General features: G+C 45.6%; 2 protein-coding genes and 1 pseudogene across 2 annotated transcripts in view; 2 read left to right on the plus strand and 1 right to left on the minus strand.

The window, feature by feature from the left end:
* The window catches only part of dcaf11 (ddb1 and cul4 associated factor 11), a 70,780-nt gene extending 63,384 nt beyond the window's left edge, over window positions 1–7,396 (plus strand). The window contains exons 13-15 of the mRNA XM_088282913.1: window positions 4,674–4,826; window positions 4,920–5,026; window positions 6,480–7,396. Of these exons, the coding sequence (XP_088139039.1) occupies window positions 4,674–4,826; window positions 4,920–5,026; window positions 6,480–6,551 (332 nt within the window). The 3' untranslated portion in view covers window positions 6,552–7,396. The remainder of the gene's footprint in view (window positions 1–4,673; window positions 4,827–4,919; window positions 5,027–6,479) is intronic.
* A 27,839-nt stretch (window positions 7,397–35,235) lies between these two features.
* On the minus strand, window positions 35,236–48,501 carry LOC148317969 (uncharacterized; annotated as a pseudogene).
* A 7,463-nt stretch (window positions 48,502–55,964) lies between these two features.
* LOC148317970 (uncharacterized) lies at window positions 55,965–65,196 on the plus strand. The gene is made up of 3 exons (XM_088283541.1): window positions 55,965–56,851; window positions 56,940–57,033; window positions 65,142–65,196. Exons 1-3 carry the CDS (start codon window positions 56,047–56,049, stop codon window positions 65,194–65,196), a joined length of 954 nt encoding a protein of 317 aa, XP_088139667.1. The 5' UTR covers window positions 55,965–56,046.
* Window positions 65,197–72,089: the final 6,893 nt, after the last annotated feature.

A 72,089-nucleotide genomic window follows, 5' to 3' on the forward strand; every position in this document is an offset into this window, starting at 1 on the left:
CGCTCGGCGAAACTACAATGCTCTCGCGGAGCGGAGCGAATGGAGAGACCCGATCGTGCCCGGGCAAAAAAGTTTTTAATTTTTGAACATTTTTTAGACCGCGAAGCACTGAACCCGCGAAAGGTGAACCGCGAAGTAGCGGGGTTTCACTGTACTTACTATATTTGCGCCCTTGTGGTATTTAGCTTTTTTGTAAAACCATTGCTTTATTTTTAGATTTTTCAAATTTAGTAACAATAGTCCTGGGCTTAATCCTCCCAGGTTCAAGTTTCCGTGTCCGGTGTGCTCGCTCCATCTCGATCTTTTCCTGCGGCTTTAGTTTTTCTTTCAGGATTTTCTTTATTTTTTCTTCAGTGAATGTCCATGTCTCTTCCGGTGTTTCCTCCTCTACATCTAATATCAAATTGTTTCTTTTTGTCTGTCCTCAGTAGTCCATTTTATCAGTTAAATTCAAAAGACATTCACATATCTTATATATTTTTGTTTGCATATTTTTGCAGTGTTCCATTTGTTTAATACGACCTATTTTAATAGCCTCAACTTCCGTCTGTGCAAACTGTAGAATAGCTTTTATTTCATGCAGTTCCTATGTAATATATTTATTTTTATTTTTATATTTATATTTGAGTCCATTATTGTTTTGACAAATCCTTTGATGTGGTCCTGTTGTTGATTCATCAATGCGGTGAACTATTATTTTTGTTTCCCACGTAATTCATTTATGTGTCCGTGTGGCATGTATTCGTCCTCTGGCCTTACCTCTGAAGTTGATCGTATGGTCTACGCTGGTTATGTAGCCAGTGCTAGCAAATGGTGATGTGGATTATATCTTCAGGCAATGTTTTTTGTGACATTTTTAACTGTCATGCAAATGTTAAGGAAATGAATCACAGTGTAATTAGACTAAAGAAAACTACAATAAAGTAGAAATACTCACACTAACTTTTTCAGATCACTGGTACTCTTCCTGAACTAAAGACACTTGCGGATTTAATACGTCTCTGAGGTAGAAATATTTGGGGGACATGAGGCAACGCACCCGGATCTCCTCATTTCATGGCGACATCTTCAAGAGATGACGTCATGTCATTGCTTCACGTAACCAGAGGTGTCAAAAGTGTTGCCGTTCATTACTCAAGGAGAACTATTGATATTGGCATTTAGAAAGACTTCAGTAGAAGTATTAGCTCCAACTTTAAATTCAAGTAAAACTGTATTTTTATGTATAAACCTTCTACTTTTATAGTTGAAAGTATAAATGTAAAAGTAAAGCAAAGAGAAAAAACATGCACTGAAGCGAAAATCCAGTCAAACGTTTTCTTTTCATTACGTTCTATGTGCCCTGATAGTCTAAAGACAGTTTTCGGATGAATCTTTTGTTCTTGAAATAACCATCAGATGAATCTACCCCACCCCAAAATATTTGACTTGACATGAAGCACAAACGTTTGGGTCGTATAACACGACCCCACATCCCCAGAAAAAAACATTTTTATAAAGAGAAGCGGTGGCGTAATGTAGCCGTTAATGTATAACATTAGCAGCAGACGTTCAGAAAAAGCAAATCTGTGCGAATATACACAGTATGCACACAAATCACCATGTATATACACACTTACATCCCACAGCATACAAGTGGAGGAAAACACTCCTAATGCTTGTCCATGGTACAGAGGGGAAATAAATAAAAATACTGCAATGATTAAAAAAAATCAATGATAAAAGTACAGCAATGATAAGAATACTGCAATGGTAAACAAAAAATTATATACCCTATTCAGTATTATTTTCCATTGCACTAACTATTCTCTTATTTATCTAATTTATATATTTTATTATTGTTGTATTGCACTGGAGAGGGGAGCTCTCTAATCTCGTTGCACACTTGAGTACAATGACAATAAAGGGATTTCTGATTTCTGGAAATAAGTACACCATTGGATAAAAGTACAGTAGTAGTGTGTGTTGCATCATAGGACAGCACAATTGCACTAATGCCCGCCCGTTTGTAGACTAGACCCAATGTTCTTGTTAAACAGTCTGACAGCAGCCGGCAGGAAGGACCGGCGAAAACTCTCCTTCGGACAGAAAGGGTGGAGCAGCTTATCACTCAAGGAGCTGTGGAGTGCTGTTAGAATGTAATTGAGAGGGTGGGCTGAGTTGTCCAGCATTGATGATTGATGATTGATTTTGCCGTCGTCTGCCAGTCTGGTATGCGAACTGGAGTGGGTCCATTGAAGAGCTCACCAGGGGTGCAGATGGTCTTCATCAGGTGAGACGTCAGCGCCACTGGTCTGAAGTTGTTGAGCTCCTTCGGATGAGGGGTCTTTGGAACCGGAACCAGGCAGGATGTTTTCCTCAGCTTCAGGCTCAGGTTGAACATGTGCTGGATGATTCTACACTGCTGGTCTGCGCAGGATTTGAGGAGCTGGGAGCTAATCCCATCTGGACCCGCTGCCTTCCTCGCCTTCATCTTCCTCAGCTGGTTCTTCATCTGAGATGTTGTGAGCAACAAGGCTGAGCAGGAGGAAGTGGTGGTTGTCTGATGTGGCTGAGAACTGAAGACTCTGGGATGAGGGGGGGGGCGTTCGCAGCAGCAGGAGAGACTGAGTGGGGGCAGGCATCTGATCGAACCTATTGAAAAATAGGTTCAACTCATTTGTCCACCTAATGTCCCCCCCTTCTGGGTCTTTGGTTGTCCGTGGCCTGAGATGGTCTTCAGGCCCCTCCAGACATCCCTGACATTATTCCTCTGCAGCTGTGCCTCCATCCTCATCCTGTCTGACTTTTTCTCCCCTTTAATCCTCCTTCTCAGCTGGCATTGCACTCTCTTCAGCTCCTCCTTGTCGCCTGACACATAAGGAGTGAAGTGCTTTGAGAGAGGCCAGCAAATCAGAGACTGCCTTCCTCCCACACTGAATCCCCACCAGTTTGCATACCGGGCTAACAGATCCACTGAGGACGCCATCGACACTGCTCAGCATTATGTGCTAGGCCACCTGGAACAACAGCAGAGCTATGCCAGGATGCACTTTTTGGGCTACAGCTCAGCATTTAATACAATCATCCCAGACATCCCCATCAACAAACTGGATATTCTCAGCCTCCTGGCCCTCACACGTACCTGGATTAAGGACTTTTTGAGCAACAGACCCTAGACCAGGGGTGTCAAACTCCAGTCCTCGAGGGCCGTTGTCCTGCATGTTTTCCATCTCTCCCAGCTGCAACCCACCTGATTCAAATGAGCAGGATACTTATCAGGCTTCTTCAGAGCTTGCTGATGAGCTGATCATTTGAATCAGGTGGGTTGCAGCCGGGAGAGATTGAAAGCATGCAGGAAAGCGGCCCTCCAGGACTGGATCTTGACACCCCTGCCCTAGACTGTGACGCTCAGCCCCTACACATCCTCCACCCGAACGCTGAGCACCAGTTCTCCTCAGGGATGCGTCCTGAGCCCTCTCCTGTGCGCTCTCTTCACCTATGACTGCAGCCCGGCCCACAAAAACAACTCCATCACCAAATTTGCTGACGATACGACACTCGTCGGTCTGATCTCAAAAGGAGACGCGACATTTTACAGGGAGGAGGTCAGGAGACTAACTGTTTTGATGTGAGGACAATAATGTACGGCTGAACATTGCGAAAACCAAAGAGATCATCATTGACTTCAGGAGGAACAAGACTGAACGGCCCGCCTCTACATCAACGGCGAGTGTGTGGAGAGAGTCCACACATTCAAGTTCCTGGGAGTGCAGATCTCCAATAACCTCTCCTAGACACAACACCACAGCAGTAATAAAGATGGTCATCAGTGTCTACACTTCTTGAGTTGAGGGTCCTCAGGAAATACAACCTGGACAGCAAGCCGCTACTGGCCTTCTACCACTCATCCATTGAGAGCCTGCTGACTTACTGTGTCTCCACCTGGTACTGCAGCTGTACTAAGGCGGACAGTGTAAGGCTCTAGAGGGCAGTCAAAGCAGCGCAGAGGATTATTGGCTGCCCTCTCCCCTATCTGTCGGACATCTACACCACCCGGCCTCAGCAGAGCTCACAAGAACATCAAGGACAATACTTAACTGAGCGCATGCCACTTCGAGCTGTTACCCTCTGGCAGGTGCTACAGCTATATCAAAACCAAGACTAACAGACTGAAAAACAGTTTCTTCCCGAGAGTCCTCTCCATGCTGAACTCTCGCACACAACTACCTTTGCCTTGTAGAACTGCAACATAATGTATTTTTTATTAATTTATTTTTCATTTATTTATTATTTAATCTTTACTAAATCTAATTGAGATATTCAATGAAATTATTTATTATATTTTCACTGGAGACAGGAGCTCTCCAATTTCATTGTGCCATTGTAATCATTGAGTTCCTTGACAATCAAGGGCATTTTGATTCTGATTGTCTAAACATTTTATGCCTGCAGTTTTTCACTTCTCAAATCCATTCACGTTTATTAAGTGTGTTTTCACAAGTTTTAATGTGTTGCATGCATATGTGGTAAAACTATTAAAAATATATATATTTTACAAGGTCTCCATGGCAGATTTTCACCTATTTCCTATATGGCTGCAGACAATCCTTAAATGTGGCTATATTCTCTCGATTACTTTCACGTGTGCTCAAGCAGAATGGGACTTTCTTTTACATATTGTTCTGTCGCAGCCCTGAGGCGACACAAGCTGGCTGGGGACACATCGGTGATGACATACCGCGGCCATGGCGTCCTGCACACACTCATCCGATGCCGTTTCTCACCCGAGTTCAGCACGGGACAGAGGTTCATCTACTCTGGGTGCTCCACCGGCAAGATTGTCAGTGAGTGCAATCTCTATTTTGAGCAGCTGTTTCCATTATTGAGTGTATATTATACTTTTTTAATTTTTTTTTTATGTGTTTGTCCTTTCACAGTCTACGACGTGCTGACAGGCGCTGTAGTTTCTAAATTATTGGGTCATGGTGCCTGCGTGAGGGACATCACTTGGCACCCATACGACGACATCATCATCAGTAGCTCTGTGAGTGCCATGATAAATGTTTACAGAGTTTTGATGCAAGTATGGGAAAGTATGGTAAAAAGTATTTTGAACTTAGATACTGCTACATTCCCCATTATAAAAGACGCAAGCATAGTTTGACATAATTTCCTCTTTGCTGAAAGCTCTGCAGAACATACAACATCCTCAGCTACTCTGCAATGTTCAGGCCCACTCCAGGATTCTGAACCACAACAAATTGTGCATCTATCCCCGTTTTTATGTTGTAGATGAAACACTGAGGTTCAGAAGTGTAAACAAGGTAAATTCAAAATTGAAAAAGATGAGAATATCTCATGGCAGAGCTGCCAAAAAACTATGGAAATCCACTTCCATCTGAATTTCCATATTTTTTCAATTATTTTCAGTTCCTTAAATGTGTGTATATTATAGAGATTACAATTATTATTATCTTGTTCAACATTACTGGATTACTGCAGAAAAGTATTTTTTTTCCGTATGTCGATATTTTAAAGTGGAACAGTTCAGTTTGATTTGATGCATTCAAATTTTAAATGAATGAAATACGAAAATGGCACTCGCAAATGAGCCTGCGCCCTTTAATACGGTGCACCCAATGGTCGTGAAAATATGTTATTTTGACTACAAAATAGGGTCGTAAAGATTCATCGAAATCGATTTAATATCCATATAAACTGGTCAAAATATGCATTGGATATAAAAAAATAAAAGATTTGATTCCTGATGCCACGTTAAAGCTGTTCTCTCATGTCTGTGGTGTAAACAAGCTGCATACGCACAATTACTTAATACGTTGTAAACTTCCCTTTTATAGCATTACAGCAGTGATAATCAAGCACCTTAAATGAGAAGCATGTAGCGGCTGAGGCCCGATTTCAATTTAATTTACGACGGGGACGGTCGTGTCTGAAAGCTAACTGTAGTTCGCATGCACAGACTACCGTGTGCGTCTCATGGAACACCACCTCAATGTCCATTTGTGGTACGCTAACATACTGTGAATTGTGTCGGCATTAGTCAGCGGACCCGCGTGCACTAAACATTGACACACTTGCGCTAAACATCAATGCGTATTGTATTTGTGGATGGCTCCAGCATCACAAAAGTACACAGAGAGAACCATGGCAACAATTAAAAAAAAGAAAAGAAAAGAAATATCGAATCAAATCGAAATCGAGAACGGAAAGTCGACAACGCTACTACGAAATGTATGAAATTGGTAGTTTCTTTAATGATTTTTTGTTGGGAAGTAACCATGTGATAAGATATTTAATGTGTTTCAGGACCCTTACCTCAAAACCTTATTACCTCAGATTCTCTGGCATCACATGGGACTGCCTGGTAACATGGGACACTTTTTCCGTACCTTATTACCTGGCAGTCCCTCACTACCCCGGACTATGGCACGTATCCGGTACTTGAAAGTACTTCAATCTTGCGTATGTGTCCGCAGTGGGACTGTGCTGTGCAAATGTGGGAGCACAGACAAACTCACCCTCTGGAAGAGGAGCGGGAGAGCGAATGACAGCTCGGAACCGGCAGGAGACGAGGACACAAGAAGAACACTGAGCCACTGCAGAAGGGCCTGCACACAGAGGACTTGGCAATCAAATTCAGCAAGGGCTGTTATAATTAGAATTCTAGAGTGAGATGCTTGGGCACTATCAAGAGACAGAAACCTTTACACTTACTCAAGTCAGAAGCCCAACTTTTTTTAATGAGACTTTGGTGCAGAGCAAAGCCTTGAATTTACTGAACTCTAGCGTTTTTCAACTTGAAAGTGAAACCATATATGAACATGGTGGGGAGTTACAATACAATACAATAAAACGTTACTTATATAGCGCATTTCAACATCTGGAGCTGGAACAAAGCGCTTTCCATTTTGTCTAATACAGGTAATTTTGCTTAAATTGTACAGTAGTCTATTGGTGCCGACGTTTAGTCCCAAGAGTGTTGAAGATAAGTCAGCTATCGTCCGGGCCAAATCACGGCAAAAAGAGAAAAATCCCCAAATTTAAGATTCAATGCTTTCATGCGCATGTGAGAGCACAATGCTTGCATTAATTGCACTGTCAAATTATGTCTGAATACTCATATGAATCAAAATCATGGAGGAATTGTCTTCTGGATCCCCAGTCACAACCTAGCACTTGAAAATGAATTATTTATAAAATACACTTTGTTAAACATGAATAAAATGTGTGTCAATAATTCTGTCCAATAATTAACAATGTGTGTGGATGTGTGTGTGTGTGTGTGTGTGCAAGAGGTATTAACTTATTTGCTCTTGCAATTTCCTGGCACTTGTGTCAAAGGCCATATTTCTCTCACCACAGTTTGAAAGTATCATTAAAACCTTTACTTGTGGCTTGGTTTGCTTTACAATCTCTTGTGATCAACTCCTTCAGTTGTCCCCTTATGGTTATGGAGGATATTGTGTGTCCAATGATGCTCGCTGCAAAGTTGTCTGGGGCTTTATGTTGGTAGGGGCAAACCGGATATGTTAAAAGGCCAGACAAATGGTCCTGAACCCACACTGGCAAGCAATAATTGTAACCCCTTGGCCACGGCTCTCTGGATTGTCCAACACCATGTTCAAGCTTCAGGTTGTCCATAGGCGCGTGTGGCAGCAGAACAAAGAAGGCCACAGCTTAATGATCAACTTGGTGATTGTGTCATTGGATTTGCAGTCGCATGTCATGGACACTCAGGTGATAAGAAGTGGAGGTGTCAGTCGATCTAAAGATGAGCCTTTCGTCCCACGAACTGAACGGTCCATCCCGGCCAGACGCCCATTTTGAGGATGGCTGATGAGAAGTTTTTAAAAAAGACAGACGAAGCAAGGACAGAAGTGGGTTTTAGTCCGTCCTTTCTATCGTCCGTAATAGGTCAAATACTGCATGAATAAAATTCAATAATGACTGGTGAAATGCAACGACTGAAGTGCTTTAAAAGGATGCAAGACAATTAATTTATGAATAAGTACATTGGTACAATGACGGAAGGGTGCCCAGGTCGTGGACAGTGTACAGACCGGCAAAATAAGTACCCACCGCTGGTTGTAAATATGACTTATGTTGCTTATGTATGACACAAGGTGCAAAAACTGTAGGACGATCATTGTGTTTTTATTTTTATATTGTGGCCATGGACGGCACTGTGCAATACTGGTTAGCACGTTCTTCTCACATTGCAGAGGTGCAGGTTTTGATTACGGCTCCTGGAGTTTGCATGTTCTCCCCGAGCCTGCGTGGGTTTTCTCCGGGTACTCTGGTTTCCTCCCACATTCCAAAGACATGCATCATAGGTTAATTGAACACTCTAAATTCACCCTAGGTGTGATTGTGAGCGTGAGTGGTTGTTCGTCTTTGTTTGCGCTGCGCTTGGCTGGCTACGAGTTCAGGGTAATAATGCGGCGGATGGCTGGGATAGGCTCCAGCACGCCCGTGACCCTCCTTCTTTCTGGGGCCGACCCGACCTGCTGAGGATGGACGGCCTTCACCCTAACTGGGAAGGCGCCATCACTCTTTCTAGAAACATAGATTATTGTTTGAGCCTTCCATGACTATTCATATTAGAGCAGGTCGGGCTGCAGGCGAATAGTGAGCCTGTAAGGAAGGGTATGGAGTCTGTAAGGCTAGAGCTAACTAGCGCTATGCTAGACTTAGACAACACACATAGCTTTTCTTCTAGATTTGAGCGCTACACACCATACGCTGTTACATCTCATACTGATATAATTTCTACTGAGGTGGCAATACATGATGGGTTTAAGCATTCCTCCTCGGTCGGTTTTATTGACGACGAGCCGTTCTCTCAAAATAATAGCACTCGAAAGCTGGTAAATAACTATCGGATTCCGACCGTCAGAATTTCTCGGCGCGTTTATAGTCGCTCGAGGTACAATCCGGGACCTAGGCAAGGCAATCTCCTTAATATTATGACCAGGAGTCCTGTTGCGCGGAATAACTTAGATAGACCTATTTTACTGAAACTCGGTTTTTTAAATATTAGATTGCTTTCATCGAAAGCCTTGTTAGTTAATGACCTTATTAGAGACCATAATCTTAACATGATTGGTCTTTGCGAGACCTGGTTAAAACCAAATCAGTTTTTACCGCTAAATGAGGCTTCGCCTCCAAACTTCGTGAGCTCGCATGTTGCGCGCCCTCAAAAGAAAGGCGGGGGTGTAGCCCTCATTTCCAAATCTAACCTAAAACTTAGTCCTCGTTTTAGCAATTCCTTTAAAACATTTGAAGTTCTCAATATGCGATCCTCAGCCGAGCTGCCGTTTTATCTTGCCGTTCTTTATCGTCCACCTGGCTCTTACTCCGGCTTTTTAGATGAATTTTCTGAATTCGTAGCTGATTTAGTAACTCATGCGGATAATATACTTATCATGGGCGACTTCAACATTCATATGAATCTCCCGTCGGAACCACTTACCGTGGCGTTTCGGACAATCATTGATATGTTTGGTTTCACGCAAATAATAAATGAAGCAACGCATATAAATGGCAATACGCTAGATTTGGTATTAACCCGAGGCTTAGCATCTTCAAAAATAATTGTATTACCATATACCAGTGCTATATCTGACCATTACTTTATCAAATTTGAAGTCTTGGCTCACTGTCATCGTTCTGACCATAATCAAAATTATAGCAGCCGTAACATTAGCTCCTCAACCATCGTTGTGTTCTCTGAGCTACTCCTTTAGCAACTGCTTCGTTTCCTAATTATATTGGTACGATTGCTGATCTCACAAACAACTTTAATGTCGCTTTGTTAAATGCGCTTGACTCCGTCGCGCCTTTAAAAACTAAAACTCGTCCAAAGAGGCTTACTCCGTGGTTTACAGAGGAAACGCGCGTACTGAAACGAGCTTGTAGGAAGCTTGAGCGCAAATGGCGTGCGACCAAACTTGAGGTCTTCCGTCAGGCATGGTGCGATAGTTTACTAATATACAAAGAAGCGCTTAATCTAGCCAAAACTAATTATTATTCTAGATTAATTGTTTTACATAAAAACAACTCTAAAAATTTATTTGATACCGTAGCAATGCTAACGCAACAGCGACCAACCTCGGATAGCTCTTCCTATTCAGCTCACGATTTTATGCAATTTTTTACTCAGAAGATAGAATGTATTCGTGATGAGATTAAAAACACTGTTTTTAAAATTCCGTCGAATTCCGCGATAAATGGTGTTAATAGGGACATTAGGGCTGATAACTGTCCGATAACCTTATGTCAATTTAAAAAAATATCTCTTGAGAGCCTAACAAAATTGGTTAGTGCGGCAAAACCGACAACTTGTGTGCTCAATCCGCTTCCTGGCAAACTAATTAAAGAACTGTTTACGACCCTAGGACCGTCTGTTTTAAATATAATTAATCTATCACTTACCACGGGTGTAGTACCAGCAGCTTTTAGGACCGCCGTTATCCGACCGTTACTTAAGCAACCAAACCTTGACCCAGAGAGTCTCATCAACTATAGGCCGGTTTCAAATCTTCCGTTTATTGCAAAAATTCTTGAAAAAGTCGTAGCGCAACAACTTAATGAATATATGACTGCTAATAATCAATTTGAACCTTTCCAATCGGGTTTTAGAGCCGACCACTCTACTGAGACGGCCCTTGCTAAAGTTACTAATGATCTTCTCATAGCTATGGACGCCGACACCTCATCAATATTACTCTTACTCGATCTTAGTGCCGCTTTTGATACCGTTGATCATAACATATTATTAAAACGCCTTGAAACGTGTGTTGGCATTTCAGGTTCAGCGCTTTCTTGGTTTAATTCGTATCTGTCGGAGAGGACGCACCGTGTAATTTATGGCAATACGACTTCGGATCTTTGTAAGATCACATGTGGAGTTCCGCACGGATCGGTACTTGGACCTCTATTGTTTAGCATCTATATGCTACCGCTTGGTGATATTATACGGAAATATAACATTAGTTTTCACTGTTATGCTGATGATACGCAATTATACATGCCGTTGGATATAACGAATCCGCGCGACTGCGATAAATTAGAGGCGTGCCTTGCCGAAATTAAACAATGGATGTCTTTCAATTTTTTGCGTCTTAACTCAGATAAAACCGAGATGCTCATCATTGGACCAGCGCGTCATCGGTACCTTTTCAAAGACACCACTGTGAATATCGATAAATGTAATATTATCCAAAAGGATTCAACAAAAAATCTCGGTGTTATATTTGACGCAACTATGTCTTTTCAAATGCACATTAAAAATATTACTCGAACTGCGTTTTTTCATCTGCGTAACATTGCTAAAATTCGCCCAATTCTATCAACGTGTGACGCGGAAATCTTAATCCATGCGTTTGTTACGTCTCGCCTCGACTATTGTAACGCTTTGCTCTCGGGTCTCCCCATGTCGAGTATTAAAAGTCTGCAGTTAGTTCAAAATGCAGCAGCTAGACTCTTAACTAAGACGAGAAAGTTTGATCATATTACCCCGATATTAGCCAATTTGCATTGGCTTCCGGTCCACTTGAGATGTGATTTTAAAGTTCTGCTACTTACTTTTAAAATATTGCACGGCTTAGCACCTTCTTATCTCGTTGACCTCGTGGTACCATATGTTCCGTCCCGAAACCTTCGCTCACAAAATGCTGGTCTTTTAGTGATCCCGCGAGCCAAAAAGAAGTCCGCAGGTTCTAGAGTGTTCTCTATTCGGGCACCAATGCTTTGGAATGCACTACCCTCAGATATTAGAGGCGCCACCTCAGTAGAAATGTTCAAAACACTATTAAAGACGCATTTATACTCTTGTGCATTTAGCTGAAATATTTGTTGGCCTGTTTACTGCCGCTTTTTTTTCCCTTTTGTTTTCTTTTCTGCCCACTTTTCCCCCGGCTGGGGGATTAGGTGACGGTGACCCACTAGGAAGTTTAAGGCATTGACCAACTGGGCATGCACCTGTTCCAGTGATGTCGTCTTCCTGCAGCGCGACATTTGATCAATTTATTTATATACTTTAGCATCTAATTTAATTATTTGTTGGCCTGTTTACTGCCGGTTCTTCTCTTTTCTGCCCCCTCCTTCCCCTGCTTGGGAATTAGGTGATGGGGACATGCTTTGAAGATTACGGCACTGACGAACCGGGAAGGGACCTGCTCTGCCGAAGTCGTCTTCATGCAGCGCCTTTTCTGATTTCCTTATATTTCAGCACTTCATTGAACTACTTGTTGGCCTGTTTGCTATTTCTGTTCTTTCTTTTCTGTTCCCAATTCCCCGAATTAGGTGATGGCGATTCACTTGGAAGTGGCTGTACTGAATTTACACCAACTGACTGGTACAAGATCGAAGGCTCATCTTCGGATATGCTGCCATGGATATTACGGCCCTGGATGAGGACCCACTCCACTGAAGTCATCTTCCTGCAGCACTTCATTCAATTGACTCTTATATTATCTCATCTATTATTGCATAGCATCATTGTATGTGTCAAATGTTGCCCAGTTGGCATCCATTGCAGCCTGGTCATCCTGGAAGGGGGATTCCCCCATCTGTGGTCCCTTCTCAAGGTTTCTCACTTTTCCCCTAATGAGGTTTTGTGAGATTTTCCTTGCCCTCCTGGGGGTTAAGATCGGGGATGTCGATTGTGGCTATGTAAAGCCCTTTGAGACTGTCTGTGATTAAGGGCTATACAAATAAAATTGACTTGACTTGACTTGACCTAAGGAGAAGCAGCTCAGATATTGGATGGATGGATGGATGCCATTTGACAAAATAGCAGCCTCATTCCAGACCTTCTTGGAGTAGTAACCATGAGCCAGTGTAATCCACTAAATGCAGAACGTCATGTGATCAACCTTTGAAAACAGATTAGCGCATTGCATAGGGTGCATGAACCAAAACAGTGGTTCTCAACCTTTTTTCAGTGATATACCCCCTGTGAAATGTTTTTTCAACCAAGTACCCCATTAATGTGAAAAAAGACTTTAAATATTCTATCAGTGTCTGATTTATTAAACTTTAGAACCATCCGTCGCTGCTGTCTTATAAACAAAAATAGAAAACAAGGAAAACAAAAATTAAATACATTCAAGGTATAGCAAAGTTAGGAAAGTTAAGCCCATAGTCTATTACATCAAATAAAATCAGCTCTCTTGGCAGAAATGAAAGTTATCCATTTGCCCCAAATTTGGCAGAATTTGTCCTTCTGAACTCTAATTTGATAAGTCAACTTCTCCATTTTAAATATTTCCAAAATTATCCCATACCAATCCTCTAATGTAGGCTGAATTGGGCTCACCATCGTCTTTTTATCGTCTTCTTACTGGCTACCAGGAGCATTTGAACTAACTTCATTTCTCTTTGTTCCAGAGTAGTAACATGACCAAGGTACAAGACATCAAAGCTCATAGGAATTTGCAAATTAAATACAACACTCAAGGACGTCTCGACACCCTTCTAGAAATCCTTTACCTGAGGACAGTCCCAAAAGACATGTTAGTGGTTGGTAATTGTCAAGCCACAGTCTCTCCAGCATGGTCTGTCCACACCCTTGTATTTTTTCCTGATATGGGGTCCTAAAGTATCTGATGATATTTTTCCAGCAATGTATCCTCCAGTCCATAGAGCTGGTTGAGGAGCATTGGAAGGACCAGATGTCGCCCCACGCCTGCTCTGAGATCCTCAGTCCAGACGCCCTCTCCCATTTTTGTTTAACGTACAAAGTCTCGTCAGGGGTGGCAAGGCGTAAAGCCATGTACAATTTGGAAATAGTTTTTGTGGGGATCACAGACTTCGTTGTTTTTTTGGTAAGTTAGATTTGGTGGCTGAGAAATTGGTCCGCTTACATTCACGCGTAATATATGATCGTAGTTGCAGATATCTGTGAAATTCACTCTGGGCTATATCGTATCTGTCTCGCAAGGCTTCAAAGCTGTGGATAGCGTCCTTGTGAGTAAGTGAAAAGAACGTTGTGAGGCCATGTTTGTCCCACAATTTAAAGCTAGGGTCTAGTTTATTAGGGGCAAAGTTAGAAACGTAAACAAATTTCTGATTCTGATTCTGATTCTGAAACCATCTAAATATCTTTAGCATCTCGTGAGTCCCACAAAAACTCATCAGCCTCTGCCAGACCCAAAGCGTGTGGGTCAACCATGGCTTCCCTACTTTCATCAAATGCTCCATCAAACCCCTATCTGCTATTGCAGCTTGGATAGGAAATTGAGATGATGGACCACACTCCCAACACTTTCCACATAGCTGTGTATGTGTCGTTGTACCAGTAAAGAATAGGAGTTATTTGAGCAGCATAATAATCATTTCTTAATGAGGGCGGGCCCAAACCTCCACCTTCCTTTGGGAGTTTGAGGGTGGCATATCTAATCCTAGGTGTATGGCCCTGCCAAATAAACCTGGAAATCCACTTGTCCCATTCTCTAAATTGGTTCTCGCTAATCTCAACAGGCAAACTCCTAAATAGGTAAAGCAGACTGGGGAGTATACTCATCTTAACCGCGCTTATCCTTGAACTAAGACTCAGGAATGGCACCAAATTCCACCTGTGTATGTCTGTCTTGATATTGAGCGATATTGGGAAGTAATTTGCCGTGAAGAGTTCTGAGAGATCCTTAGTTAGTTGTATCCTTAAGTATTTAATATTCTTATTTTCCCAATTTAATTTGAAGCCTCTCCATGATGTCTCAGTGGCCGTAAAATTTAGGGTCATCACCTGTGTTTTTAAGATGTTAACTTTGTAACCTGAAAGCTGACCAAATTTGGTCAGGGTTGACAGCAATTCTTGAAACGAGCTCTGTTGCTCCTACAGACACACCAGTACATCATCATCAAACATTGCCACTTTGTGTTCGACTCCTAGTATAGCTACACCTTTGATAGTTATATTTTGTCTTATCATTTGGCCAAGTGGCTCTATAAACAAATCAAAGAGGAAAGATGAAATTGTGCAGCCCTGCCTACACCCTTGCTTCAGAAATAAAACTCCAGAAAGATCCCCATTGATTTTGATCCGGACAGACGGCTTGTCATACAACGCCTGGATTACTCTAATAAACGTGTCTTCAAAACCAAACTTCTCCAGCACCTGGTACAGAAAGGCCCACCTAACGAATCAAAGGCCTTCTTGGCATCCAGACTCCCTATGATTGATTCTGTTTTGTTCTTGTTGACATCATGTACAATGTGCAATATTCTTCTAATGATGTCAGTTGTTATAAATCCGCTCTGATCTAAATTAATTAGGCACGGTAGTAATTTCTCCAATCTTCATGCAAGAATAGATGTAAAAAAATTGTAATCTAGATTGAGAACATTAATCGGTCGATAGTTCCCACATTCCTTCCTGTCTTTCCCCTCTTTTGGAACAACCGATGTAGTTGCTTTTTCCCCGGTGGTAAAACGAAATTAAATGTTCTCAATCATAGGGGGTTCAATATTTGTCTGAAACTACGATACCAATGACAGTCATAGCCATCAGGTCCTACTGCCTTTCCTGCCTTCAACCTAGAGATTGCTGCTTCAACTTCCTCCGCTGTAATTTGTTTGAGCAAATTTTCATTTTGCAATTCAGAGAGCAAAGGAAGGTCTAAAGAGCCGAGAAAGGGATTTATGTAATTCTCTCTTAAGGCTGTTGTATAGATCCCTGTAATAAATTTCCAAACAAAACAAAACAAAAAACAACCCTTGTAAGAATGTCACAGTCTTTAACTTTAAATATGTCTACATTAAACATAAGAAAATAATCAAGTCTAGCATACACCTTAAATGAGTTAGAATAGTGAGTGTAATCTCTGCCGGATGGATGTAACTCACGCCAAATGTCTATTATCCCCATTTTTTCCAGATACGATTTAATTTTTCGCATCAGAGGAGTGATTCATCAACCATTAAATTGAACACCTTCCTGTAGAATTGCCAATCACTCTCGAGCGGCGCGTATACATTAATAATAGTGATTCCAGAGCCCTCAATTTTTCCTGTTGTCTTTACATATCTACCTTCCTCATCGCTAACGTCACATATATGTTCATAATTGAGTGACCTCGAAATATGTGTAGCCACCCCCCCGTTTATGTTTAGATTTATCCGATGAGGAAAACACAAACCTCAGATGATCTGAATGGTTAATGTGTGTCTCTTTGAGTAAGGCAATTTGGTCTCTTTCTTTTTTCAGTTTAGATAATATTTTGTTTGTCTTGATCACATTCAGAATTCCATTCACTTTAAAAGAAACAACTTTAACTTGTTCACTCTGCATTTGGTCGTAACACCAGCGCGTTTATCAAACCCCAAAAGCAGCTGGCACCCCCCTCCAGGAATAGACAGGAAATATGTAGAAAATAAGGAATTATAACTCAACAAAAAGAAAAACGGAACGAAAAGCTGAACAAGCAGATCAAAGGTAACAGTCTAACCACTCCTATCTGCGCTTCCAGCAGTGGTTATTGTTCCACTGCCTCCCTTAGCTTTTGAAGGAGTGCCCCTATCTAAACCTTGTAACAGGGGGCCTTCTCCTGTGATGACACTTCTACGATTGGTAATCAACATAACCAACATAATTTTTTTTTTAATCCCGCCATTTTTTGCATCCTACCATAACGTAAAAAAAAACCCAACATCATTCTAGTTCTCATACGTCTGTATACTTGCAGCTTCTCCTTGAATCCCGTCGCCTCCCGAGTCTGCCGATAACGCCTCCCAGTACTCTGTTGCCACGATGTGCACCTCCGTAGTTTCTCGCTGAGCGTAGCAGGTGGTTTCAGCACAGTCACCGGGAGCCCTCGTCTCGCCCGATCTGCTGTCGCCTCCTCCACCGTTCTATAGATCTTCACTCCTTCGTCATAAAATACTTTCCGGGGTGCCGGGAAGAGTGTCCGCAACCGCAGGTTCTTGTCCTTCAGGACCCTTCGTGCTTCCGTGCACTCCTTTCTCATGGCCATGATTTTACGTGGGTAGTCGTGATCGATGTTCACTTTATTGCCTTTCCACACGAATCCCTTCTTCTGCCATGCAAGACGCAGCAGCACCTCTTTGACTGTAAAGCATAAAAACCTCACTAAAATTGATCGGGGCTGGGCGCAATCTGCTGGGGGAGATGGCCCTGTCCTGTGCGCCCTCTGTATTTGCAGTGAAGTTGAGTCGGGAATTTCCAAACTTGCCCTAAGTAGCTCATCCACAAAGCAAATCATGGATTGAGATTCCAACTCCACACCTTTCGGAATGCCGTATCTTCTCAGAGTCTCCCTCCTCGAGTACGCCTCCAGAGAAAGCATTTTAGAGTTCAGTTTTTCTTGCATCATCACCATCCCGACCAGTACTTCGTCGAAGTTTTGTAACTTTTCTTCGTGCCCAGCAACTCTGGTTTCAACTTTCTCGAGTCTCGCGTTGTCTTTATCCAGCTCTCCACTGATGTCTTGGAGTTGCACTTTTGTGTCTTTTCAGAATTCTTTCACTTCTTTTCCGATGTACCTTAGCTCCTTCAGCAACATCAGCAGATTCACCTCTCCTTCGTCAATTTCATAGCCCGAGGCGGGCGAGGCCCCGCGGCTAGCGCCGGTGGAGCTATCATTAGCTTCATCTGTTAGCTGCATCCTGTTGTCTTCAACTTGTTCCGTTGGTAGTTTCTTACCCCTCTTGTTCTTTTTGGACGTCATCGGTGCCCCCTTACAACTCATCTTTGTCCAATTCGCTGTAGATTAAGTTCACTTTTGGGCAATTTTCACATTTTCGTCGGGAGCGTTCAGATTTAGCGGCCATCCCTTTTCGATCCGAAACCGGAAGTCCTTTTTTTTTTTTTTTTTTTTTTAATTGCATACTGCAATTGATACAGACATTGTGAATTGTAGAAATAAGTATGGAAAATGTAACAATTAGTAAAAAAAATACAGAGGGAATAAATAAAATAAAAAATATATACAGACAGGAAAAGGTTAAGGAACAGCATGCTCGGGGCAACAAAATTATATAAACACCTTCAAATTATTGCAAATTTCTATTGTTTTTAGAGCCTTTTGTGTCAGGGTTGAGGAAGATGAGGACCCAAACGCAGGGAAGCCAGGCAGGGGTAACTTAAAGGGCATTTATTAAACAGAAAACTAAGGCAAACAAGGAACTTGGAAAAACTTAACGACAGGAAACCAACTACAGGGAGAGGCGACAGGAACTGGCGACAGGAACTGGCAACAGGGACAGGCGACAGGGACAAGCGACACTTAAAATGACAATGAACCAACAAGAACTGAGAGCAACCAGGGAACTAAATACACACAAATTGACGAGACAACGAGGAGCACCTGGACAAGACATGGAGGGTTGGAAGGATTGGTTAACACTAGGGCTTGGGTAAACGAGCACAGGTAGACACAATAGACAAGACGAGACAAGACACATGAACAAGGCCAAAACATGAAACCAAATACTAAACCAAAAATAAATACAAATCATGACAGTACCCCCCCCTTAAAGGACGGATCCCAGACGTCCCAAACACAAACAAAAGAAAATTGTCCAAAATCAGGGTGGGCGGAAGGGGGCCAGGAGGCGGGACCACAGTCCGCAATCAAGGCTGGTCAGGCGGGCGTCCGGGAGGCCAGACCAGCGAGTCTAGCCGTGGCCCTTCAGGCGGGCGTCCGGGAGGCCAGACCAACGAGTCCAGCCGTGGCCCTTCAGGCGGGCGTCCGGGAGGCCAGACCAGGGAGTCCAGCCGTGGCCATTCAGGCGGGCGTCCGGGAGGACATTGCAGCCGCATGGAGTGTCGCGCCGAGGGCAAGACGAAAGGCGGCTGCGGGTCGGGTGGCGCAGAGGCAGAGACGAGACGCGGCGGCGGGTCGTCGGGCGGCGCCGAGGCAGAGACGAGAAGCGGCGGCAGGTCGCGGGGCGCAGCCGAGGCAGGAGCTTGGAGCAGTGGCGAGGCGGGTGCAGCCGAGGCAGGAACTTGGAGCGGCGGCTGGTCGTCGAGCGTCGCCGAGACAGGGACGCGGGACGCCGCCGAGACGGCGACGAGACACGGTGAATTGCCGGACGCTGCCGGAGCAGGGACGAGACGCGGCGGTGGGTCGTCGGCCATCGTCGAGTCAGGCACTTGGAGCGGCGGCCGGTCGTCGAACCCCGCCGAGACAGGAACGCGGAGCGGCGGCCGGTCGTCGAGCCCCGCCGAGACAGGAACGTGGAGCGGTGGCCGGTCGTCGAACCCCGCCGAGACAGGAACGTGGAGCGGCGGCCGGTCGTCGCACCCCGCCGAGATAGGAACGCGGAGCGGCGGCCGGTCGTCGAACGCCGCCGAGACTGGAACGTGGAGCGGCGGCTGGTCGTCGAACCCCGCCGAGACACGCACCGGGAGCGGCGGCGCTTCGTCGGGCGCCGCTGTGGCAGAGACGAGAAGCGACGGCGTGTCGTCGTCCACCGCCAGGCAGGAAACTGGAGCGCCGGCGGATCGTCGAGTCCCGCCGAAAAAGGAGCTTGGGGCGACGGCGGATCGTCGAGCACCGCCGAGGCAGCGACGGGAAGCGACGGCGTGTCCTCGGGCGCCGCCGGGACAGGGAAGTGGGGTGGCGGCGGGCCGTCTGGCACCGCCGAGGCAGGGATTTGGAGCGGCGGCGGGCCGGGCGCACCAGAGGCCGGGACCTGTGGCAGACGCGTGGCGTGCTCCGCCGGAACAGGGACTGGTGGCGGACGCAGGGCGTGCTCCGCCGGAACAGGGACTTGTGGCGGACGCAGGGCGTGCTCCGCCGGAACAGGGACTTGTGGCGGACGCAGGACGCGCCCCGCCGGAACAGGGACCCGTGGCGGACGCAGGGCGTGCCCCGCCGGAACAGGGACTTGTGGCGGACGCAGGACGTGCTCCGCCGGAACAGGGACTTGTGGCGGACGCAGGACGTGCTCCGCCGGAAGAGGGACTTGTGGCGGACGCAGGGCATGCTCCGCCGGAACAGGGACTTGTGGCGGACGCAGGGCGTGCTCCGCCGGAACAGGGACTGGTGGCGGACGCAGGACGTGCTCCGCCGGAACAGGGACTGGTGGCGGACGCAGGACGTGCTCCGCCGGAACAGGGACTGGTGGCAGACGCAGAACGTGCTCCGCCGGAACAGGGACTTGTGGCGGACGCGTGGCGTGCTCCGCCGTCACAGGGACTGGTGGCGGACGCAGGACGTGCTCCGCCGGAACAGGGACCTGTGGCGGACGCAGGACGTGCTCCGCCGGAACAGGGACTTGAAGCGCTGGCGAGGCGCCGGAACGGGGGTCAGCAGCTCTCGGGAGGCCAGAACGGGCCCCAGCAGCTCGGGGGGAACCGGGACGGGACTCATCAGCTGGCGGGGAGCCGGAACGGGACTCATCCGCTGGCGGGGAGCCGGAACGGGGCTCATCCGCTGGCGGGGAGCCGGAACGGGGCTCAGCAGCTGGCGGGGAGCCGGAACGGGACTCATCAGCTGGCGGGGAGCCGGAACGGGACTCATCCGCTGGCGGGGAGCCGGAACGGGGCTCATCCGCTGGCGGGGAGCCGGGACGGGGCTCAGCAGCTGGCGGGGAGCCGGGACGGGGCTCAGCAGCTGGCGGGGAGCCGGGACGGGGCTCATCAGCTGTCGAGGAGCCGGGACGAGGCTCAGCAGCTGGGGAGGAGCCGGAACAGGGTTCAGCAGCTGGCGGTGAGCCCGAGTTGGACTCTGGAGGCTGCGTGGTTTGCTGCAGCTGGCGAGGAGCCGGGACGGGACGCTGCAGCTGGCGAGGAGCCGGGACGGGAGGCTCCAGCTGGCGAGGAGCCGGGACAGGAGGCTGCAGCTGGCGAGGAGCCGGGACGGGAGGCTGCAGCTGGCGAGGAGCCGGGACGGGAGGTTGCAGCTGGCGAGGAGCCGGGACGGGAGGTTGCAGCTGGCGAGGAGCCGGGACGGGAGGCTGCAGCTGGCGAGGAGCCGGGACGGGAGGCTGCAGCTGGCGAGGAGCCGGGACGGGAGGCTGCAGCTTGCAAGCAGCTGGGTCGGGAGGCTGCAGCTCGTGAGGAGCCGGGTCGGGGACCTGAACCCTATCAGCCTGCCGCCATAGGGATTCAGGGGAACGGGAGACGCGAAGGACACGAGGTACCGGGACTACAGGGGCTGGTGAACGTGAGCTATGAGACGCAAGGGGGACGTGACAAGGTGCAGAAACCGACAGTGGACGAGGTGAACGACGTGGCCGTGATTTACGTGACTTTCGTGATTTAGGGCGAGGTGAACGACGCGAGGTAACGTGGGAGGTGGTCTCAAAAGAGTCAAAAGAAAAAGGGGACAGAAATTGTTCGGGGGGAGGAAAGTGACTGGACCTAACAGAAACCGGGTCGCGCTGGGCATCTAAAAGGTTGTATATGTATTCAAAATCATACTCATGATCCGAGTCAACTAAAACGTGAGGGGGTGAAATAGCAGGGTGCTCAAAATCATCTTCAACATCAGAATCGATGATAAGGTGGGGAGGTTCGTCAGGTGGGTAGTCATTTTCGTGATCGTGGAACGAAGGGGGAAAAACAGACATAGAACGAAAAAAGGAACCTACGTGAAGGGGGCGGGGTTGGTCGGCAGGCTGAGGGGGGTACCAGCTTGAGCGGCGACGGCGAACTCGTCGCCGTGAGCTTCCTGCTGGGTCCAGTACGGGTTGGTTCATTCTGTCAGGGTTGAGGAAGATGAGGACCCAAACGCAGGGAAGCCAGGCAGGGGTAACTTAAAGGGCATTTATTAAACAGAAAACTAAGGCAAACAAGGAACTTGGAAAAACTTAACGACAGGAAACCAACTACAGGGAGAGGCGACAGGAACTGGCGACAGGAACTGGCAACAGGGACAGGCAACCGGGACAAGCGACAGGGACAAGCGACACTTAAAATGACAATGAACCAACAAGAACTGAGAGCAACCAGGGAACTAAATACACACAAATTGATGAGACAACGAGGAGCACCTGGACAAGACATGGAGGGTTGGAAGGACCGGATTGGTTAACACTAGGGCTTGGGTAAACGAGCACAGGTGGACACAATAGACAAGACGAGACAAGACACATGAACAAGGCCAAAACATGAAACCAAATACTAAACCAAAAATAAATACAAATCATGACATTTTGTTTGTTACAATATTTAACATAACGGATGTACTGTTTCAATTCGGTGTAAAAAGCAATAAAACATGGCTTTCTTCCACAGAACTTGAATGAATGTGATATAACATTAGAAGCAAAAGATTTATCAGATAATACACGTCACATTTTCCACACTATCTTAAAAAAAATTTTTTCCAAGCAATCCTGACATCTCTTTCAATATTATTGTGTATAAATCACACAATTGCTGCCTTAACAAATGAACAGATGGACAATACCAAAATAAATGAGCAACAGTTTCAGGGCATTCGTCACAAAAGCTACAGTTGGTTTCAGTATCGTTCTTTAATTGCTTGCTTATATAAGTTTTAGCTGGACAGAATTTATGTTTCATTTTAAAAGACATTTCTTTAACTTTGTTTGTGATCAGGAATTTATTTGATAGGAGCTAGACTTTTTTCCACGGTATAATATCAACAAACATATACCAGTGTGGAAAAACATACGGTAAAGTAATATCTTTCTGGAGCATGTTTCTTATGAGTCTATTGTTGTTAATGGGGCGGCTAAGTAAACCCACCTTCCCTGCAGTTCTGGTAGTTGGGATTAGATAATCAGTGTCATGACTTGTTCTACCCGACCTGTATTTATGTTGCTTTGTCTCCCTCTACAGGCACTTTGGCGTAATTAAAAATGATTTCCCCTGCTATTTCTAGCTTGTCTTCTTATTGGCACAAACAGCGAGAGGAAATTGTGAGAACACGAACCGTTGAATGTCTGTTAAGTAGGTAAGTAGGACTTTATTGCAGACATCCAAATTAGGATGCACATCCTGCCACATGCTACGGCTTTGAAGTGTTGGGAGGTCTTCACGTCTCCACCAATTCAAAAATGTATTAGCCAGGTACTGCATTTAAAGATAAAGATGTCCTATATTAGTCCCACAATGGGGAAATTTGAGGTGTTACAGCAGCAAAGATATAGATCACATCTCCATTGCTGGCGGTGGAGCTCTTTGCTGTCAAACGTTTCCTGAGGAGGAGGGTCAGTCCACACCTTCTGCGTCAGGAGCGCAGCTGAGGTCAGAAGAAAAGGTGAGTCTGGGTCTGAAGAGATTGGCACTAGCGGTCTGGCATTAATGATGGCTACAACCTCTGCCATCAAGTTTGAAAGCACCTCATGAGTGAGGTGCGAAGGGCCAGTTTGCATAAGCATAGAGTCCAATATTCGTCGGGAGACAGCAATCGTTTGCTCCCAAACTCCCCCCATGTAGGTAGAATGAGGAGGGTTGAAAACCCAAGTGCAACCTTCGTTACCCAAGTACTGACATTGTGCTTCTCTGGATCTGTGAGGAGTATATGCAATTTCTTGCAGTCATCTGTAAAGTCCGTTCCACAATCAGAACGTATTTGTTTTGCAGGACCTCGGAGAGCAAAGAAACGACGTAAGGCATTAATGAAACTTGATGCATCCATTGCCTCAATCAACTCTATATGCACGGCACGTGTGCTCATACACGTGAAGAGCCTACCTTTTGCTGTGAGCTTGACCTCCGCGGGTTTGTTTTGACAACATGTCGAGTCCCACGTAGGTGAAGGGTGGCTCAAGGCTCAGGCGATCAGCAGGCAAATCTGCCATCTTTTGATAGACATTTCTCCCACGAAGCTTGTTACATGTCATGCACTTATGCAGGATGCTGTTGATACATTTTCTGGCCCCAACAATCCAGAACCTTGCTGTGCGGACAGACCCTTCTGTAAATATGCGGCCTTGGTGCCTGACCTTTTCATGATAATGCCTTATGAGTAGGGTTGCAATGACTACGGCCTGGGATGACAAGAGGGAACTTTTCTCTTGTGTCAAGTGCCGACTTACATCCTGAGGGAAAGGTTACAAGACTTCAGGATTGTTTGATGCTATCTTATGGAGCCGCAGGTTGGAAACAGCTAGCATTGCTTGTGGTCTCTTAAGTAGGTTTCTGTGAAGTCATCGACGTAAAAGTATCGCTCTATAAAGTGTTTAGCATCCATGCCGTATTCACTTGCTCCCCGTTGTGCTGCATGACAAAGACCTTAGATGGCTCCTACTGGGGACGGTTGTTGCCGAGTACATGGACTTCCATCCTATACTCAATAATGTCATTGCAGGGATTATTGTTCTTAAACCAGAAGGTCAAGGAAGATCTTGTCTTCGATGGAGAGTCCCACTTTATCATCGTCTTTTGTCCTTTCAAAAACTGATCTACCAAGACCGTCGTCATCAAAGGTAGTATCGCTAGGCCTTTCTTTTACTTTCAGGCGCTTGGGGCATGAAGAAAGAAGGGATGTTTTTGAGCACGTTGGTCTGGAAGGAAGTGACAGACTCTGGTTTGTGTGCAGATCCTTAACGGACGTTACCGACAACAACCCACCCAAGGTCTAGTTTCGGATCATAGGCGTTCAGAGGACCATTGTGATATTCTCTGACTTTATGCATCTGAAGGATGTCATGTCCCAAAACGATTCAAATCTGAGTCTCTGGATCAAGGCATGGAATCTTGTGGGCTATAGACCTCAGTTGAGCATGTTGCTGTGCAGCAGTGGGTGTTGGGATTTCTGCCCGATCATTAGGCATGGTCGCACTCTATGAGTATGGGAAGTGTCAAGTCTTGTCATTCTATCTAATGATTCTACCATGAACCCTGTAGCTTTGCGCCCTGATATTTCAGGAGTGCCTGCACATGTTCGTAATATCTATGGCGAGTCCAACCCTTTAATTTGGAAGAGGTCGAAGAATTTTGACATGACTAATGACCCGTTACTTTGATTGTCTAAAATAACAAAAACCGTCATAGCTTTTTCTCTGTGTTCCTTGGGGTAGAGTCACACAAGGCAAATTTTGGGCTGCAGTCATGGGTGTAGAGGGTGTATAGGAGAGGCTCAGCACGCATCCTTGAGGGGAACCGGTGATCAGCGTTCTGGTGGAGGATGTGTAGGGGCCGAGCATCCCAGTCTGGGGTCTGTTGGTCAGAAAGTCCTTAATCCAGATGCGTGTGAGGGCAGGGAGGCCGAGAATGTCCAGTTTGGTGATGAGGATGTTGGGGTGATTGTGTTGAATGCCGAGCTGTAGTCCACCAAGAGCATCGTGGCATAGCTCTGCTGTTGTTCCAGATGGCCCAGCTCAACATGCAGAGCAGTGTCGATGGCGTCCTCAGTGGATCTGTTTGCTCGGTATGCAATCTGCTAGGCAGTCCCTAATGTGCTGGAGAACCAGTCTCTCGAAGCACTTCATAATGACTGGTGTGAAACAACAGGTGGACTGTGGGTGACTTTTTGGGGACAGGAATAATGGTGGAAGTTTTCAAGCAGGAGGGGATGACTGCTTGAGCCAGGGAGCGGTTGAAGATCCTGCAAAAAACATGTGATAGTTGGTGGGCACATGCTTTGAGGACCTTGCCTGGTATTCCGTCGGGTCCAGTTAGCTTTCCTGGGGTTAATGGCCAGGAGCGCACGCCTCATATCGTGTTCCTCTATGGTGAGTGAGGGGGAGTTGAGGCATGGAGTGCGGGGGTGTGACGGTTGGGGGTGAATCAAAGCGGGCAAAGAAGCAGTTTAGCTCCTCTGCCAGCGATGAACTCGGGTCTACAGATGTCATGCTGCTGCCTCGGTAGTTCGTGATGCTCTGTAGACCCTGCCACACCTCCCGTGGTCTGTTGCTGGCAAGGTGGGACTCCAGCTTCCTCTTGTAGTCCGTCTTGGCTAGCTTAATGCCCTTTTTCAGGTCAGCACGAGCCACACTGTACAGGGCTCTGTCACGTGACCTGAAGGCAGTGTCACGGGCCTTGAGGAGTGAGCGAACCTCGCTGGACATCCTGGGATTCGCGTTTGGGAAGGTCCGTATGGTCTTGTTCACAACACTGTTTCCATGCAGAACTTGATGTGATGTAGTCCAGTACACACTGGACAAACATCAAGGTCCTGATTATCAAAAAGGTCCCAGTCTGGTGTCTTGAAAGCAGTCCTGTAATTCACTCATTTCGGTCTCACGCCAGGTTTTCACAATCTTTGTGGTGGGCCTGAATCTGCGTCTGAGAGGGGTGTACACAGCTGTGAGCACTAAGGACAGGTGGTCTGACTGGCCGAGGGGAGCGAGTGGGATGGCTCTGTATCCGTGCTTGATGTTTGAGTACACATGGTCAAGAGTGTTGTCTCCCCTCGTTGGGCACTTGACATGCTGGTGGAACTTTGGGAGTACAGTCTTGAAATTGGCCTTATTAAAGTCTCCCGCTACTATATGTACACCATCAGGGTGGGCCCGCTGTTGTTTATTGATGACGCGCGCGAGTAGCAAGAGCGCTGTGCTAGTGTTAGCATCAGGAGGGATGTAAACAGCAGTGACGAGCACTACTATTGGCTCCTTCGGGAGAAAATAAGGCCGGCATTTAACAGACATGTACTCGATGTCGGGAGATGAGTGCTTCTCAACGATCATGCTGTTATTGCACCACTACTCATGCACGTAAACACTGAGCCCTACACCCCTGCTCTTACCGGTGTCTCTCGTTTGATCAGCGCGATGTAGCGAGCGCCCCGCTAGTTGGATGCTAGCGTCGGGAACGTTGGAGTGTGCAGCCAGGATTCCGTGATGATGATCACACAGCTGTCTCGTACATAGCTGTTTCCCAGGATTTGTAATTTCAGGTCATCGATTTTATGGACTACAGATACTTAAGTGCCAGTGAAGAACTTGACCTTCTACACTTTTTCTGAGGATGGGTTTTTTTATGAATGGGGCACTGCTTATTGATATCATTCAACTTACTGCTCGAGTTGTCTGGCTGTGAAGTTGATTTTTCTGACGCAATTTCTGTCTTGTGAGCTGACACCTGTTTATTGGGGTATCCTGGTCTTCCGATCCTTTCCTTTCCTTTGTGGGAACTGCCCGATGGAACAGTAGAGCTGGTTGGAGAATAAAACTCGGGTCGTTTCTTCTCCTTATTTCATTGCATATGAAATTTGTGAAGAAAACAAATGGAGGGAATGATACATTGTACTGCTCCTTGTACAGAGAACCTTGAACTAACCACCTGTCTTGCGGACTGAATGGGAGTTTATCAACAATGGGGTTGACTCCTCTCGGAGTGTCCAAGTATGCAAGACCAGGTAAGTAGCCCTCAGACTTTGCAGATTGTAGCCCCGTTAGCAGGTCTCCCAGTTCCCTAAGCCTTGAAGCGTCTTTATGAGTGATCTTGGGAAAGTTTTCTACCCTCTCAAAAAGGGCCCTCTCAATTTCGTCAGGGGAGTTATAACACTCTTCTAAGCGACCCCAAGCCACTTTCAAGCCTACAACAGGGTTAACAACATGCACAGACCGGATTCTCATGACGTGCTCCAAAGATTGATTTCTGAGCCATTTTGTTAGAAGGTCAAGTTCTTCACTGGCACTTAAGTTAAGTCCTCCTTTGGGATGGCTTGAGGAGGCCAGAGTTCACAAGCTTGCGACACACCATTATCGTGTCATATCACTCATATCAATCCTGTCGTCAATATGTGGCTGTTATGGAACTCTGTTGCAGGGAGAAGCGTTTGGCTGTTTGAAGGAAGAGTTAGCAGAGAGAGAGAGTAAGATTGCGTCACAAATGAGGACATTTATGTATTTATTTATGTACAGTGCACCTCACAGTGGTAGCATTAAAGACATTGGACTGCACACGTTTTTCTGTCACTAGAGTCAAACACAACTGTATGTGTACAAGACATTGGTACAGATGTCAGAGAAGCATGGCGTTTGTACTATCACAGTGGCTGAAGGAATGGATTCATGCAGGTTCCCCAATAGAAGCAGTGAGTGCTTTTTCTCTTGCCATTCTTGGATCTCTGGTCAAAGCTTTTACCGCTCATCCCGATTTGAAGACCTACATCAATGAGTGCTTTAAGCATGAAAACCTGCCATGTTTTGTCAGGGTAGATGTTGCACACTGCAGCAATATGATCTCCCAGTGGGACCGCCTGAAAAATAAAATAGATTGTGTTAAAGATTTTTTCTGAGATTTACCACAACTACTTAAGTCACAATGTGTGGAACATGCAAAATAACTTCTACGTGCCATCACTATTGTGGCACTTAATGAATCTGAAGGTAATGACAGTTCTGGAACCCCTCTCCCATCAGAAAAGTGGAAGAAATACCTAAAAGCTCAAATTGCACAAGAAGAATGTATCAGCATGCTAGATGAAGAGGTTCAGGCACAGGAACCCGTCGAGGTGCATCAGCAGCAGATCCAGACTACCGCTCGACAGTGAGTGACAGAAATATGTGAGGAGATCAGGTCCCTTGCCATGGCTGAGGGGGACAGAGATAACATCCACTTCCTCCCTGAGATTATTCCCCACATCATAAAACAGGGAAGTTACTTACCACTCTGGACAGGCGTAATGGTCCCTCTCTTCCGAAGGACCAGCATCACTGCAAGTTTGGCAGCTGTTGAAGCAGAGTTCAACAACATAAAAAAGGGCATTTCAAGCATGAAAGCCTTCTCATTCCTGTTGACCGTTTCGTTGCTCGTCATCTTGCCTTCATTGAGGGAAACATGGATTTCTGCTACAAAACAAAAAAGCTGATGTAGGTGATGTATAAAGACCTGACGATGCCTCTACTACTTCTCATACTGAGGGAAAAAATACATTAAAAAAATGATGTTGACCTTGGTGATGAGTCTGATGCTACTACAGTCTTCATACTACTGTAGTTGAGAACTGGAGAGGCTTAGTAGATTGACACCGACCTTGGTATAAGTTGAACAGAAGTTGCCCTGCTTGAAATTCCCAGAAGTCTGGTGCTGACAGAATTTACTTTGAGAGCAGTCATAGCATTTCAAAGAGGCTTGACCCAGGATTCTCTTGGACATTATGTGGCATACTGCAGGAGGGCTTCTTTTGCCTAGGAGATGTACAATGACCTGGAAAGTGGAGTGAAAGCAGCATCAGAAAAGACAAAGATCTTCCCACATGCTTTGTTCTTCACAAAGCAGTGGTTGCTTAATTGTTGCAATGTAAATAGTTTGGTGTTTTGTTTGTTTCAGTTTTTTTTTTTTTTCACATAAAGCTATTGTTTCAACCCAAGCTTTCTCTGCAGGCTCTCATCAATTACACATGTACTGTTTTTATATTAATTCTGTTGTTCTCAAATGAGGGAATGCTACATCGAGGGGTGTGTTTATGTTGTTTTTATTTCAAAATAGTTCAACGGATATGTTTCGGCCTCACGTCTGCTTTAATTTAAGAAATAATCACATAGCTTTAATGACTACTGATGAAATAAATGAGTGAGCAGTAGAACAACATATTAAAAGAAATAATATCGAATTTAAAGTAATTTACCGCAGTGAAAACAGGAAGATTTTAAGATTACTGTATGCTAGCAAAAAAAGCTACACCAGTGAGTGTAACATGTTTACCTGAAGTTCCTCCGGCAACAGTTGCTTTCCAGAATCATGAAGAATGTAAAATGCGCAGAAACATACAAAACATCGGTTCATTCCAGTAACTAGTTTATAACCTGGAATAACAAATACGAGTGATTGAAGTGATTAACTGAACGCGGTAGCACGATACCTAGCTCCTTGTTCGACAGCATCCAAAACAAAATAGACTGACGCCGGAGCGTTAGTGTTTGTGACGTCACCGCATGAATTAAGACGTAGAATATCTATCGAACCGGAGCAGCACAAACGAAACTTTTAACAGCACAAACGAATGGCACCATTCCCGACTCATTTGGATGAAAATGGGGGGCTGGGTGGGCGGCACGGTGGCCGACTGGTTAGCACGATGGCCTCACAGTGAGAGACAGCATCGGGCGTGGGTTCGATCCCGGCTCCGGCCATCCTGTGTGGAGTTTGGATGTTCTCCCCGTGCCTGCGTGGGTTTTCTCCGGGTACTCCGGTTTCCTCCCACATTCCAAAAACATGCATGGCAGGCCGATTGAACGCACTCTAAATTGCCCGTAGGTATGAGTGTAAGCGCGGATGGTTGTTCGTCTCTGTGTGCCCTGCAATTGGCTGGCAACCAGTTCAGGGTGTCCCCCGCCTACTGCCCAAAGATAGCTGGGATAGGCTCCACCACCCCCCGCGACCCTAGTGAGGAGAAGCGGTGCAGAAGATGCATGGATGGATGGATGGGGGGCTGGGTGACGTCACCACTCGAAATAAAAAAGTGTAATATCTCTGGAACCGAAGCAGCACAAACGAAAATTCTAACAGCACAAACGTAGCACAAACGAATGGCACCATTCCCGACTCATTTGGATGAAAATGGGGGGCTGGGTGACGTCACCACTCGAAATAAAAAAGTGTAATATCTCTGGAAACGTAGCAGCACAAACGAAAATTTTAACAGCACAAACGAGCACAAACACAGCACAAACGAATGGCACCATTCCCGACCCATTTGGATGAAAATGGGGGGCTGGGTGAAGTCACCACTCGAAATAAAAAAGTGTAATATCTCTGGAACCGAGGCAGCACAAACAAAAATTTTAACAGCACAAACGAGCACAAACGTAGCACAAACGAATGGCACCATTCCCGACTCATTTGGATGAAAATGGGGGGCTGGGTGACGTCACCACTCGAAATAAAAAAGTGAAATATCTCTGGAACCGAAGCAGCACAAACGAAAATTTTAACAGTACAAACGAGCACAAGCGCAGCACAAACGAAACAAACTAGTTCCCCCTATTTTTGCAAGAAATGGGGGGCCAACTTCACGCAGGTTTAAAAAAGGTACAGGGTGGCAGGACGTATACCTCAAGAGATCTTAAATTGAGGGGAAGTGCCAACTGATAGTTTTATGGAGCTATTACTGTTCTCATAGAGCAGGCATCACCAAATGGCGGACCGCGGTCCGGATCCGGACCGACCGATGATTCGGACCGGACCCATGACCAATCTATGATGAATTTTTTTCAGGGCGCATTCGCAAACGTTGACGCTGCAATTCTCGTTAATACGGAAAAGCGTCACTGATTTGAGCCAATCAAGTGGGGGTTTTTTTTCGATCCACTGCCAATTGCGCAGCAGACCGGAAGAGAGTGCTGCTGATAGTATACCTTGCTAAAAAGTTAGCAAGATCGATGCGTGTTGTTTTAAATGAATGGACGGAGAAATTTAGCTTCGTTCTGGCTGCAGCCGATTCAAAACCAGTGTGCATCATATGCTCCGAAACCGTCGCAACATTGCGAAGCGCCACTACGAAACAAAGCACCGCCCTTTTCTGCAAAGTTATCCGCTGAAGTTTGAGGTGAGCGCACGCAAAAACATCGAACTTCGAGTGCAGTATAACAGATTTCTACATTTTTGTTTACAGCCCAGCGGCATGCAAACGAATGTTCACTAAAATTATCATGGATTTTGGGGAAACATAAAAAAACATTCAGTGATGGGGAAGTTGTGAAGGAGTGCTTAAATACGGTTGCACAAACATTATTTAAAGGAAAACACAAAACCCAGATGTGTGAAATAATCTACCAAATCCCAATGGCCCTGACTCCGTTCCAACCCAGATTTAAGTCAGTGGCAGGGCAGTCACAAACTCAGCTATCTTCGGGCAGTAGGCAGGGGACACCCTGAACTGGTTGCCAGCCCATTGCAGGGCACAGAGAGACGAACAACCATCCGCGCTCACACTCATACCGAGGGGTAATTTAGAGTGTTCAATCGGCCTGCCATGCATGTTTTTGGAATGTGGGAGGAAACCACAGTACCCGGAGGAAACCCACGCAGGCACGGTGTCGCGCTCGCCGGTCGGCGAGGAGGAGGGTGGACCCAAGAGTGCGGGGAAGCCAGGCATAAGGGTAACTTAAAGGGAATTTATTTAAGAAATCAAACGAGAACAAACAATGCGGCCGGGTGCCAAAAATAACCGGGGCCAACTAAACGTAACTGAACAGGCCCAAATGACGAGGGACAAAAACAGTGAACAAAACACGGGGGAACGAGAGCGGGAGCGAAAACAAGGAACAAGGACAGTGGCAAATTCTAGGGATCGTGAGCATGAGCATGAGCGAGAACGGGAGCAGGGAGCGGCCGTGACAGTCCACAAGGGGAAGCAGGTGCGTGGCTGGTGGGGACGGAGTGCTGAGGGGAAACGCCCCTACTCAGCTGACAGAAACCAAAAACAACAACAAAAAGGCATGGGAGACGCGAAAACAACAACAAACCCCTGCCATGACCGACACGGGTCATGACAGTACCCCCCCGCCCCCGAAGGGATGGATCTCAGACGTCCCAAAAACAATACAAATCCTGGGAAACCGCTATGTGCGTGATAGCAGTGTGATCGTCGTCACGGAATCCTGGCTGCACGCAGACGTTCCCGACGCTAGCATCCAGCTGGCCGGGCGCTCGCTACATCGCGCGGATCGGACGAGGGACACCGGTAAGAGAAGGGGCGGGGGGCTCTGTGTTTACGTGCATGAGAACTGGTGCGGCGATAGCACGATCGTCGAGAAGCACTCTTCCCCCGACATCGAGTTTATGTCCGTTAAATGCCGGCCTTATTTTCTCCCGAGGGAGCTAACGGTAGTGATTGTCACGGCTGTTTACATCCCTCCCGACGCTAGCACTAGCACGGCGCTCTCGCTGCTCGCGTGCGTCATCAATAAACATCAGCGGGCCCACCCTGATGGCGTTCACGTAGTAGCGGGAGACTTTAATAAGGCCAATTTAAAGACTGTACTCCCAGAGTTTCACCAGCATGTCAAGTGCCCAACAAGGGGAGACAACACTCTCGACCATGTGTACTCGAACATCAAGCACGCATACAGGGCCCTCCCACTCGCCCCTCTCGGCCAGTCAGACCACCTGTCCTTGCAGCTCGCACCTGCGTACACCCCTCTCAGACGCAGATTCAGGCCCACCACAAAGACTGTGAAAACCTGCCGTGACGACGCCATGAGTGAATTACAGGACTGCTTTCAAGACACAAACTGGGACCTCTTTGATCATCAGGACCTTGATGTCTACACACATTGTGTACTGGACTACATCAAGTTCTGCATGGAAACTGTGTCCCTACACAGGACTATACGGACCTTCCCAAATGCGAAGCCCTGGATGTCCAGCAGGGTTCGCTCTCTCCTCAAGGCCCGTGACGCTGCCTTCAGGTCAGGCGACAAAGCCCAGTACAGGGTGGCCCGTGCTGACCTGAGTAAAGGCATCAAGCTAGCCAAGGCAATCTACAAGGGGAGGCTGGAGGCCCACCTTGCCAGTAACAGACCACGGGAGGTGTGGCAGGGTCTACGGAGCATCACCAACTTCCGTGGCGGCAGCACGACCTCTGTAGACCCGAGTGCATCGCTGGCAGAGGAGCTTAACTGCTTCTTCGCTCGCTTTGACTCACCCCAACCGTCACACCCCTGCACTTCATGCTCCAACTCCCCCCCACTCATCGTAGAGGAACACGACGTGAGGCGCGCGCTCCTGGCGGTTAACCCCAGGAAAGCTACTGGACCCGACGGAATACCAGGCAAGGTCCTCAGAGCATGTGCCCACCAACTGGCACATGTTTTCTGCAGGATCTTCAACCGCTCCCTGGCTCAAGCAGTCATCCCCTCCTGCTTGAAAACTTCCACCATTATTCCTGTCGCCAAAAAGTCACCAGCCGTCCACCTGAATGACTACCGTCCTGTTGCTCTCACGCCAGTCATCATGAAGTGCTTCGAGAGGCTGGTTCTCCAGCACATCAGGGACTGCCTTCCTCCCACTCTGGACCCCTACCAGTTTGCATACCGGGCTAACAGATCCACTGAGGACGCCATCGACACTGCTCTGCATGTTGTGCTGGGCCACCTGGAACAACAGCAGAGCTATGCAAGGATGCTCTTTGTGGACTACAGCTCGGCATTCAACACGATCATCCCAGACATCCTCGTCGCCAAACTGGACATTCTCGGCCTCCCTGCCCTCACACGCATCTGGATTAAGGACTTTCTGACCAACAGACCCCAGACTGTGTTGCTCGGCCCCTACACGTCCTCCACCCGCATGCTGAGCACCGGTTCCCCTCAAGGATGCGTGCTGAGCCCTCTCCTGTACGCCCTCTACACCTACGACTGCAGCCCGGCCCACGGCAACAACACCATCGTCAAGTTTGCTGACGACACGACAGTGGTCGGTCTGATCTCGGAAGGTGACGAGACAGCCTACAGAGAGGAGGTAAAGAGACTGACAGCTTGGTGCAAGGACAACAGACTGCACCTTAACACTGCAAAAACAAAGGAGATTGTCGTCGACTTCAGGAGGAACAAGACGGTGCCGCCCCCCCTCTGCATCAAAGGCGTGTGTGTGGAGAGGGTCCACACGTTCAAGTTCCTGGGAGTACAGATCTCCGACGACCTGTCTTGGACTCACAACACCACAGCAGTGGTAAAGAAGGTCCACCAGCGTCTACACTTCCTGAGAGTCCTCAGGAAATTCAACCTGGACAGGAAGCTGCTGCTAGCCTTCTCTCACTCGTCCATCGAGAGCCTGTTGACGTACTGTGTCTCCACCTGGTACAGCGGCTGCACTGAGGCGGACAGAGTGAGGCTCCAGAGGACAGTCAAAACAGCGCAAAGGATTATTGGCTGCCCTCTCCCCCCACTGTCGGACATCTACACCGCCCGGTGCCTCAGAAGGGCTCTCAACATCGTCAAAGACAATACCCACCCAAACTCACACCTGTTCGACCTGTTGCCCTCTGGCAGGCGCTACAGATGCATCAAATCGAGGACCAATAGACTGAGAAACAGTTTCTTTCCGAGAGCCATCTCCATTCTGAACTCTCACACACACACGAGAACACCCTTACCTTGCAGAACAGCATTGTGATGTGTTTTTATATACCCTATTCAGTACTGAATTCCTTTGCACTCTCTTATTTATTTATCTAATTTATATATTTGTCTGTATTATTGTTGTATTGCACTGGAGAGGGGAGCCCTCTAATCTCGTTGCACACTTGAGTACAATGACAATAAAGGGATTTCTAATTCTAATTCTAAAAACGAGGCTGGGCGGAAGTGGGCCGGAAGCCGGGACAACGACCCGCGATCGAAGACTGGTCAGGCGGGCGTCCGGGTGGCCAGACCAGCGAGTCCAGTTGTGGCCATTCAGGCGGACGTCCGGGAGGCCAGATCAGTGAGTCCACCCGTGGTCCTTCGGGCGGCCGTCCGGGGGGGCCCGAACGCCACATGGAGTTTGCTGACGAGGCCGAGACGAGGAGCGGCGGCGGGACCCCGGGAGCAGCGGAGGCAGGAGCTTGGAGCGGCGGGGAGTCGTCGGACCCCGCCGGAACAGGGACGAGAAGCGGCGGTGGGTCGTCGCACGCTGTCGGGGCAGGAACTTGGAGCGGTGACGAACCAGATGCAGCCGAGAACGGAACGTGGAGCGGCGGCTGGTCGTCGAACGTCACAGAGACAGGGACGTGGAGCAGCGGCTGGTCGTCGAACCCCGCCGAGACAGGAACGTGGAGCGGCGGCTGGTCGTCGAACCCCGCCGAGACAGGAGCGTGGAGCGGCGGCTGGTCGTCGAACCCCGCCGAGACAGGGACGTGGAGCGGCGGCTGGTCGTCGAGCCCCGCCGAGACAGGGACGTGGAGCGGCGGCTGGTCGTCGAGCCCCGCCGAGACAGGAACGCGGAGCGGCGGCTGGTCGTCGAACCCCGCCGAGACAGGAACTTGGAGCGGCGGCTGGTCGTCGAACCCCGCCGAGACAGGAACTTGGAGTGGCGGCTGGTCGTCGGACGCCGCCGAGACAGGAACCTGGAGCGACGGCTGCGGGCCGTGCTCTGCCGAAACGTGAGCTTGGGGCGGAAGCAAGGCGTGCTCCGCTTGAACTAGGGCTTGGGTCGGACGCCATACAGGCTCCGCAGGTACGGGAACAGGGGACGGACGCAAAGCGTGCTCCGCCTGAACATGAACTTGGGACGGACGCAGGATGTGCTCCGCCTGAACGAGAACTTGGGACGGACGCCGGACGGGCTCCGCCTGAACGAGAACTTGGGACGGACGCAAGACGTGCTCCGCCTGAACATGAACTTGGGACGGACGCGGGATGTGCTCCGCCTGAACGAGAACTTGGGACGGACGCAGGACGTGCTCCGCCTGAACGTGAACTGGGGACGGACGCACAACGTGCTCCGCCTGAACATGTACTTGGGACGGACGCGGGATGTGCTCCGTCTGAACGAGAACTAGGCTCTGCAGCTGGGTTGGGAGGCTGCAGCTGGCGAGGAGCCGGGACGGGAGGCTGCAGCTGGTGAGGAGCCGGCACTGGAGGCTGCAGCTGACGAGGGGCCGGCACTGGAGGCTGGGAGCCGACGAGGGGCCGGCACTGGAGGCTGCAGCCGACGAGGGGCCGGCACTGGAGGCTGCAGCTGTCGAGGAGCCGGGACGGGGGCCCTGATCCTTATCAGCCTGCCGCCATAGGGAGTCAGGGGACCGGGAGACACGAGGGACCGAGACTACGGGTGCTGGTGATCGTGAGCTAAGACATGCCGGGGAAACGTGGTCAGGTACGGATACCGACGGTGGACGAGGTGAACGATGTGGCCGTGATCTACGTGACTTGGGACGAGGTGAACGACGCGAGGTAACGTGGGAGGTGGTCTCAAAACGGTCAAAAGAAAATGGTGACGGAAATTGTTCGGGGGGAGGAAAGTGACTGGTCCTAACCGAATCTGTGTCGCGCTGGGCATATAACAGGTTGTATATGTGTTCGAAGTCATCCTCATGATCTGAGTCTACAAAAATGTGAGGGGGTGTAATGGCATTGCGCTCAAAATCTTCTTCGTAATCTGAATCTATAATAAAATGGGGAGATATGACAGGTGGGTAATCCTTAATATTATCACGAAACGCAGGGAAGGAAACAGACGGGAAACGAAAAATTGTACCTACGTGAAGGACACGGGATTGGTCGGCAGGCTGAGGGGGGTAGTCCGAGCGGCGACGTCGATGACGCCGCCGGGAGCTTCCCGCTGGGTCCGGGTTAGGTCGGAACATTCTGTCGCGCTCGCCGGTCGGCGAGGAGGAGGGTGGACCCAAGAGTGCGGGGAAGACAGGCATAAGGGTAACTTAAAGGGAATTTATTTAAGAAATAAAACGAGAACAAACAATGCGGCCGGGTGCCAAAAATACCAGGTGAACGATGTGGCCGTGATCTACGTGACTTGGGACGAGGTGAACGACGCGAGGTAACGTGGGAGGTGGTCTCAAAACGGTAAAAAGAAAATGGTGACGGAAATTGTTCGAGGGGAGGAAAGTGACTGGCCCTAACCGAATCTGTGTCGCGCTGGGCATATAACAGGTTGTATATGTGTTCGAAGTCATCCTCATGATCTGAGTCTACAAAAATGTGAGGGGGTGTAATGGCATTGCGCTCAAAATCTTCTTCGTAATCTGAATCTATAATAAAATGGGGAGATATGACAGGTGGGTAATCCCTAACATTATCACGAAACGCAGGGAAGGAAACAGACGGGGAACGAAAAATTGTACCTACGTGAAGGACACGGGATTGGTCGGCAGGCTGAGGGGGGTAGTCCGAGCGGCGACGTCGATGACGCCGCCGGGAGCTTCCCGCTGGGTCCGGGTTAGGTCGGAACATTCTGTCGCGCTCGCCAGTCGGCGAGGAGGAGGGTGGACCCAAGAGTGTGGGGAAGCCAGGCATAAGGGTAACTTAAAGGGAATTTATTTAAGAAATCAAACGAGAACAAACAATGCGGCCGGGTGCCAAAAATAACCGGGGCCAACTAAACGTAACTGAACAGGCCCAAATGACGAGGGACAAAGACAGTGAACAAAACACGGGGGAACTAGAGCGGGAGCGAAAACAAGGAACAAGGACAGTGGCAAATTCTAAGGATCGTAAGCATGAGCGAGAACGAGAGTAGGGAGCGGCCGTGACAGTCCACAAGGGGAAGCAGGTGCGTGGCTGGTGGGGACGGAGTGCTGAGGGGAAACGCCCCTACTCAGCTGACAGAAACCAAAAACAACAACAAAAAGGCATGGGAGACGCGAAAACAACAGCAAACCCCTGCCATGACCGACACGGGTCATGACACACGGGGAGATCATGCAAACTCCACACAGGATGGCTGGAGATTGAACCCACGCCCGATGCTGTCTCTCACTGTGAGGCCATCGTGCTAACCAGTCAGCCACCGTGCCGCCTTGTTTGGGAATTAATGTTGTTAAACCTTGAGTCATTATTATAGGAAGTGTTCCTCTTTTTAGACTTTCGATATACAGTCAGTTCCGATTCAAAGAATTTGTACAGTTCTGAAACCAATCCATCATTTCCTTGAGATTTGTTATTCTTTAGGAGAGTAATAGCTTCTTTTACCTCCTCAGGCATAATAGGTTTTCACACAGCTCCATTTCTACTTTCGTAATTGTTTTAACAATTAAGGGAAACAAAGGGGCCTCAGTTGATGCCTGACAAAATTTAGAACTGCCTAAATTAGCATGAAATTGGCAACAGTGTTTTGCTATAAGATTGTGGTCCTCTATAAGTTTTCCATCAACATCGAATTTACTTATTTTATTAATATCGGCATGATGTTTTTCTAAATTAAAAAAGTAATGCAAGTTTTGTTCCCCTTCCTCCAGCCATCTTGTTCTGGACCTTATAAATGCTCCTTTAGCTTTTTGCAAGTATAGTTCATCTAATTTTGTTTGCAGAGTTGATAGTTCCACTTTTTCCGCCGCTGTTAAATTATCGATGAGTTTGGAAGACAAGCGGGTGATTCTTGAAATCACATTTAATTCTACAACCCTTCTGGATTTATCCAACTCACTACTAAATTTCCTGAAAAATTTACCAAGTTCGAATTTCAAAAGTTCCCAGTTAGTACAGAATTGTTTTTTTTTTTTATAGCTTTAGACATAAAGTAAGAGATTAAATTCGTTACCTCCCTTTTTACAACCTCGTCTGATAGTAACGACCTATTACGCTTCCATTTGTTGAACGTAAAGAACCAAGTTGAGAGGTCGACAAATTTATCTTAATGTATACTGCCTTATGAACTGTGAGAGCGGTAGGATGTACCACTTTAATATTGCTTTTATTAACACGCTTTCAAATTAGCCAAAAGTCAATTCTTGATTGTCTCGATCTTGTTTCATTATTCAACATAAATGTTTTGTTTATTGGATATTTTACTGTCCAGATATCATCAAGGTCAAATTCCATCCATCTTCTGTTCCACTTCTCCTCACTACGGCCACGGGGGGTGCTGGAGCCTATCCCAGCTATCTTCGGGCAGTAGGCGGGGGACACCCTGAACTGGTTGCCAGCCAATTGCAGGGCACACAGAGACAAACAACCATCCACGCTCACACTCATACCTAGGGGCAATTTAGAGTGTTCAATCGGCCTGCCATGCATGTTTTTGGAATGTGGGAGGAAACCGGAGTACCCGCAGGCACGGAGAGAACATGCAAACTCCACACAGGATGGCCGGAGCCAGGATTGAACCCACGCCCGCTGTTGTCTCTCACTGTGAGGCCATCGTGCGAACCAGTCGGGCACCGTGCCGCCCAAGGTCAAATTAATCCATAAAAGAAATTAAGTTAGTGTTTGTCCTATTTGATGAGCCAGGATTTATCCATGTTGTTATCTAACATAAGTAACACATCATTTGGAAATTTAGTTAACCAGTAAAACAGTAACTCATTGTTAAAGAAATTTAAGTTTGTATGTTCATCTGTTAGTTTTGTTGTTTAGTTTGTCATCTTAGCAAGTTTCAAACTATAACTAATCTTACAGGCCCCCTTTGTTGCACATGCATTCGTATCTTTCTGGCCTCAAATTGAACTGTCCTATGGGTGCCAGGTACGGCTCCTCGCGAATGTGACTCCCCAACGCCAGAACCCTCTTCTGTAAACACCTTATGCTTGGAGTGTTGATGACCTCTTAGACCCTTAGCAGAAAAAGTGAGACTCACTCACTTCTACGGCCGTAACTTATGACTTGGGGAGGTTCAGCACAAGGCTTGGTATCTCTGAAGCAACAATATCGTCATGGCCAGAAAGATAACTTGTATGTGTCAGGCCTTGTGAAAATACACCATACACCAAAAGATGTCTTGTAATCTGAAACCATTAGAATAGGCTGGAAGAGTGTGATGGAGTCAAATGTCAAGTTTCCCATTCTGTATTGCATATTCAAATTGCTTATGCTGATGCAAATAAAAACCATGTGTGCAGTCTAACACGCTGGCTTCGCCTCGGAGTTCGAGGGCTGCCCCGCGCGTAAATGACAGACAATCTTGGCTGGTTGATTCATTTGTTCAGGCTTGTTTTGATAGAAACATCCCTGACACTCATCAATTTACCTAATAAGGTGATCATTTTCAGTTTTTTTAGCTGGATGACATTCAGTGAGCAAAACTTCCCCGTTAAATCTGTTCTTTAAGGTAGCAACTCAAGCAGAATGTTCAGTGCCATGAGCAAACCACATACCATTCCCCCATTGTGATTTTCCAGTAATTTGTATCATTTGTGACAGAGTGAGTTTCTTGTCAATAGTCCAGGTCTGTCCTGAATTGTTTGGCAAAAAGAAACAAGGCTTTGCGTTTTGTAGAATTTCGTAAACCCCTAGCATTTAGAGAAAGAAGATTCAACAACAATAAACAAACAGTTGTAAACAAATAGAGCTAAAGATAGCCCTTTAGGTAAACCTGAAGATCGTTTAACTTTATTGTCAAGATCAGCACTTGTATACAGGTCATAAAGTCCAGGTAATAAAAGCTACACATAACAAACAAATATGGAGTTGCTTTACCTAGGTCATAAAAAACTAATTTTATAACCGTTTAACAATACCGAAAAAGCCCTCTTTTTAAATAAATCCAGAGTTAGAAGAACATTTGAAATAAAAAAGGTGGTCAGAAGCATGGATTTACCTCAAACTTGATCCCAAAAATAAAAGTTAAAAAAAAATAAAAATAAATATATATATATATATATATATATATATATATTCGTACTGTCAAGCGATTAAAATATTTAAAAATATTTAATCATGATTAATCGCATTTTTTCATAGTTAATCGCACATTTTATTAATTGCAAAAAAATCCCTTTATTCATTGTAAAAAAAAAATTCCTCACATTTTTTGTGTTTTATGTATATAATTCAATATGTTATTGAATTGTAATACCTTTAATGTATGAGAATTGAATTTTTTGTTTTCATGCAAATACTTTTTTTTTAATTGAAAAAATAAAGCATTGGGTTTGAATCACACAAAGTCACACAATACAGCGTGTCAACAGCCTTTCTAAGGGATCAAATTGGAGTAATATAAGAACTATAAAATGCCAACAAAGTGCAAATGAAATGGGTCAAAATAATGGGCTGTCACACTGAGGTAAATGTGGTTACTGAGAGGAGTCCAGTAATCACCGGTGAGCGCGACTGCTTCCGCCTTCTCCGCTTCCTGCAAGTCTTGAATGAGGGTTGCAATGGTCAAGGAATCTAAAGCTATCTGGAGACAGTTGAGAAAGCACATTATATTGGGCTGCTGTGCCCATCTGTATTTATGCCTCTGATGAGGAATTGTAATTTCATATCTTCAAACACCGATGTGGCTTTCAGAAGATGGCATAATAAAGGGCTTCGGAAGATCAAGGATCTGTATGAGAATAATGTGTTTTGGTCTTTCACCGACCTTTCATCGAAATTTAACCTACCAAATTCAAACTTTTTCATAATCTACAGGCTAAAAACTTTGCAAAAACACAGTTCCCTCATTTTCCCAACAGACCTCCTGAAACTCATTTGGATACTCTACTTGAAATGGCCCCTCAACAGAGTACCGTATTTTTACGGCCAAAAGATGCGCTATATCAAAGGGTGCAGCACCAGTTGAGGGTGCTATTTATGTCTTTGATACATAGACTGGGCGCGCCGCACTACAAGGCGCGTGCTCGCTCGCGCGTGCTCGCTCGCGCGTGCTCGCTCGCGCGTGCTCGCTCGCGCGTGCTCGTTAGCGCGTGCTCGCTCGCGTATGCAATTAAGGGCTCTCTGCCAGATGGCTGGTTAGAGAGATGTGAGAGAGAGGTGTGCTTTGGGCAGTGTCTTTTTTTGGGAGTTTTTGCAGTTTGTTGTCTAAACCTGTGATGTTTCTTGCTTGCAATAACATGAATGATAAGACAGACTATGACATGGTGGACAGCTGCCCCTTTGTCCAGCTTTCTCTTGCACCCTCACCCAAAAACGTGTTCACATAATGTATTTGTCACAGTCAATCTGAAGGAGAGATGTCTCAGACTTTGACCAGCAGGGTGTGCTAACATGTACTCTGGAATGCCTCAAAGTGATCAGGTTCAATGGTTGAGAGAGTTGCTCAGTCCATGCAATAGGCGTGTCGCATGACAAGGCGCCTCGATTCTTTTGGGGGAAATTTGGGACTTTAAAGTGCGCCTTATGGTCGTGAAAATACGGTAGATGCATTTTGGTTTTATATAAAATACTTGTTAGCATACTTCTGAAGTAGATTTGTGCTATTAAAAGAAGTTGGGAAGATGAGCTTCAGATGACACTATTTGCGCAACAATGGGATCTAGTTTTGATATTGATTCACTCATGCTCAATTTGTGCCCCTCATTCCTTGATCCAGTGTAAAATATTTTATAAAATACATTGTACCATTGCAAGATTATCTAAAATGTATTCAACTGTTAAAGACGCTGTCAGGTTTACCAATTTGACATATAGGGTTCATAGGCTAAAAGAAGAGAGGCACTCAGCTCAAGTGGAGACAGAAAGGTTAACGTTGATTTGGCAACTTCATCTCCCCTCCGTTCCTCTATGTTTGTTTCACACCCTCTATTTTTCTTTGTTTAACTTTAATGTATTTGAGCGTTTTGGATTAACGAATAGGATCTCCCAGGTAAATTCAGTCGTCGTCATCAACTTGGTCATCAGTGTCTCCTCCATCACCAGCACCTCTGTAATTAATCAAAGGATATATTTCCTGTAATTTGGAATTTGTTGGCGCGAGAGCTGTTGAGATAAGTCGGACAAACAAAGCGCGAATGCAGGGAATACAACAACATCCACACAGTACAAGGATTGAGGTGAACATTGTTATAGAAATCATTACAGAAAATACCATCCATCCTCCATCATCTGTACCGCTTCTCCTCACTAGGGTCGAGGGGGGTGCTGTAGCCTATCCCAGCTATCTTTGGGCAGTAGGCGGGGGACACCCTGAACTGGTTGCCAGCCAATTGCAGGGCACACAGAGACGAACAACCATCCGCACTCACACTCATACCTAGGGGCAATTTACAGTGTTCAATCAGCCTGCCATGCATGTTTTTGGAATCTGGGAGGAAACCGGAGTACCCGGAGGAAACCCACGCAGGCACGGGGAGAACATGCAAACTCCACACAGGATGGCCGGAGCTGGGATTGAACCCACGCCCGATGTTGTCTCTCACTGTGAGGCCATCGTGCTAACCAGTCGTTCACCGTGCCGCACAGAAAATACCATATTTTTATATTTACCAAATGTTTTGTTCCACCACTCATCCAATGCAGAGGAAGTCACACCTGAGTGTTCCTTCATCTTACGGTTCAGGGTGCGCAAGCCTGCAATGGCTCTTGTGAGGGACCCTTCCGGAGAAGTGTTGTTAGGAATGAATGTACAACATTGGTCCCCAAACATGGCGCAAACCCCTCCCCTCTCTGCCAACAGCATGTCCACCGGTTTTGAAATGCCATGAGCGATGTTGCTGCCAATTGTTCTTTAATAGCTATAAATCCCTCTTCAGTGAAGTTCCCCAATCTTTGCACGGTATAGTGTATGTAGTTTATTCGATCAACATTCTTATTCGGTGTAATCCAAAGAAGAATGGATTCGAACCCTGCTGCGATTTGATTTACCAACTTATACTCATCTGGTACGCCCCTTGGTTGGCCAATTGCATCCAAATAGGTCAATCACCATCCCTCCAGGAAGCACTTCGTCTTCTCCTGGAGTAATAATAGGTGGATTCGTGGGCTTCAACTGCTCTTTGAATGTACCCTGCTGTGGATGGAAAAATCGACACTGGGAAGAGAAGTGACATGCACAAGTTCCAACTGCGTCCTTTAATGAATCAAATAACTTAGTACCCCCGCACCACCACCACGCGTCGCTGCGTGGCAGTAGTGTACCTGCTTGGAGCACAGTTGTCTTACACCACGCTGGTGATAAGCTTCCCACTTTATTTTGTGTTCCTGTGAGATTAACACAAGTAAAGTTAGCTACTGCTACATCAGTAGAAAAGATAGGCTAATCTTTCGTTGCCTTAGTCACAGGGTACACATCATTCCAAGCAATACAGTCCGCATTAGGTGTTAATTTCGTCATTACTTCTAAAAGACATGTTGATGCTGCTGGAATTACTCGTAGCAATGGTCTCGGACCCATGCATGAAACACAGCTAGAATTTGCAGTTTTAGCAGCTGATTCCATTAATAGTAGCCAATTATTTCCTAATTGGGTAACTCCCGTAACAGCTAAAAAGTGATCATCTACAGAAAGTTTTCCTTAAAATTTTAGCACCATTTTAGATAGTTTATTTATCGAAGTTTCAGTCTCTATATTTTCTGTAGGGGTAGCCTCAACGGGATTCTTTAAAACGGTAGCTACACAAATTACAATAGTTTGATAGGATCTACCCCTTGAGAATATGGGTTTAAATCTAATTCTTCACATGGATTATTGTCGCATCCCCAATTTGTCGAGTTAATAGTTAACTGAAACCCTACCACTACGTGTGTTAATGAAAGTTTCTTCCGCAGGGTTTTTGCACATTTTTCAGTAGTCCAATCAGACCAATCTTGTCCCGTTTCTGCAACCAGTCCATCCCATCTTCTAGTTCTCGCAGTTAAGTACCATGTATAACTTTGTGCACTATACGCATGTCGTCCTACTTTGAAAACGGATGCTTCACTCAATTTAACTTGGGACCATAATATAATCGCAGTTGTCACTTTATTAGTCGGCAAACAAATCATTGACGCAGAGTTAGCAATACTGTTGCTCCTAGCGCATGATGTAAAGTTCTTTTTATCAGGTAATCTAAGATTGTTAGTTGAATCCCCATTATTATTATCTATTGGTCATATATTGGTGTATACAAAGCTTTCACTGCAACTAAAACTACAGAACACAAAATCTCAATTTTTATCCACGCGAAAGTCATGTCGACCGAGAGACCCCTAATAGGGTAGGGTGGCTTATAGTTCTTCACTGGCCTAAAATGTTTTCAGATCCTATTGATCTGCTCCCACCTCGTCACCAGACTTGCCTACCTTTCCCTTGTCGGGTGTCTCGATTGAGATGACCTTTTTACAATGAGCAAGGTGTATCCAGGTGTTTCGTGCTGCAATTTTTAATGCTGTTGATGTGGTCAGCAGAACTTGGTGAGGGCCTTCCCACTTCGGAGAGTTCCAGTGTTTCCTTTTTAGGCTCCGGATCAGAACCCAGTCTTCCGGAACGACCTGTTCGTCCTGTTGAAGAGAAGTACACTCCCATTCTGGCAATATCAATTAATTTCTTTTTTCTAAAGTTTTCCGCATGTAATCTGCTAGGTTGGCCTCATTATCAATTTCCCACTGTGTGGAAAAATAAGGTAATCTATATGGTCTGCCAAAAAGAACTTCATAAGGTGTCAGTCCTGTGGAACTTGTAATATTAATATGTAATTTTACAAGGTCTATACATTGAGTCCAAGGACGTTTATTTTCTTCCATACATTTTTTCAGTCTATTTTTTATCGTTCCATTCATTCTTTCCACCAGGCCTGCACTCTGGGGGTGGTATGAACAATGGTGTTTTAAAGCTATGTGAAACATTTGCCCTATTTTATTTATGATTGTATTTACGAAGTGTGTTCCATTATCACTATAGATTATTTCTGGTATACCAGATCTTGGTATTATATCTTTACATAATGATTTCGCAACTGTCATTGCATCTTGTTGTTTTGCTGGAAAAATTTCTCCCCATTTTGAGTATGCATCACTAATGACAAGACAATATTTTTTCCCTTCGCTTTTACTCAGTTCAATAAAATCCATGTGGATTCGTTGGAAAGGATATGTTGCTTGAGGAAACTGTCCTCGTTTTGAGCGTATGTTTCCCTGAGAATTGTGTCGAGTACAGATCATACATGCTCTACAAAATTTTTTTGAGAATAAATTAAAGCCATATGTTGTATAAAATTGGTTTATCTGTCCTACCATCCCTCCGGTTGACACATGTGACACACCATGTGTCAATATAGCAGCCCATCGAAAAAGATTTTTTGGAAGAATCGTTTTATTATCTGAACTGACATATATGCCATTAGCCAAAATAGCCCCTTTATCTAGCCATAGTTTTTGCTCTTGCACAGGACTGTTGTTGCATGTCTATAAGAGGATGTGGTCTCGCAGAACGTTATCTAGTGGCGCACACTCAGCCACACTTATAAATAGTTTGGTAGCTGCTTCTTTTGCTGTCTTATCTGCGAACGCATTTCCTAAAGTAATGTCATCAGTACCCGCAGTATGTGCGGAACATTTACATATTGCAATTTGGTTTGGTAATTGAACAGCATATAACAAATTAGATAGTTCAGCATGTGTTACGGGTTTTCCAGTAGATGTTATCATCCCTCTATTTTTCCAATATTGCGCAAATACATGACATGTCGAAAAAGCATATTGACTGTCATTATAGATTGTTACTGCTTTTCCAGTCATTAACTTACATGCCTCAGTTAGGGCTACCAACTCAGCAGCTTGAGCTGAATAATGAGAAGGAAGTGGTTCCGATTTTAACACCGTGTCTAATGTAACCCCCGCATAACTGTTTGTGTTTTCCCAAATTCGTTTTTCTTAGATGACCCGTCAACGAAAAGAATAATTCCGTTCTGTAAAGATTGATCTTTTAGATCAGCTCTGCACTTTGTCGTTTGCTCAGCCAGTTCCTGACAATCATGTTGTACACCATCTTCAGGGAGTGGCATTAAAGTTGCTGGATTTTAGCCTGTGCATCTTTCTAATGTGAGGTGCGGTTGTGATAACAACACAGCCATACAGGATAAGTGTCGTGTTGATGACAGAAATATCATGTTCGTCTGCAGTAGCAGTGCAGATACCGCATGTGGGACTTTTAAGGTCAATGGATGAAAAAGCACGACTGCTGAGCTGCTCTCCACAGCTAGTGATGCTGCTACAACAGCTCTGACACAATGAGGAAGCGCACGTGTCACATCATCTAACTTTAAAGAATAATACGCCACAGGTCTTAGTTTATCACCATACAGTTGAGCCAATAATGATGTCATGTAATCACCTTTGCAATCTACCATCTGAACGAAGGGTTTAGAATAATCTGGCAAGGCTCAGGCCGTACTAGACACCAAGGCCTGTTTGATATCACAAAATGCCCGCTCTGATTCTGTGGTCCATTGCAAAGGTGAAGACATTTTTAAATTATCTTCATACATCAATTTGGAAAGTGGTGCAACTATTTCTGCATAATTTGGAATCCACGTTCTACAATAATTCGTAAGTCCCAAAAATGGCATCATCTGTTTTTTAGTTTTTTAGTTGACGGTTTAGGAGCGTGCAAGACAGCCATTTTTCCGTCTTCTAAAATTGTTCTTCCTCTTTCACTTAAATTATGACCTAAATATTTAACCTGTTCTCTCCACAACTGTAATTTGTTTTTATTTACCTTGTGACCTTCTTTGGCTAAATGACACAATAAAGCAACAGTCTCTATTTTACAATTTTTGTATGTTTGTTGAAGCTAATAAAATATCATCCACATATAACAAAATTTGGCTTCCGCATGGCGGTTCAAATGTAGACATACTAGCTGTCATAACTTGTGAATAAATTGTAGGGCTTTCACAGTACCCTTGTGGTAATCTAGTAAATGCATATTTTTTGCCTTTATACGTGAACTCAAACCAGTATTGACTATCTTTATGAATAGGAACTGAGAAAAATGCGTTGCTCACGTCTATTACTGTAAAGACCGCTGCGTCTGGTCTTAATGAATTTAATAAAGTGTGTGGGTCAGGAACGCAGGGTGCCTTTTGTATTACGGCGGAATTTACTGCTTGTAGGTCTTGGACCATTCTCCAGCCTACAGAGGGCGGAGCCTTTTTTACTGGAAAAATAGGTGTATTACATGGAGAATCTGGACACTCAATTATTACTCCTGCACTAATCAATGATTCAATCACCGGTTGTATTCCCGCTAACGCATCTGGTTTTAATGGATATTGTTTAATGCAAGGCCGATATTCTGTTTTTGGTTTAATGTGTACGGGTTGCGCGCTTCTAATAAGTCCTACGTCTGACGGGAATGTTGCCCATAGGCAATCTGGTACTGTTTTTAAACTGTCCTCCTCTTCCTTCGTCAAGAGGTAAGAACCTCCATCTTGTCACATTTGGTGAAGGAAACGACTTGCATTGGTCTGTACTTCCCAAAACAATGCTTTTCTTGTAATTTTTTCCATCTCACTATGCTCCACACCTGGTACTTTATCATCTGGTTTCCAATCATCTGCATGTCTACCTCTTTGAACAAACCATCCCAATTCTCTCCATCCTAATTCAAAGGGTTTAAATAAAGATATTTGTGGTGTTATTCCCTTGTGTAAATGATCTAAAGTATGAGGCAGTCTAACTCCTGCAGCTGCAGTCCCCAGATTATCGGTATACAAATAATTGATCACTATTTTCTCGGGTGTGTATTTGTATAATTCGGTCTCATAGTTCAGATCTGGGCCTGGAGTCTGTTTATACCACATTGTTACATGGAGGGCGTTTTTATCCACTTCATTCTGTGTTTTTTTCATAAAATGTTTGGCTTGTTGAAGTAATTTTTTACCTGTACAAAGTGGCGGTTTGTTCGTCACATGTAACAAAAAATAAAAATGTGGTTCTCCAAGGCCTTTTATCACACACAAATCTGATTTTGTTATTTCATGTTTCCTTTTCATCACCATATTTCCCCCGAACGTCGGTACTAACGCTAACCCCAATCTACACATCCCATCTCTTCCCAACAAATTAACTGGACAATTTGGTACTACGAGTATTGGTATTTTACACGATCCTCCAAAAGGGTCTCTTATCCAAACGGGGTGTGTTTCAGAAACTTCAGATAACTCTCCCTGAGCCGTCCTGACAAATACTTTGTTGTTCGCCATTAAAGCTCCAGGAATTGGTTCTTTACAAGCAGTTCTACATGCTCCCGAATCACAAAGAAAAGTTATTGGTTTACCATTTACTGTTAGCTGTAACTCTGGTTTGGAATTATCAAATATTAAAATATCTTTTAAGCCAAGGAGTTTATGGCACGAAATGGTATCACACACACGTCACTTCTGCGCCGTTCCATCCCTCCTCTAACGGGTTGGCGTAAATAATAATAATAATAAATTACCGTATTTTCCGGGCCATAGGGCACTCTTTAAAGTCCCTAATCTTCCCCAAAACAAACAAAGCGCCTTGTAAAGCGACGCGCCCATTATATGGACTAAGCATCACTCGCGACCATCAACCCTTTTACTCATTGGGCTATTCGGAGTGCATGTTAGCACACCCTGCTGGACAAAGTCTGAGTCATCTATGCTTCTAATTGACCGTGACTTATACATTATGTGACTATGGTGTTTGGGTGATGGTGTAGGAGAAAGCTGGACAAAAGTGCAGCTTTCCACAATGTTGTAGTCTGTCTTATCATTTATGTTATTGCAAGCAAGAAACGTCCCAGGTTTAGACAACACACTGCAAAAAGCCCAAAGCACAACATGCACATCTCTCTAAACAGCCATGCACATCTCTCTAAACAGCCGTGTGATTGGCTGAGTCTGAGTGGCTCCCAAGAAGCCATTGCTGTAATTGGCTAAGGCTGAGTGGCTCCCAAGAAGCCATTGCTATAATCTTTTTGTGTTATTTTTATTTCTTTTGGGTATATAGATGGCATGAGAGATACATGTTTTGTGTTAATCTTATTTATTTGTTTCATTGTTTGCTTGTATGCTGAGTTTTTTTTTTGTTTTGATTTGAAACCGTGACTCTAATGAGTGTGGTGACCAGCAAGTCCCTCCCCTGACGTTGTATAGTAGACTATTGCCAAGACACCTTTTATTGGTTAGAGTCATTGTTATTGACAGTGATTCCTAATGGTTTTATGACATCTGTCATTGAAATGGGGTGATACCTCTGGCAACGATCCCTTAGGGGATTGAGTACTGGTGAGCTGGCATCAGCCGAGCTCGCGCGAGCGAGCGGCCGAGCTAGCGCGAGCGCCTTGTGGTGCGGCGCGCCTAGTATATGCATTAATGACAGAAATAGCACCCTCAACTGGTGTTGCGCCCTTTGATGCAGCGCGTCGTATGGCCGTAAAAATACGGTAGATTTGGAAGCGCCTTTCAGGACACTCAAGGACGCTGTATAGAGTAAAACACAAAGTAAAAACACAAATAGGGGTAAAAAAACACCAACACCGAAAACAAACTGGATAAAATACAAAGGTGGACGAGGGACATATCTGGACTTAGAGGGAGTAGTTAAGGCAGAACAGATGGGTTTTGAGTTTAGTTTTAAATACAGGGAGGCAATTACAGAGGTCAGGTGGGAGAGAGTTCCAGAGCTGAGGAGCAGAGTGGCTGAAGGCTCTGTCTTCCATGGTGCGGAGGCGGGCAAGGGGTACAGTGAGGAGGACGGAGGAAGAAGACCGGAGAGCACGGGATGGAGTGGCAATATGGACGAGGTCTGAAAGGTAGGGAGGAGCGAGGTTGTGAATACATTTGAAAGTATAAAGAAGAATTTTGAAGATGATTCGTTGATTGACTGGAAGCCAGTGGAGCTGCTGAAGGATGGGGGCGATGTGGTGGGTGGAGAGTGATCTGGTGATAAGCCGGGAAGGGAATTACAATAATCAAGGCGAACGGTGACGAGGCTGTGGATGAGAATGGCTGTGGAGTGGTGAGTGAAGGAGGGGCGGAGACGGCCGATATTACGGAGGTGGAAATAACAAGATCGAGTGATGTTGTTGATGTGGGATTGAAATGAAAGAGTACTGACGAGGATGACACCCATCCAACAATATGCGCGCTCGTTCTGCAATAGAAAGTTATAAGGAAGCCGGCATTTTCACGCACGAGTGGATTTATTCCTAATACACAGATTTACTACATGTGCACCTGGGTCTCGGGTCCCTCTCAATACAACTCTGTACGCCTTTCTTGCCACCAGCAGAAGTACTCTACATCCGAGTTGCCCAGTAACGATTCATACTATGCAATATGCAAATGGCACAGCAACAAAGGCATCCTGGCATGATTCTATTGGCTATGTGTATCCTGCAGTTAACTTTAGCTTGCTCTTATTGGTCTTTCTTCCCCTGCAGAATCACGGGGTGGCTCCTCCTGGTTGTGCTTGAGTCATCTCGTCTCCGCCCCCTCCTTGCGGTTATCACCGTCTGTTCTAAAACATTCCATTCTTGCATATTCTTGCACCACATACCCTGTTCCGCTCCACCAGTCACACGCTCAGCACTTTACAGTCTCACACTTTCATACACAGGATGCAGCAACAGCTAATGAACTACGTTAAGCTCAAACTCTTATATTCCTTTATTCCCTCTCATGACCTCAGACGACTGAGGTCATCACTCGAACACCTTGTTTTATTGTTAAACACGAGCTAAAAATCAATTGCCATAAGCTAAAAATCATCAAACAATTAAAAATTTGTAAAAAATTAAAAATCAATAGAAAATTTCATTCTAGTAGAAAATCAGTAGAAAATTTCATTCCCTCCTCATGGCCTCAGGTCCCTGAGGCCATCTTCACATACTCACATCCCGGACTCCCGGAGGGCCACAGCTGTCTCCGCCTCCTGGGGGTCCTTCTGAGGGATCATCATGTACTGGCCACCCGGAGGGAGTGGCCCCAACGTGCGTTCAATTGTCTTAACAGTTAATGATCTGAAACATGGAATACAGCAACATCCGCATAACACCATAATAGCGGCAAACACAGCGATAGAAATCAGTACTGATGCAATCAGGCTTTTATATTTACCAAAGATGTTTAACCAGTCAGAATACCAACTGGTGTCCACACCTGAGTGCTCCTTCATTTTGTTACTTAGCGTGCGCAGACCCTCCAATGCCCTGGTAAGGCGACCGTCAGGAGATGTATTGTTGGGAATCAGAGTACAACACTGATCCCCAAAAATACCACACACTCCTCCTCTTTCAGATAACACCATATCTAAGCTTATTCTGTTCTGGAATGCCATAAGAGACGTGGCAGCCAATTGCTCATGCACTGCCTGGAGTGCTGAGGTGGTAAAATTCGCCAATCGTTGGACATTATAGTGGACATAATTAATCCGGTCCACATTTTTGTTTACTGTAACGAACAGGAAAATGCTCTCCCATCCTGTCGCAATTTGATCCACCAATTTATACTCGTCAGGGACCCCTCTTGGGACTCCAATTGCATCTATATACGTGGGATCTCCTGCATTCAACCATTCTTGCATGTCCCTTCTCTTCCTGTTAAGGAAGGGGATTCTTCCCCATTGTCCCAACACCTTCCCACTCCATTTTGGCCAGATCTAAGGCTGTCACACTAACTGGCATGATCAGCGTTACCCGGGCGCACTTACCTGAGGCATTGGTGGGAAGCCTATCGTACAGCACTTTCTCTCCACACCACAGCCAAACATCATCACGAGCGAGAGGGATTCCTACTGGCAAAGACACATTTTCATTACACCATGACTCCTGGAGATTTCCAATCCCAGGACCAGTCCCATTTAACTTTTAGGCGGGTGAACTTTTGTTTTGCAAATTGGGTGTCAAAAATAGGCTCTTTCTTTTTTATTCCCACATCATTCCATGGGTGTGTCCAATTAAAAATTGTCACCCAAGTGTTCACCTGTGTCGGTTGTTTACATTTCAGATTTAGCAGTAGTTGTTGTGTCTGTGTCAGCGTCTTACCATCATCTCGCTCTGCTCCATACCACACCATTCCATTACATGCTCCTTTCGCTCCATCACTTCTGTCATCCCCCATCCTATGTTCAAACGCCAACATCGTCCACACAAAGCACACGCCAGCAAGCAAAATACTCAATAAGTTAAACATTTGCATCGTCATCGTCTTTGTTCAGACTCGAAAGTGTCTGACTTTGATCCAATTCATGCCATCTACACATTCCCTCTCTTGACCTGCCCGTCCGGGCGGTCAACCTCTAAGCTCAACCTTGGCGGGCACAAATACTGGGGCCGGGCGCAACTGTGAGTTATGGTACCACTGTTGTTCTGTAGTTCCCAATTGGATGGCGTGTGAGGTTCTAGCCAGAACTCTAAACTGTCCTTACCAGCGAGATTGAGTCCACCTCCGGGAAAGCACCCGGAGGTCGATGTACGGAGTGATGTCCGACTCCAGTGATGCTGAGTTCACTGAGTTCAAATATCTAACTGTGTTCCGAGATTACAAATTAAGCCTCGAGCTAACGCTCCAATTTTGACTGTTAATTGACAAATTTTAAAGCAACCCACATGAAACACTAACCATTTATGCTTAAAATAAAAAATCCCAAAACTATAATAACGCAGATACCGAATTAAACCTCTATTATTTTTCTTTTTTTACGGGAAGAAAAGGTGCTCTACAAGACATAGACAGCTCCAAGACCGCTGCAGTCTTCACCTCCTATTGTCTCATGATTGGCTCAATCCACCTACAGGCTGTGCCCACACTGATTCTGTCAACTGGGGGAGGGGGTAGAGACAGTAAAAACAATCGCGGAGCTGTGGAGCCGAGCCCCAAATCAGTCGGGCCCTGGGTCCACAACACCTCTAGCAGAGACACACACGGAACTACCATTTCCGAGCGACCCTTCCCTGGAAATTTTGAAATTTAGTAATGTTCCCAAAACCAAAGAATTTTTAGTCTGTGCTGAAATATGATCTCCCGATTGTGACGCGGAGTATTCAACAACTATGGGGTCTAGATCTCTAGTATGATGACGCGCATCAATATTCAATGTGATTTGTGGCTCGGCGAAAGTAAACAATTCATACCATTTCCGCTGCTCAGGGACAAGGCACGCGTGCGAGGCAACGCCAGTAGACATAACAAATATATAATTCTAACGCAAGATGCACTCATGACTAAATTTGGATGAGTGCATTTTTGATAAACCAAATCATGTTTGTGATCACATGTACAATGTGATATGTCAATTGGTGAATTGAATGGGTGGCGGTTGCTAAACCACTCAGACCAGAGCAGGAACAGGGCATACCCACCGCGGGAGGATGGGAACCAGGCTTCAGAGCTGCCCTCAAATGTTTCAGTTCAGTTTAGCCACTGGGAAGGAAGAGAGCACGACATCTGCTCCCTCCGTGGGATGTGCACAGTCAAGTTCAGTCCCATCCGGGAATGCCACTCGAATTCCAGTGTTCGTTCAGTCAATGGCAGTGACTCAGGCAATCTTGAGAGTCCACATGGCTCAGTGAGGGTTGCGGAAGGAGCTCATAGCTCGCCCCAATATCCAGCACCATCGAAAACTTGTCCATCCACCGTCCCCGGAATGCTAGGACCTGCTAGTCCTCGAACGCTGAAGCTCCGCGGCCCCCTGTCATGGAATGGGGTACGAGCGGGTTTGTGTCAAGTGCGTTGGGAGTGGGTAACGGTGGCGCCCCCTGCGCTGGTGGAGCTCTTTGTGACAGATATGGCACCGGAGGATGGCACATTCCAGAAAGTGGCTCGGCATGGACAGCTCATCACCCAGTGACACCACACCCCGCAGCCAGAGCACACCCCACTCACAATCCCTGTCCATAACCACCCGTACCTCTGTTACCGCGGTCCCGACCTCGTTGACCGGCCTGCTTTGGACGCCAGTCTGCTGTGGCGCTGCGTCACCCGAACCTAGCCCAGAAGCAGCAGAACTGGAAGGAGCAGGTCCAATGGGAGCCGCGTGCGTCGGTGGCTGCCTTAGCTGCTTCCTCTTTTTTTAATATTTTTATCTCTCTTGGCCTCCTAAACCTGCAAGTACAACAATTTTTAGTCACGCTCCTTAAAATCCAATCCCATATTTTCCTTTTCTGATGTCGTGCAAAATCATGTACAAAATGTGTTCTACTTAGGCCGATTAGCATTTTTCATTGATGGACTATTTCGCCTGATGTCTGCCACTTGAAGGTGCACGCCCATCTTCCGGTTCCGGCGCCGCGCGAGTGGCTGCCTGTTTACAGCAGCGTGGCTCACTATTGAGCCTTTTTCGTGTGTTTTTTCCCTTTACCCTTTTTTATTTTATTTTTACCTCACCTCAGCAATGGACATCCAACTTGCGGTGGTTTTACAACTGTTGGGGGCTGTTTTTTGCGCGATCGTGTCCGGAGACGAAACTCTGAGCTACGGATCGATCGTGTACACAAGAGATCAGCTGTTAGCACTCCGTGCTAACCCCGCGTGGGCTCCCGGAGCGAGACCCGATATTCCCCGCGAGCTGAGGAGGAAGAGACGGGGATGTCGTGCGGGGGCTAAACGCCAGGCAAGGAGGAGACGATATCACCCCGTCCTCCCGTCCGTTGTTATGGGGAATGTTCGATCCCTCCCCAACAAAATGGACGAGCTAACAGCGCTAACCTGGCACGAGAGGATTGTCCGGGAGGCTAGCTTGCTGGTGTTCATGGAGTCGTGGCTAACAGAGCTAACGACGGACGCCGTCGTGGAATTGGACGGCTTCCAAATACTACGCGCGGACAGGACACTGGAGAGCGGTAAGAGAAAAGGGGGAGGGCTGGCTGTGTTTGTTAATGATAGATGGTGTAACCCTGGGCATATAACTGTTAAGGATCAACTTTGCAGTCGGGACATTGAGATGATAGCTGTTAGCATGCGTCCGGTCTATTTACCGCGAGAGTTCAGTCATGTGATCGCGGTGGCGGCGTACGTGCCTCCCTCTGCTAACGGTGAGACAGCCTGTGATGTACTGAATGCAGCTGTGAGCAGGCTACAAACACAGCACCCAAATGCCTTGTTCCTTATCTCTGGTGACTTCAATCATGCTTCTCCTTCCTCCTCTCTGCCTTCATTCACACAAGATGTAACATGCCAAACCAGAGACAATAAAATATTGGACCTCTTCTATGCCAACACCAAGGAGGCGTACACGTCACTGCCCCTCCCCCCGCTGGGCAAAGCTGACCACAACTTGGTTGCTCTCCTGCCTGTGTACAAACCTCTCGTCCGCAGGCAGCCAGCTGTGACACGCACAGTTCAGCAATGGTCCGGAGAAGCCGAGGAGGCCTTGAAGGACTGTTTCAACACAACTGTGTGGGAGGTATTCAGCGAAGCTCACGGTGAGGACATTAATGGTCTAACAGACACAGTTACAGACTATATTAACTTCTGCATGGAGAACACCATTCCCACCAGGACTGTAAGATATTTCTCCAACAACAAACCCTGGATCACACCGGACATTAAAGCTATCCTGAAGGAGAAAAAGAGGGCTTTTGTTTCAGGCGACAAGGACGAGCTGAAGAGAGTGCAGCGTCAGCTGAGAAGGAGGATCCGAGAGGGGAAAAAGTCCTACAGGATGCGGATGGAAGAACAACTGCAGCGGAACAATGCCAGGGATGTCTGGAGGGGCCTGAAGACCATCTCAGGCCACGGACAAGCAGGTAAGACCCAGAAGGGGGGGGGCTTCAGTGGGCAAATGAGTTGAACCTATTTTTCAATAGATTTGATCAAATGTCTGACCCCGCTCAGGCTTCCCTGATGCAGCCCCCACCCACCCCTCCTGCCACTGCGAACAAGACCCTCTCTCCCCCTCTCTCGCCCCTCTCTCTCTCCACAGACTCCAGTTCCCAGCCTCATCAGACAACCACCACTTCCTCCTGCTCAGCCTTGTTCCTCACAACATCTCAGGTGAAGAACCAGCTGAGGAAGATGAAGGCGAGGAAGGCGGCAGGCCCAGATGGGATCAGCTCCCACCTCCTCAAATCCTGCGCAGACCAGCTGTGTGGAATCGTCCAGCACATGTTCAACCTGAGCTTGAAGCTGGGCAGAGTCCCCCAGCTGTGGAAAACATCCTGCCTGGTTCCGGTTCCAAAGACACCCCATCCGAAGGAGCTCAACAACTTCAGACCAGTGGCGCTGACGTCTCATCTGATGAAGACCCTGGAGAGACTGGTCCTCGTCCATCTGCGCCCCCTGGTCAGCTCCTCAATGGACCCACTCCAGTTTGCATCCCAGCCTGGCATCAGTGTGGATGATGCCATCATCTACCTGCTCCACACTTCACTCTTCCACCTGGAGAAGGCGGGGGGCATGGTGAGGATCATGTTCTTTGATTTCTCAAGTGCTTTCAACACCATCCAGCCCGCCTTATTGGGAGACAAGCTGGAGCAGGCGGGAGTGGCCCACCACCTCATCACATGGATTCACAACTTCCTCACAAACCGGCCACAGTACGTGAGAACACAGGACTGTGTGTCTGACGTGCTCCTCTGCAGCACGGGAGCGCCGCAGGGAACTGTGCTGGCTCCCTTCCTGTTCACCCTCTACACCTCGGACTACAAATACAATTCCACAACCTGTCACCTGCAGAAGTTCTCTGATGACTCTGCGATTGTCGGCCTCATCACTGACGATGACGATCGGGAGTACAGAGGGGTTACGCAGGGGTTCGTGGACTGGTGTCAGCAGAACCGCCTCCAAATCAACGCTGGGAAATCCAAAGAGCTGGTGGTGGATTTCCGCAAGCGTCGGCACTCTCCACCTGCACCAGTGAATATCCAGGGAACAGACGTTGAGAGGGTCTCAACTTACAAGTACCTGGGTGTTCATCTGAACAATAAACTGGACTGGAGCGACAACACAGACGCTCTCTATAGGAAGGGTCAGAGCAGACTCTTCCTACTCAGGTGGCTGAGGTCCTTTGGCGTTCGGGGAACACTCCTCAGGAACTTCTATGACTCGGTGGTTTCATCAGTCATCTTCTATGGAGTGGTCTCCTGGGCAGGAGGCATCTCGGGCCGAGACAAAAAGAGACTGGACAAACTGGTGAGGAGGGCCAGCTCTGTCCTGGGCTGCTCCCTGGACTCTGTGGACTCAGTGGGGGGCAGGAGGATGACAGCAAAACTGTCATCAATGCTGGACAAACCAGCCCACCCATTCAATGACACTCTGAGAACACTTTACAGCTCCTTCAGTGACAGACTTTTACACCCTCGCTGTACCAAAGAGAGATTTCGCCGCTCCTTCCTGCCGACTGCTGTCAGACTTTTTAACAAGAACATTGGGTCAGGCCTACAAACAGGAGGGCATTAGTGCAATTGTGCAGTCCTAGAATGCAATATACACTACTACTTTACTTTCAGCCAAGGGTGTACTTAAACATCGACCAATGATGTATTTTGTTTACCATTACAGTATTCTTATTACAATACTTCTATCACTGTAGTATTTCTACCACTGCAGGATGTTCACTATTACAGTACTTTTATCATTGCAGTACTTTTATAATTACGGTATTTCCTATCATTGCGGTACTTTTACTATTACAATACTTCATCATTGCAGTATTTTTCCGTAGTTGCAGTACTTCTACCATTATAGTACTTTTATCATTGCAGTATATTTTATCATTGCAGTACTTTTACCATTACAGTACTTTTATCATTGCAGTATTTTCTATCATTGCAGTACTTTCCTGTCATTTCAGTACTCTCACCATTACAGTACTTTTATCAGTGTAATATCTTTATCATTGCAGTATTTTCAATCATTCAGTAGTTTTTATCATTACAGTGTTTCCCCCTCTGTATAATGGACAGGCATTAGGAGTGTTTCCTTACACTTAGATACGTTTATACTGTGTATATTTGCATGCTTTTTATGAATGTCTGCTGCTAATGTTACACATTAACGGCTACATTACGCCGCCGACTCTGTGTGATCTTTCAAATTTCCCCATTGTGGGACTAATAAAGGACATCTTTATCTTTATCTTTATCTTGTGGACGGCCAACTGGACCAGCTGTGTAATGTCGACATTATTGGATGGGTCACTGCCGGAAGTCTCACTCCATTCACGTCTCGCCCTGGCCACATAGACCAGGCCTGTCTCCCCCTTCCCCACCTGAACGACACAGCAACATCGACCCCAACGGGCCAGAAATATCTGATGCACGGCACGGCCAATCTCACCTGAGGTGTCCCCATTTAGCTGGTGACCATCATGCTGGTCAGCAGGTCTGGCCTCGGCCTCAAGTGAGGACAGTTCCTCTTAAATACATTTTGTCCCGCTTGTAACTCTGTATAAACCAAACCTCTCTTAGTCTGGTGTCTCCTTTGTAGGAGATTTCAACCAACGTGACCTTTTTACAACGTGTCAAATAAACCAATGTTGACCTTTCTGCTATCTTTACAGCTGTGAGAGCTGTCACTAACACTTTCTTCCCCCTTGGGTAATTACAAATGTCTTATCTTCAAACTTCTTACAAGCACCCAGTATCCTGGCTTCACTAATTTAGTGCCCCTGCTGGGAGACAGAAAGATCCTTGTCACTCTAAATTTGCGCCTGTCTTTTGTTTTCCTAACATTTTTCACATATGGTCAACTAAAGTTGCTTCAACATCTATTTCCCATTTGCTCTTAAATTTGAGGTATTCTATAAGTTCTTCCAAACAGTGTTTTACAATGTCTTAGTCCTAAATACAATGAACTACGATACAATGGAAAATATCAGAATAACATTCAGGGTCATTTGTGTCTGAAACATCTCCTCTACAACAACCTACCCTTGCGTTAAGTGAGTAATTTTCCATAAAGACAGTGCCACTAATTCGACATTAATTTCAAGTATCACTGCTGTGGTGCTGTATTATATGGAAAGGTCTAAACAATCCCAGAAAATTTTGCCCGATCCTGGACTGGGTGTGTGTTATCTAGTCGCGCATCCAATGTGAATAATAATAACTCCTGTGGAGCACATGAGCAGGCTAAAGCAACAACTATATCTTAATCTGTACCGTGGACCCTAAATTAGAATATCTTATTTCTCCCTCCTTGTTGAGGAGAACCTCCGGGATGGGCGTGGTGAGGCGCTATTTGAAGCATTCTCTGGCCTTCTGGTCCCACTGGTCACATGTCACCTCAAACCTGTGGAGATAACTGGAGGTGTGGCAATTGCCAGTGAGAAGAGACAAATTATCTTCCTTCCAAAACTTTCAGTTTTGCATAAATTTTGTGTAATAACGTCAATCAATCATTCACTTGATGCTTGAATTTAATTACTCCAATCTTTCTCCAAAAACAATTTGAAAATCAATACTTGGGAGTGCAATAGGGATTCAGGTTGATCAGGCCTGTCCGCCCATTGCACCCTACGTGCTGTAAGGGCTTGCCGGTGACCTCAATCAATTTTCCTTCCTGAGGCTCCCGTCCCTTAAACATTCACTCAAACCATATAGACATACAAACACTTTTTCTTTCACACTTTCATTCAACAAAAGATACTTTCCAATTCCACACAGAGACCCCTCCCTTGGCGCGTCCGCCTTGATTCCACTGAGATTTGTGCTGGCAGTTCCTTAATTCTGCCTCAATTTAGCCAGCGTATGCCAAAACTTACAACTGTGGGTCTCTTGCTTTTCGCATTCACTCTCCGTGATGTCGTTTCTCCTCTCCTGGACGTAGCTGACGAAACTGCACCTGTGACATCAAACAGCTCATAGATGCGGATGTTAGCAGTCTGGTATTTATGGAATGCTGTCATGTCAGCGTTCGCGTCGTACAGTCAAAAAAACATCTGTCTTCCACCTTTGTCACATTTAATACACATCAGTTAATAAATCATCTACAAAAATATTTAGTCCCACTTTATATTTGGTAAACCAATCTCCAATGGCTAGATATTCCCCGTTCCAAAGATTTTCTTTCAACATGTCCATAGAATACTTCACTTAAAACTTATCCCAAAACCATAATCCCTTTGCTTAAAAATTAAAATTTTAATAAGACTGTCGCTGCTCTGCCGTTCCTCAGGTGTCCCCTGCATGTTACCAGTTACTAATTACAGTTACCTCAATATAAAGACCATCAACTCGAGTATGAAACATAAAATATTTATTTCTTCAATTCCTGCTTACAGCAGACCCTAATTCTTATCCTTTTCATTTGTTCAAGTCACACCTTCTTCAATACTGCCTGTTTCATCATCCTCCTTTCAATGGAACATTAATTGTTCCTTTCTCTTTTCTTATTGAACTTCCAATCGCTACACTGACACAATTTCTTCTCTTTTCTCTAGCTTTCTTTCTTTCTCTTTTCTTATTTCATCCCTACTTCATGTTTTTCTTCTCTTTTTTATGTTTCATTTTTATGAATTTATCCTTAATCTCCGTGCCACACCCGGGACCCGAGACCACTATCACACTTCCTCTCCTTCGCCATCTTGAAATCAAAATCCACTCGTGCGTGTCCCAAACACACTTCTTACGCAGAACAATTTTAGCCTTCACATTCACACCGCTTCCACTCTGATATTTTAAATCGTATCTTAACCACGAATAGTTCCAAACTATTCTAGTAGGTAAATCCCAGATTTTACTCTACTATCGTCCACACTTTTACACTTATTTATTTATATATTTATTTATTTATTTAACCATATCGTATCTTAACCACGAATAGTTCCAAACTATTCTAGTAGGTAAATCCCAGATTTTACTCTACTATCGTCCACACTGTTACACTTATTTATTTATATATTTATTTATTTATTTAACCATATATTTTAACGCCGTTCCGCTCCGCCTTCCTTTTATAATTTAGCGTTGCCAATATGCAGAATTTGAAAAGGATCTGCTTACCTTTTGTCACTGTGGGCCCAAGAGGAAGGCCGGTCGGATGTGCGGCTCCTTTATTCTTTATCAGGTCGTCACCTGGTGTGGACGTGGGCCCCAGGCCCGAGTCCCAGACTCTTGTGGTTTTTCCTGAAGCCCCAGGCTTCCTTTGAGCCCCAGACTCTTGAAGTCCCAGACTTCTTTTCTTTTCTTGGAGTCCCAGACTCTCTTTGAAGTCCCAGACTTCTATTACCTCTCATGCATCACGTCGGGGTCACCATAAATTGTTGGAATTTATCTTTATATCAATGTTAGAATTTAACTTTAACCCAATGTAAACTCAAATAAGTAATCTGACTCCAATTTGCGACCTTACCCAACTCTCACTCATCCAACAATATGCGCGCTCGTTCTGCAATAGAAAGGTATCAGGAAGCCGGCATTTTCACGCACAAAGTGGATTTATTCCCAATACAGATTTTCTACATGGCACCTGGGTCTCGGGTCCCTCTCAATACAACTCTACACCTCTCTTGCCACCAGCGAATGTGTTCTACCTCCGAGTTGCCCAGTAATGATTCATACTATACAACATGCAAATGGCACAGAGACAAAGGCATCCTGGCATGATTCTATTGGCTATGTGTATTGCAGTTAACTTTAGCTCGCTCTCATTGGTCTTTCTCCTCCCGCCGAATCCCGTGGCTCCTCCTGCGTGCGATCCCCCGATGGCCGCTCCTTCCCGGAGTCATCTCGTCTCGCTCAGCACCTTCTGCTTCTAAAACATTCCATTCTTGCACAACCCCCGCAACCAGTTTCGCTTCACCAGTCACACTCTCAGCATTTTACAATATCACATTTTCATACATTGGATGCACCAACATCTCATGAACTATGTTAAGCTCAAACTCTTATATTCCTTTAATAGTCAAATGTATGAAATCCTTTAAGTGTAACTGAAGTTTAGACCATGCTAATGACCAGACCCTCAGGATTGGAATGCAGGAAGATTGGATCACAGCTGCACCACAGGAGGTGTGAACGAGACCCCTCTGAAACAATGGACTTCCATGCCGGGATCACAAAAGTGGCTCCTAGCAGTCTACCCTTTGTTCAGTTTTAAATTGACTGCCATTTACATTATCCTTTAATATACTCTGTTTATTTTCACATTCCTTTTCTTTTCTTTTTGAACTTCCAATCTCTACACTGCAGCTTATCCCTGGGTTTTATTTTACTACCTAATGTCCCCATTTTAGAAAATTTGGACCAGTTTGTCAACACCTAGGGTGTTCTAAAAACTGGTTTCTCATCAGTAGGACAGCAACTCAAATTTCCTGTTGTGGTTATTCTCACTTCAACCTTTTCAGGTGGAGAATTCTTGCCTTTGCATCCAAACCAGTCTGCTGTTTATAACCCTACTGTATTACAATAAAATACCAAGTGGTATTCGTAATCCCCAATCACACCGTTCACTCACTTTACATACGGTTTGCGCAAACATTCACACACGGAATTTAAGTGTGCACAGGACTCCGCCGTCCTACTTTCTCCACGGAATTTCTCGGACTCCGCCGTCCCTCATATACCTGCCATTGACTAGTATTCACAGGGTTTTTTTTATTTCTCATTCCACTGTCCTTCATGGACCTGCCATCGACTAGTATGCACAGGATTTCTTATCTAAACACAATTTCTTTCTCTTTTCTCTATCTTTCTCTTTTCTTATTTCATCTCTACTTCATGTCTTTCTTCGCTTTTTTTTTTCCATGTTTCATTTTTATTAATTTATTCTTAATCTCCGACCAGACTTCAGTCCGTTCGTCTGAAGTGCCACACCCGAGACCACTATCACACGTCCTCTCCTTCGCCATCTTGAAATCCACACGTGCGTGTCCCAACCACTTTTTATGCAGAACAAATTTAGTTTTCACACTCACACCGCTTCCACACTGATACGTAAATCCCAGATTCTAAACCGTATCGTAACCACGAATAGTTCCAAACTATTCTAGTAGGTAAATCCCAGATTATACCCTACTAACGTCCACACTGTTACACTTTTACTTTTACGCCGTTCCGCTCCTCCTTCCTCTTATAATTTAGCGTTGCCAATGTGCAGAATTTGAAAAGGTTCTGCTTACCTTGTTTCACTGTAGGCCCAAGAGGAAAGAAGGTCGGATGTGTGGCTCCTTTATCAGGTCGTCACCTGGTGTGGACGTGGGTCCCAGACCCGAGTCCCAGACTCTTGTGGTTTTTCTCGAAGTCCTAGACTTCTTTTACCTCTCTTGCATCACGTCAGGGTCACCATAAATTGTTGGAATTTAATTTTAAATCAACATAAACTCAAGTTAGCAATCTGACTCCAATTTGTGACCTTACCCAACTCTCACTCATCCAACAATATGCGCGCTCGATCTGCAATAGAAAGGTATCCGGAAGCCAGCATTTTCACGCACGAGTGGATTTATTCCTAATACACAGATTTACTACATGTGCACCTGGGTCTCGGGTCCCTCTCAATACAACTCTGTACGCCTCTCTTGCCACCAGCAGACGTACTCTACATCTGAATTGCCCAGTAATGATTCATACTATACAACATGCAAATGGCACAGCAACAAAGGCATCCTGGCATGATTCTATTGGCTATGTGTATCCTGCAGTTAACTTTAGCTTGCTCTTATTGGTCTTTCTTCCCCTGCAGAATCACGTGGTGGCTCCTCCTGGTTGTGCTTGAGTCATCTCGTCTCCGCCCCCTCCTTGCGGTTATCACCGTCTGTTCTAAAACATTCCATTCTTGCACATTCTTGCACCACATACCCTGTTCCGCTCCACCAGTCACACGCTCAGCACTTTATAGTCTCACACTTTCATACACAGGATGCAGCAACATCTAATGAACTACGTTAAGCTCAAACTCTTATATTCCTTTACTCTGTTGAAACAAGTCTAGACATGTTGCCAACGACACGGGTTATTAAAACCTGGCAAAGCATTCCTTTGTAGAAACAGGCCTAGGCATGTTACCAGCGATACAAGTCAGGACATGTACCCCTTGGGCCGCCGATATTTGGGCAGCCGGATTATGTCATTTAACCATCCCCCTGTCTCAAACCAGTATAAGTAAAGCCCAAACCAAGCTCCAGACAAACAATCCAATTTTTTCCAGCTGAAGAGCCATACCTACACCTCATGAAAATGAAGATGCTCAGAACAAGACGCCTCATGGCCCTGAGCACCACCACCCCGAGAAGGGTGTCACCCATCAGGGCACCTGTGAACGGGTCAAAAAGTCAAGTCAAGTCAATTTTATTTGTATAGCCCTTAATCACAGACAGTCTCAAAGGGCTTTACATAGCCACAATCGACATCCCCGATCTTAACCCCCAGGAGGGCAAGGAAAAACTCACAAAACCTCATTAGGGGAAAAGTGAGAAACCTTGAGAAGGGACCACAGATGGGGGAATCCCCCTTCCAGGATGACCAGGCTGCAATGGATGCCAACTGGGCAACATTTGACACATACAATGATGCTATGCAATAATAGATGAGATAATATAAGAGTCAATTGAATGAAGTGCTGCAGGAAGATGACTTCAGTGGAGTGGGTCCTCATCCAGGGCCGTAATATCCATGGCAGCATATCCGAAGATGAGCCTTCGATCTTGTACCAGTCAGTTGGTGTAAATTCAGTACAGCCACTTCCAAGTGAATCGCCATCACCTAATTCGGGGAATTGGGAACAGAAAAGAAAGAACAGAAATAGCAAACAGGCCAACAAGTAGTTCAATGAAGTGCTGAAATATAAGGAAATCAGAAAAGGCGCTGCATGAAGACGACTTCGGCAGAGCAGGTCCCTTCCCGGTTCGTCAGTGCCGTAATCTTCAAAGCATGTCCCCATCACCTAATTTCCAAGCAGGGGAAGGAGGGGGCAGAAAAGAGAAGAACCGGCAGTAAACAGGCCAACAAATAATTAAATTAGATGCTAAAGTATATAAATAAATTGATCAAATGTCGTGCTGCAGGAAGACGACATCACTGGAACAGGTGCATGCCCAGTTGGTCAATGCCTTAAACTTCCTAGTGGGTCACCGTCACCTAATCCCCCAGCCGGGGGAAAAGGGGGCAGAAAAGAAAAGCGGCAATAAACAGGCCAACAAATATTTCAGCTAAATGCACAAGAGTATAAATGCGTCTTTAATAGTGTTTTGAACATTTCTACTGAGGTGGTGCCTCTAATATCTGAGGGTAGTGCATTCCAAAGCATTGGTGCCCGAATAGAGAACGCTCTAGAACCTGCGGACTTCTTTTTGGCTCGCGGGATCACTAAAAGACCAGCATTTTGTGAGCGAAGGTTTCGGGACGGAACATATGGTACCACGAGGTCAACGAGATAAGAAGGTGCTAAGCCGTGCAATATTTTAAAAGTAAGTAGCAGTACTTTAAAATCACATCTCAAGTGGACCGGAAGCCAATGCAAATTGGCTAATATCGGGGTAATATGATCAAACTTTCTCGTCTTAGTTAAGAGTCTAGCTGCTGCATTTTGAACTAACTGCAGACTTTTAATACTCGACATGGGGAGACCCGAGAGCAAAGCGTTACAATAGTCGAGGCGAGACGTAACAAACGCATGGATTAAGATTTCCGCGTCACACGTTGTTAGAATTGGGCGAATTTTAGCAATGTTACGCAGATGAAAAAACGCAGTTCGAGTAATATTTTTAATGTGCATTTGAAATGACATAGTTGCGTCAAATATAACACCGAGATTTTTTGTTGAATCCTTTTGGATAATATTACATTTATTGATATTCAGAGTGGTGTCTTTGAAAAGGTACCGATGACGCGCTGGTCCAATGATGAGCATCTCGGTTTTATCTGAGTTAAGACGCAAAAAATTGAAAGACATCCATTGTTTAATTTCGGCAAGGCACGCCTCTAATTTATAGCAGTCGCGCGGATTCGTTATATCCAACGGCATGTATAATTGCGTATCATCAGCATAACAGTGAAAACTAATGTTATATTTCCGTATAATATCACCAAGCGGTAGCATATAGATGCTAAACAATAGAGGTCCAAGTACCGATCCCTGCGGAACTCCACATGTGATCTTACAAAGATCCGAAGTCATATTGCCATGAATTACACGGTGCGTCCTCTCCGACAGATACGAATTAAACCAAGAAAGCGCTGAACCTGAAATGCCAACACACGTTTCAAGGCGTTTTAATAATATGTTATGATCAACGGTATCAAAAGCCGCACTAAGATCGAGTAAGAGTAATATTGATGAGGTGTCGGCGTCCATAGCTATGAGAAGATCATTAGTAACTTTAGCAAGGGCCGTCTCAGTAGAGTGGTCGGCTCTAAAACCCGATTGGAAAGGTTCAAATTGATTATTAGCAGTCATATATTCATTAAGTTGTTGCGCTACGACTTTTTCAAGAATTTTTGCAATAAACGGAAGATTTGAAACCGGCCTATAGTTGTTGAGACTCTCTGGGTCGAGGTTTGGTTGCTTAAGTAGCGGTCGGATAACGGCGGTCCTAAAAGCTGCTGGTACTATACCCGTGGTAAGTGATAGATTAATTATATTTAAAACAGACGGTCCTAGGGTCGTAAACAGTTCTTTAATTAGTTTGCCAGGAATCGAGCACACAAGTTGTCGGTTTTGCCGCACTAACCAATTTTGTTAGGCTTTCAAGAGATACTTTTTTAAATTGAGATAAGGTTATCCGACAGTTATCAGCCCTAATGTCCCTATTAACACCATTTATCGCGGAATTCAACGGAATTTTAAGAACAGTGTCTTTAATCTCATCACGAATACATTCTATCTTCTGAGTAAAAAATTGCATAAAATCGTGAGCTGAATAGGAAGAGCTATCCGAGGTTGGCCGCTGTTGCGTTAGCATTGCTACGGTATCAAATAAATATTTAGGGTTGTTTTTATGTAAGACAATTAATCTAGAATAATAATTAGTTTTGGCTAGATTAAGCGCTTCTTTGTATATTAGTAAACTATCGCACCATGCCTGACGGAAGACCTCAAGTTTGGTCGCACGCCATTTGCGCTCAAGCTTCCTACAAGATCGTTTCAGTACGCGCGTTTCCTCTGTAAACCACGGAGTAAGCCTCTTTGGACGAGTTTTAGTTTTTAAAGGCGCGACGGAGTCAAGCGCATTTAACAAAGCGACATTAAAGTTGTTTGTGAGATCATCAATCATACCAATATAATTAGGAAACGAAGCAGTTGCTAAAGGGAGTAGCTCAGAGAACGCAACGATGGTTGAGGAGCTAATGTTACGGCTGCTATAATTTTGATTATGGTCAGAACGATGACAGTGAGCCAAGATTTCAAATTTGATAAAGTAATGGTCAGATATAGCACTGGTATATGGTAATACAATTATTTTTGAAGATGCTAAGCCTCGGGTTAATACCAAATCTAGCGTATTGCCATTTATATGCGGTGCTTCATTTATTATTTGCGTGAAACCAAACATCAATGATTGTCCGAAACGCCACGGTAAGTGGTTCCGACGGGAGATTCATATGAATGTTGAAGTCGCCCATGATAAGTATATTATCCGCATTGCAGAACTCTCTTCAGGTAAACAATGCAACTAATTATGAGTTATATTTCTATAATCTATATCTATATAATATTTAATAAAAGTATCTTTGTATTGCAGATAGCGGTATGGACGAACCTACATTCGACCATGATCTGACTACGGTTGAAAAAGTTGTCGATGTTACAACTTCAGACAGGAGCCGTGCTGACACCCCTACAAATGTAGGTGAGGACCAGGTTGAGATGCCAGGTCCATCACACGCGATCCAGGCTGTGCCAACGTACTCTACATGGTTTGACGTCCCAGGAATCTTACCTACTACCGTCCCATCCTCGTACAACACCTGCGAGCCGTCATATCGAGGATGGATCCGTCCTGATACTCCGCCATCGACCCCTCCGATGACCCCCATATCATCTGCTGAATCTTCACAAAACGATGAGGTACAACGACCCAGTTGGTCCGATCAAGAGCTATCAAACAACGAGTATGACTCCTCTAAGGTTCACACTATGACCGAACCAAACCCCAGCCCTGCATCTATTCCCGAGGGTGATGTACAACATATGTCATGGGATGATCCTCCTAAGGGATGGGTTGACATGGATGTTGTAATAGTCATTAAAGCGGCGATTCTTTATATTCTCAATCGCTTTTTTGCCAAGGTATCAGAAAAGACAGGGTTGTTTGCATAACTATGTTCATCTTGGGGGTCATTTTTATATAAGAATGCATTATGAACGTATAATACCAATCCTTTGCAACAAACAGTTTTTGCCTTGTATTCACTACCTGCTGGAATTGTGTTCTGTAAAAGCGGATAAAGAAACGGTCAAAGGCGTTGCTGAGATCTTACTGGTGGAGTTAGCGCTTGTACAGAACTTACCGGCCCGACTTGCAGAAGATGAGAACTTCCTCCTTATGATAAACCGTGATCAGCGTGATAGTTTTGAAGAATATATTATCCAGAATATTAACTTTGAATAAAAATGGGTCATGTGTTGAGAAAGTTAACGTTTTTTGGCTACAGAAGCCATTGATGGGTAGATATAATAAATAGAACAATTTCATATAATCCTGATGTTGATGATAAAGACCCTGTCACTGAAAATTTTTTATTGTTTATGCAAAAAGTGCATGTTATGTCTTTGACGGTTTTTCAAACGCCTTGGGAATCTTTTGTGCGACACGTCATATCTGTGAGTCGGTCGGGTTTTGCCGGGACGTTTCAAAATGTTTTGGAAAATTGGGAAAATGAGATAAATGTAGGTCATGTACTCACCATACTTACGCTGTTTAACGATGTGATGAGATCAGCGTTTTTACATATGTTTTATTCAATAAAAACATTTTGAAATGATTACAGACAATGATGTGTTTTAAATTTGTGAAAAGAACACGCCGCCTGTCCAATACATGGCTTTTCTACACACGTTTGACAATGTTTAACAAAAGTAGACACCATGGCGTCGTTCTGTAAAACATCAGTTCTGTAACACATCATCCTTGTAGCAAGCTAACACATCCTGATAACTCAACCCGCAACCTCTCTGGGTTAAATAATAGACACAATGCTGACCACAGGTGACTGACAGTTCATTTTGTAGCCGTCTGTTATGGTACAAAATACGGCGGGAATGTTTTTTCAAAAATGAGTTTATGGTTTGCGGATAATATTGAAATTCTGGGGGAAATCCAAAAGCATCAAAAAAAGTACTTGTTCGATCTTTTTACAGCGTTAGAGCTAGCCAATGCTCTCCAGGTAGGTTGCAAGGATGTGTGTTGACGATGTAGAAGATTGGTGGGGTAGGTTGCAACGAATTTATTTCATCCGAAGCGTAAACGCCTCCAAATAAACGTCCTTGTAGACGTTTCATGAGTTTCTCCAGCTTTCTCCCGTTCATCAATAATAATCCACCAAGACTTGGCGTTTTGAATTAATTTCCAGGATGGAATCGTAGTATGCATACACGATAAGGGTGGTTGTGTGAGGGAGTGGGACTCTGAATCTCATCTCTAACCTCAAACTCCCGTTGGAGACGGGTGCAAGAGCTCCTGAGTCATCATCGGGGTTTAAATTAAAAACATAGAGCGCATATCCGCCTGAAAAATCCTCCCGGTTGATGCAAAGAGGTAAATCTTTCAAATGTCTTCCTGTCGCTGTAAACAAGTTATGAAACTCTCGAACAGCGTTTCCCGCATTAAATTGGGGTTGGAAGGCTTTGGCTGGAATCTGTCTCCCTTCTTGGCATAGTGCTAAATATTCCAAATTATGATGTGAAAAATTAAAAGGATTCAAATCTTTTCTGCCCACAAAGGCGTTGTGGTTGACAAGCCCTAACACCACATAACGAGGTGTATGGCCGAGGAAAAGGTTGTCTTGCTGACATGTTCTGGAATGTTGGGGGATAGAATAAGTTTCCACATTAAATGACGTCGTCCGGCTGACCAAATATAGGCGGGCCAAGGGGTACATGTCCTGACTTGGATCGTTGCTAACATGCCTAGGCCTGTTTCTACAAAGGAATGCTTTGCCAGGTTTTAATAACCCGTGTCGTTGGTAACATGCCTAGACTTGTTTCAACAGAGGAAGGGGATGCTTTGCTACCCGGATGTCCAAATATAGACACATTTCACAAAGGTAAGTATGTTTACTTTCCTTCCGTTTTAATATGGTTTGTTTAATAACCCTAACCCTTAATTTATTGGTTCAACGATTATACGATACAAACCAAGATGACGACCTCTGAAGACTACAAACCAGATGGCGGATGCTGAGAACTACAAACCAAGATGGCAGCCGTGTAGGAAGTGACGTGCCCGGAAATGGGAGGGTGCTTGGTGCAGGTAGTGACGTGCCCGGAAATGGGAGGGGTTATGACGTACCAGTAAATGGGTGGGGTGGACATGACGTCACCCGGAAACGGTGGGGGGTATGACCACACCCGGTAGTCGTAAATCATAGGGGTCATAAATCATGGGTCATAAATACCTTTTTGACATAAGTAGGACTATCTTCTTTTTTAGCATCGCTGGTCTCACCACAGTTCTATAAACTTTTCCTTTCATTTTAGCTGAAACTCTTCTAATGCACATCACACCTTGTACTTTTCTCCACCCGTTCCAGCCAGCCTGCACACGCTTCTTCACTTCTTTTCCACACTCTCCATCACTCTGGACTGTAGACCCTAGATACTTAAACTCCTTCGCCTTCTTGGTCTCTTCTCCCTGTAAGAACACTCTTTCTCTTGGGTCCCTCTCATTTACACACAGATACTCCGTCTACGGCTAATCTTCATTCCCCTCCTTTCCAGGGCAAACCTCCATGCCTCCAGCTTCTCCTCCACCCTTTCCCTGCTCTCACTACATATCACAATGTCATCTGCAAATATCATGGTCCATGAAGATTCCTGTCGAACCTCGTCTGTCATCCTGTGCATGGCCACAGAAGGGACTCAAAGCTGATCCCTGATGTAGTCCCA

This window comes from Idiotropiscis lumnitzeri, chromosome 19 (genome assembly GCF_059441095.1).
Source record: "Idiotropiscis lumnitzeri isolate Australia: NSW breed Sydney's pygmy pipehorse chromosome 19, RoL_Ilum_1.0, whole genome shotgun sequence".
NCBI classification, from domain to species: Eukaryota; Metazoa; Chordata; class Actinopteri; order Syngnathiformes; family Syngnathidae; genus Idiotropiscis; species Idiotropiscis lumnitzeri.

Excerpts from the sequence above, each read along its gene's own strand:
- LOC148317970 (XM_088283541.1), top strand. The coding sequence starts at position 56,047 with ATGATAGCTGTTAGCATGCGTCCGGTCTATTTACCGCGAGAGTTCAGT. Across the intron at positions 56,852-56,939 it reads CTCAGGCCACGGACAAGCAG|GCTTCCCTGATGCAGCCCCC; the intron begins GTAAGACCCAGA and ends GACCCCGCTCAG. Across the intron at positions 57,034-65,141 it reads CTCTCTCTCCACAGACTCCA|TATAAGTAAAGCCCAAACCA; the intron begins GTTCCCAGCCTC and ends GTCTCAAACCAG.